This window comes from Lethenteron reissneri, chromosome 54, assembly GCF_015708825.2.
Source record: "Lethenteron reissneri isolate LAM-NWPU_2019-01 chromosome 54, ASM1570882v1, whole genome shotgun sequence".
Taxonomy (NCBI): Eukaryota; Metazoa; Chordata; class Hyperoartia; order Petromyzontiformes; family Petromyzontidae; genus Lethenteron; species Lethenteron reissneri.
The window spans coordinates 2,535,644-2,590,948 of NC_083832.1; the positions used below are offsets into that span (position 1 = coordinate 2,535,644).

Genomic DNA, 55,305 nt, shown 5'->3' on the forward strand with positions numbered 1-55,305 from the left:
TTTTTACCATTTTCTAATAGACATTTAATTCACAATTAAAGTTATATTACATTTCGGTTAAATTAATACTGAAAAATTTGCAAACCAAAGTCTCCCGCCTCTCCAAACCCATAGTTACCAACTGTCACATCTCTCATTGTCAAACTTGACTCAACTATAAAAAAAAAATTCCCAGGTATCTGTGTATATATGTCGAACTTCTTTTGCACCGTACATAGCCATGCGTGCTAATCGGAGGTCCAGGCAAGGCTCACTAAGCTATGTAGCAATTTTTCAACAGCGACTTGGCCACAAATGGGAGCTCAACAAAGTGGGCTTATCATAACGTGGAAGTTTATAGCAGTCTAATATTCAAAACGCATGGATGTTGATTCTAAAATGTGGAGGGAAAAACCAGAGGACCCGGGATAAAAATCCACAGAACCACGGGGAGAGTGAACAAACTACCAGGCATCACGATCGAGATCGAACCCACGAGCTCCTATATACCGGGCGAGGTAGTTAACATCTAGGCAACGTGGCGCCCCCAATAATTGAAAAGTGGTGGCAAGCATAGCGCGATTGGCGTGGGCCCTGGTGCAATAAATTACATTGGGGGAGCAGGTCTCTGTCCCAATTTCTCTACCAGATCCCCTCCGGCCGGCGGGTTCCTGTGCAGTTGGACCGCCTGTGTACTCGATGGCTACGCCAATGGCAGGAAAGTGACAATGCAACATAAAAACAGAAACGAAAAAACATAAAACAAAAACCCTCCTGCTTTATAAAGCGCTATCGAGACTGAATATGCTAAATTCACGGCATGCGATTCGAGCCTGGTACCTACATAGCTCGTTACCTGTAAATTCCCGGCTTACAGGTGTAACGGGTTCCGGAGACACTTGAAGAGGTAACTTCTTTATTACAATACAACACTCCAACAGTCCAACTCTCCAACAGTCCTGATACTCTGTTACAGCCTAGGTACACAGCCTAGGTGCACAGCCTAGATACTCTACTCTGGCTACGCTCTGGAACTCGCCCTCACAAGGTCGTAGAGTCGGGAGTTCCAGAGTCCCACCACTGGCTCTCACAGCATCCCAGGGTCTTCAGATGGCTGGTCGTGGGTCTTGGGTCTTGAGTTACAACTGGCCCTGATCGTCCAGGAAGCTCCGCTTATATGCCCAGTCCCCAACGAGGGGTGGGGCCGTGTGCGCCCCCAGATATCCCACAGAGCACACACAGCCCCCCCCTTTGGCGGCGCCAAGGGGATTAAGCGCCTGGGAACTCAACGCATGACGCCAAGAGGCTTAAGCGTCTGACCCGCCTGAGAACTCACGCCTGGCGCCAAGGGGATTAAGCGCCTGGCCCTCCCAGGGACCCAGAGCCCCCAGCAGCCCCTCCCTTCTTATGTCACTACACAGGTAAACCAAAGTGTGGGTTGCAAAACAGCTGGAATGCTGCCTTACAGGTAAGTCGGCGTCATTGTTGTATCAATGCAGCAAACCAGAACGTGAGCAAAATGGGACCTTTTTTCCAGGATCAAAGTATGAAAAAAATGGTTTTACCCTTTCTGACAATAGAACAGGAGGCGTTAAGATGTTCAAACACCAAATGGAAACCTTCTGCAAGGAATCAGTTCACATTAACCACACACAGTACTTGCTCTGAAGAGATATGCATCGTCTTTGGAACTGATTGGCCTACACCAGAGACAGCCTTCTCTTAACACCTGTTTTATTGCCAGCAAGGGTAAAACCTATTGTTATTTTTTTCATATAGAATGCGAGTGTCGCTATTTTTTGGGAGAGAGCAGAGTTCGGATCCATTTTCTCTCCCGTGAAATTCCCTCAATTATAGAGGGCACCAATGCGAACTTTTACACGTGCTTTAAGGGGCCGTCCATAAATGACGTCACGCGATTTGACGATTGTTTACCCCCCCCCCCCCATCGTCACAAAAAGCCAGACCCCCCCTCAAATATGACGTCACAAAGCTCTGACCCCCCTCCCAAAAAAAAACATGCTTCAAATCGCTTTAAACTATTGTCATTGTCGTGCGTATTTAATGTGGCGCTGCACTCTGATGTTGGAGAAAACGTTTATTAAAAAGTCAATTTAATCAAGTAGAACGTGTTGTCTATTTAAAGTTGCGCATTTTAACGTGATGTCACATTTCTCACCTCCCCCCCCCCAGGTGCGTGACATCATTTATGGATGGCCCCTTACGTCGTCAATAGTGCTCTTGAGACTCCACGTGGCGACAGTCTAGGGACTTAAAACTATCGTGACTGCAGGAATTCATACTCTTTGGTTATTTAGGTAAAGTCACGTAGATAGAAAAAAATATCACGTTTTGATCGCAACACAAGTGATCGAAACGTCATGATATTTTTTTATTCGCTTTCTTTTTATTATCATCATTTTTTCTATCTATGTGGCTTTACCGAAAGAGCCAAAGAATCGTCGAGGGACTTTGTCGGTGCCTCAAAACTGCACATTGAACAACTCCAGTCTATAGGCCTTGGTGCTGCCTGGCAGTTGTCGCTGGTCTTCTTCCGGAGTACCGTGGTCGTGGTGGGCGTCGATCGTCTCCCTCCATGCCCCGGTAGCGCCCGCTTAAATCCACAAATTTAGTCCCGCCCTCACGGCCTCTCTCCCTACCAGCCAATCCGCTGCCTGTTGCTATGTCTGTCGCCTTTCGGCTTTTGTCAATCAACTTGGCACGTGCAGTGTCCTCCAATCGGAACCTCGAATATTTATTACTGTATATTTAACGTGATTTTTTTTCGTTGGCAACACCTGGCCACCAATCACGCATAGGCCCGTCGACTGCCCTCCTCACCCCACGCCACCTGGCCCGTTCTGACTGGCCATTTTGTGTCCCGCTCTCAATTAAGGCCCGATTGAGTGGTGCCGTTGCCTCCAGACGGTGGGAGTTTTTGGGGTATTCTCCCAAGCTCACCACTCACCCCGCTTTATATCATGTAACCTCAGCCACCTCGGTTCACCCCTGCGCGACAGCACTCACCCACACCGTTACACAGAAGAAAACAATAAATCTACTTGTGCTCCGAAGCTCCCCTTGTGCCACGCGGTCAGCCCCTTGCAGGTGCGAAGCGACACAGGATGAAAAATAAAAATAGATTTGACCCTTTCTGGCATAAAAAAAACTGGTGTTAAGATGTTCAAACAGATACCTTTTGCCAGAAAGGGTAAAAAACTATTCTTGTTTTTCATACTTTTGTAGTAGGTTCCAGGAGACTTGGACGAAGTAGTTGGAGGCACACTTATTTATTAACCACAATGTACATAACAGGCCGAGATGTACAACACTCGAAGGGGTATCGGCCCCTTCACCCGTCTAACAGGGAGCCAACACATTCTATGTCACGGCTAGCCTACTCCTAGGTCCTCCACTACAGGGCTAGGGGAGGCTAGCTAACCCAGTTCTGGTTAAGCTGGGATTTCGGCACCCTGAGTCCCCAGACCGGCTCTTACAAGAGCATCGGCTCTGGGCTCTTGGGCCCACGCCACTGGCTTGCCCTGGTCGGTCCTGAGAAGGACAGCGATCCAGGGGAATCCCAGGGCCTATCTAACCGGTCTTTTTGCTTTGCTGGTTAAGGCTGAACACTGAACCCCGAGCCCTCCGGCTCACCGCCTTATATAGCAACTCCCCCACTGAGGGGTGGGGCCGTGGGGGATCCCAGCGCCGTGTTAGCCCCCCCAGGCTAAACGGTGCGGACGTGGATGTAAGCACCTCTTGGCGTACGGGCATAACCACGCCCAGTGTGTTTGTTTTCCCTCCGTAACACCTCTACATCTTGATACTGGCAAAAAAAAGGTCCCAGGAAAGTAGAAAGTCGGAGCAGCGTGAGACATTAACTAGACGTCTGTGGGAAAGGATCTTTACAGCTCATCAGATACCTCCAGTATAAGTACACATTCTGATTTCTCCCCGAAGGTGAAAATCCATCATTCTATGACTTTCGACAACCCATCCCCAGCGGCGTAACGTTTCTCGGCGTGGCGTAGCGTGGTTGGCATGGCGTCCCGGTGCAAGGAATTAAATGGGGCCCACTCTACCAATTCCCTGGCCACCCTACGCGTGGGCCTGTCACCCTGGGCCCCTCCAGCAAGGTGGGCCCTGGTGCAGTCACAGAGCCTGCACGTTCGTTCGATCGCTATGCCACTACCCATCCCACCTGCCGATACAAGGACGGGGCTATAAAAGATCAACCTGGCCTCCAAAGGACGGGATTAGCCGGTGTGAGTTTGTTATTATTTAAGATCAGGCAAATTATCTCGGCCTCGCTGTGCGCTGCGTTGCACCGCTAGTCGAGTAGATAACCATGTGTTCAATAAACCCTCGGAGCCAGGATGACCGTCCAACTCCGATCGTCATTTATTGATTGTAACAGGTAAAACTGGTGAGAAAACACAGATACAGCATCTGTTATAATTCGGAAACACCCACACAATGAACACCACAGCATCAGAACATTGTCTCAGATAACAATAGATCCTGGAAGGACCAGGCCCCCACATTACCCCTGAACAACTAGACAAAGGCACAAGCTGATGCGTTGCATACAGGCACAGTGTATTCATCCCACTGCACCCCAAATGTACAGCATTACACTTAACACTAAACTGTGGATGAGATACTTCGTCATCACTCTCAGGATCGCAACATAGGCACAAGTCTGACTCGACCTACTAAATCACAAGTAACATCCACAATAAGGAAAGTCACAGGCTTCGTTACTAACTAGGCCTCGTATTTACTACAACAACTTAACGGCACCATAAAGGCATTTACATTGCTATAACGGTCATTCCAACATTACAACAGCATTTCCAATATTAGAGGAATATAAACAACTTACAGATAATGCTTCTTAAGCTCCCACAATGGATAAGTGCGGCTGTGGTCTCACTGAGATGCGATGCGTGCCGCCATCTTGACTTATCTGAGTAATGGCTGAAGCCCGCGTGGTACAGTGGAAATCTAACATCGTCACTTCCTGGTCACGTGACCAACATTAGCATCAAAAAACAGGAACTTCCTGTTAACGTACGCTCCCCATCTGCCGTGAGGCAAGACACTCCCCGTCTGGTATCTAGGAGATACCACCATTTATTTCCTATCTCATAAACAAGTGTATAACAACTTCAACGGGTCGACTTATTTGTCCATATCTTTGCGAGAGAGAAGTAGTACTATCTCGACTATGGGCCTGATGAAAGTTCTTGCGACACCTTGCTTCGCAATCATAACCTCGACCTTTCGAACTTTTCCATCGGCACTTGGAATCGACTTGAGGATGCGGCCCATTGGCCACTCATTCCGTTTGGCTTGGTTGTCCTTCAGTAGGACGAGGTCGCCTTCTTGGATGTCTGGTCTATTAGACTGCCACTTGTTGCGCACTTGGAGTGTCGTAAGGTACTCGTTATTCCAGCGACGCCAGAACGTGTTCGCGAAGCTCTGCACTTGTCTCCATTGACGTCTGTAGAGGTTTGCAGTGCTGACCTCATCGGTAGGTGCTGTGAGCACATCTGTCTTCTAGGTAAGAAGTGTAGCAGGAGTCAAGATGAATGGTGACTCCGGGTCGGTTGAGACGGGAATCAGGGGTATTGAGTTAATTATGGCTGAAACCTCGGCCATGAGAGTGGTCAAGACCTCGTGAGAGAGCCGTGTGGACCCGACATCACATAGCATGGAGTCGAGAATGCGTCGAGCAATCCCGATCATGCGTTCCCAGGCTCCACCCATGTGCGAAGAGTGGGGAGGATTGAAGATCCATGTGCAGCCTTGATCACTAAGGTATTTCCTGACAGAATAATCTTCGACATTCTCCGTATTGATCTTAAGCTCTTTACATGCTCCTATGAAATTGGTTCCACAATCACAACGGAGTTGCTTGGCTGGCCCTCTGATGGCGAAGAACCTCCGGAGTGCATTTATAAAGCTCGAAGAGTCCATGGACTCGATGACTTCGATGTGCACTGCTCGTGTACTCATACAGGTGAACAGCACTGCCCAACGTTTGCTGTTCGCGAGCCCTCCTCTGGTGCGGCGGGAGATGACTGTCCACGGTCCGAACACATCGATCCCTACAGAGGTGAAGGGAGGTTCCACACTGAGTCGATCGGCTGGGAGGTCTGCCATTTTCTGTTCTTCCTGTTTTCCACGTAGCTTGCGACACCGGATACACTTGTGGATTGTGCTGGCGATGCACCTCTTTGCTCCAACGATCCACAGCCCTGCAGATCGGATTGCTCCTTCTGTGAAGTGCCGACCTTGGTGCTTGACCTTCTCGTGGTAGTGGCGCACGAGTAAGATTGCGATGTGGCTCTGGCTTGGGATTATGAGGGGGTTTCGTTCATTCTCATCTAATTTTGCATTCCCTAGCCGACCACCGATCCTGAGCAAGTCGTCTTTGTCCATCCCGGGGTTTAGCTTCCTGAGGGTGCTGACCCTAGGAAGGTCTTCTCCCTTGTTGATGGCCTTGATCTCACTTGCATAAGCTGCCTGTTGCACACAGCGGAAGATTGATTTCCTTGCTCTGGAAAGCTCGTTTTCAGTGCGTGGCACTGTGCAGTAATGCCATCCATTGCAGCTACCAGTGGTGCCTCTCATCGGGCGATGGAAGCAGTCTGCGATATGCGTTAAATGTGCTATCGCTCGCACGAGCGTCGTCCATTTCGAGAAATGTTCAAAATGGTGTGGACTCAGTGGACTTCTTGGTCGCACATTTGTTACGAAAGTTGTCACTTGAGGACGAATCTCCTTGTCGGACTCGGGCTCTATGAGTCCAAAGGTCTCCTTGGTAGTACATGGGCCACCGTCACGTCGTAACAGGAACGCTGGACCCGTCAGCCAGATGGTTTGATTCAGCAGAGATGCAGGGACGGACCTAGTTGCGAGATCTGCTGGATTCTGGTCAGTTGGAACGTAATTCCATTGCTCCGGCTGCGTCGATCTCCTGATGCGCTCCACCCGGTTGCTGATGTAGGTGTAGAACCTTCTGGTTTGGTTGTTTATGTAGCCTAGTACGACCTTACTGTCCGTGTAGAACTTGACCGCGTCCAGTTTGACGTCAAATTCGTCTAAGATCAGTTCCGCCACCTCTGTAGCAAGAACCGCTCCACACAGCTCAAGCCTTGGGATGGTATGTTCCGGTTGTGGGGCCTTGCCGTGGAACTCCTTCCAGAATTCCCACTCGGCCGATAGCTCCGAGTCGAGGAACGGAGAGGCCACGGTCACAGCGACCACCGCCATGACCACCAGCAGAGCGACGAGCAGCGGCTTCACCTTAGTCTTCTTCCCGTCAGTCAGGACTGGCTTGGAGAAACGTGGAGGAACAAACTCCAACGAAGACAGTGGATGCACAAGCGAAGTCATGGTGGTTTCTTCGTAAGTCTGCACGGTACAGCCTTGACTTCTCTCGCTGAGTTCCTCTTTCAGCGTGAAGTGGTTGGGGCACGGTTTGAAGAGCGACGTGCGTCCATTCGTGAGCACACTCGTTCTGAATGTGCTAATGTGGTCTGGTTTGTGTATTCCCTTCAGACAAACGTCACCTACGATGACCCATCCTAGGTCGAGTCTCTGGGCATAGGGAGCGTCGTGAGGTCCATTGCGTTGGTCGCGAACCTTGTGGACTCTCAGCATGTCCCTGCCGAGCAGAAGTAAAATCTGTGCCGCGTGATCCAATGGCGGGATGAACTCTGCTATGGGTTTCAGGTGTGGGTGGTGACGTGCAACTTCGGGCGTGGGAATCTCACTCCTGTCGTCCGGTATCTCATTGCACTCTGTCACCGTAGGAAGGGCTAGCTTCATGGTGCTATCTATGGTTTCCACCATGAGGCCGCTCGCTCTTCTTCCCGCTGTCTCCATCAGTCCTGAGCATGTTCTGAGCGTGTATGGAAAGGAATTCCCACCTACTACACTTAGCTGATCAAAGAACTCTGACCTTGCCAAAGACCTGTTGCTCTGGTCGTCCATTATGGCGTACATCCTTACTGCCCTTTCAGGATGTTCTTTGGGATAGACTCAGACGAGGCATATCTTTGAGCAAGATCTTCCTTTGAAGCCTTCTCCACAGACTTCTGTGCATTTGGTTGTGATTGACGAAGTGTGCTCTGCTTCGGGATCGGAAGCCTTAGTGCTACTGGGTTTCGAGTAAAATGTGTGCAGAGCAGTTGCGTGTTTGTCGCTGCCACATTCCTCGCACTTGATATCTGCCTTGCAATTCCTTGCAAGGTGGTTTGTAGAAGCACAGCATTTGAAGCACACTCCAAATTCTTTCAGCATGTTCTTCCGCTCTTCCAATGGCTTCCTCCTGAACTCACGGCATTTCTGGAGGGAGTGAGGTTTATCATGCAATGGGCATTGCTTCTCTGGATCCTCTATCTTTTTCTTTGTGGTGGTTGCCTGGACAGAGTTTGCGAATGTTGTAGGAGAGACCTCAGTCTTGTGTACGGAAATTGGCACTCTCGCTGTTCCTCGTTTCGCCATTGCTCTTTCCATTTTTGGGAGATCTGGACTGGAAATCCCCGTGGTGCCAAACATGAAACTCGGGTCATTTCTAGTCTTAGCCAGGTTGCGAATAAACTTTGAGAAAAAAGAGAATGGGGGGAATGCAACCTGATGCTCTGACTTGTATCTTGAACCCGCTGTTCTCCATTTTTCCTGCACGTCAAATGGCAATTTCTCTACGATGGGGTTCACGCCATGGTAGGTATTCAAGAAAATGAGACCTGGTAAGTAGGGATCAGCCTGGGCTGATTCAAGCTCCATCAAAAGATCTCCAAGCTCCCGTAACCTTTTATTGTCTTGACCAGAGATTTTTGGAAAGTTCTGCAACTTCTTGAAGAGAGCCTTCTCAATGGTTTCTGGGCTACCATAGCACTCCTCGAGCCTCTCCCACACCGCATGCAGGCTTGAGGCGGGGTCGTCAATGTTTGCTAACCGGATCCTCTTTGCGTACTCTGCAGATTCATTTCCTAACCATTTCACCAACAGGTCGAGTTCTTCACTTGCAGAGATGTCTGCATTTCGGATTGCATTCCTGAAGGTAGATCTCCAGGCTCGATAGTTCTCAGAGTGGTCATCAAACTTAACGAGTCCTGTGTTGATTAGTTCGCGGTGAGCCAGGTACCTAGCAAAGTCTCCTAGTCCTGCTGATCCAGAGTGTGTCCATATTGGCGCTTGTGAGGTGCTATTATTTGCTGCATTGCCTTGCATGCCGTCATTTGCGATGGCGTTGGACTGTGGGCCCAAAGGGTTTCGATCACGTTGGTTGGATCCCCTTATGTGACTGTCTGGAATGTGGGTCTGACTTGGTGCATCCACGTCTGACCCCACGTGCGCGACGCTGAGTTGGCGACTAACTGCCAGAGCGGGATATGCATTTCCACCATTCCCGTAGTCAGCATTCATGTTCATTCGGTGTGGAGATGGCGAAGCCTGAACGTCCACCATTTGTTCAGTATGGTTTGGTGGAGGAGCATTGATGCATTGTTCAGACCAGTCCAAAATATTTTTTCTGGTGAGTTGATCACGGTCCTTGACAGGTATCTGCATGCCAAACTCACTCCAATTCTCTTCCTTATCCAGGTTGGCTGCTGCTTCGAGCACCTCTGCCTGGGCCCTTGCAGCAGCTGCTTCCCTTTTGAGTTGTAGGGTGCTTAACTTAGCATCCAGCTCAATTTTCTTCCGTGTGGCAGTAGCTGCTAATGTACTCTCTTCTTCTTGTATGCGAGCCTTTTCAATTAGCATGTCTTCCTCTTCAGCCATGTAGGCAATACGGGCGTTTGCTGCTTCTGCTGCTGCGCGTGCCTGAGCTGCTGCCATACTAGTAGATGATGTCTTTGAGTGTGCTGAGGCTTTAGATCTTGTGGTGGACCTGGATGAGACAGAGTGCTGAGATCCTGTCTCTCTTAAGCCATCCACACGGTCCATTGCATCTTGTATCATTGCCTGCACATTATCATCAAGCAGTTCAAGGAAGTGCTCTTGTCTGCGCACTCCCTCAATGCCCTCATTTGTTTTCACCTTCATCAGGAGGGAAATGTATCTATTTGCCAGGAGCTTGTAGCTTGAGCTGCTCACATTCACTCGCTGGATGGCCCACTGAATTGAGGCCACTGTGTCTGAGGCATTTGAAGCTTCAGATAAATCTGCTTCAACCCGGTTCCATGCCCGTTGTATCCTGGCATCCAGGTCCTGTTTCTCAGCCTCATAGCTTTCCAAGGCCCGTTGCGTCAACCTGACCTCCCTCTGGGGCCTTGAATTCCCTTGGTCCTCTTGAGGCAGGATGGGAGATCCTGGATTGCTTGGTTCACCTTCTTCAGCATCTCTCCCTGCTGAACTGTGTCTTTCCATGCTGTGATGCTTGCAGCACGATTTTAATGTAGACTCGTTGCAGAGCTCCTTGCTTGCTGCAGGCTGACTGCTTGAGAGCTGGTTGCTTGCTGCAGGCTGACTGCTTGAGAGCTGGTTGCTTGCTGCAGGCTGACTGCTTGAGAGCTGGTTGCTTGCTGCAGGCTGACTGCTTGAGAGCTGGCTGCAGAGCTGGCTGCAGAGTTGACTTCAGAGCTTCTTGGGAGCTTTAAGAAGAGTATATTTTTACTATCTCGGCCTCGCTGTGCGCTGCGTTGCACCGCTAGTCGAGTAGATAACCATGTGTTCAATAAACCCTCGGAGCCAGGATGACCGTCCAACTCCGATCGTCATTTATTGATTGTAACAGGTAAAACTGGTGAGAAAACACAGATACAGCATCTGTTATAATTCGGAAACACCCACACAATGAACACCACAGCATCAGAACATTGTCTCAGATAACAATAGATCCTGGAAGGACCAGGCCCCCACATTACCCCTGAACAACTAGACAAAGGCACAAGCTGATGCGTTGCATACAGGCACAGTGTATTCATCCCACTGCACCCCAAATGTACAGCATTACACTTAACACTAAACTGTGGATGAGATACTTCGTCATCACTCTCAGGATCGCAACATAGGCACAAGTCTGACTCGACCTACTAAATCACAAGTAACATCCACAATAAGGAAAGTCACAGGCTTCGTTACTAACTAGGCCTCGTATTTACTACAACAACTTAACGGCACCATAAAGGCATTTACATTGCTATAACGGTCATTCCAACATTACAACAGCATTTCCAATATTAGAGGAATATAAACAACTTACAGATAATGCTTCTTGAGCTCCCACAATGGATAAGTGCGGCTGTGGTCTCACTGAGATGCGATGCGTGCCGCCATCTTGACTTATCTGAGTAATGGCTGAAGCCCGCGTGGTACAGTGGAAATCTAACATCGTCACTTCCTGGTCACGTGACCAACATTAGCATCAAAAAAACAGGAACTTCCTGTTAACGTACGCTCCCCATCTGCCGTGAGGCAAGACACAAATAGTGATCAGAGGTTGGACCCCGAGGTCCCCCATGTGCACAATTTATATTTGGGCTGATTTATAGAACGGTAAGCTGCGTTATACAAAAGTTCCAATAATCTATAACTTAAATTCATATTACTTGAATGTCAATCGACTAACAGAAACTCGGTAATGTTAATCGACCGTTGATTTGAGTTATCGGCGCTGATGAAAATATGCCTATAAAAACTTTGATATTGAAGTTGATTTGAATATGTTAAATACGCATCTAAAATATTAAGTGGCGCTCAATCCCATTATGGAGGAATTCAGCTGTGGTGTTGTGACATGGAGGGTATCTGATCGCTATTGCAGGTACGAGATGTTCACTTATTTTTTAAGTTGTATTCTATTTAACACGTAGGCTTTTGTGACCAATATCGATTATACAGTTTTTTGGTTGGGTGAGATCATGACACATTTATATTTACGCGATCTAACCCAAAAAAACCCTGTTTTATGGCTGCTTTCTATTGTTTGCTGTTTTTGCGCGGGAATTCTAATATTAAGATGGTACCAAACCTCGTGGTGAGTCATTTATTATTATGAGTGGTAATTATTTGTTTATTTCGATCAACCCAACTCGAATGATTAGATATGACAGAGTTGGAAGATGATTACGGTGTTTTGGTGATGAAAATTTCACTTGCTTTTGTAATAGTTTAAACAATTTGGTATGACGGTGTTGCATCGCGATCCTCATTGGGAATAAGAAATAATGTTTTGTTTACCGTCAGTAAAATATTTATCTAATTTACATATTGTTAATATAATTTTATATATATAAAAGATTTGGTATTATAAATTGTATACATACGTACTACATCGTCTCGTTTATGTAGTACTAACTTTATTACCCGGCTTCACTCGGGACTTGGATTCTTGTCTTGGATTGACACACGGCCTACGCAGAGGGTTGGGGGGGGGGTGCGTGACGTCAGCAGGCACACTGCGTGACGCTGCCGCTTGCGGGTGACATCACATATGTGACGTCACCGCTCACTTGCCGGGCAATATATATACATTATTGCGCCCCCCCCCCCCCCCCCCCCCAAAATACAAAAGTCTATTTTTGTACATTTTGCATTGTGCACAGTCTGGAAGCTACCCACATGCCATATTTCAAGTTTGTTGCATGTTGGGAAGTATGCTAAACATTTTGAACAGACACACATGTTCACAAATCTCCCTTTTTACATACTTGTCAACCCATACCGTTTACTCGTTTTCTTGTCCAGGGACATTGAGTTTTCAGGTCCATACGACGTACAGCCGTTTCAGTACGAGCAAAAAAAAAATGTCTATTTGTGTTTCTCCCTTGTGATGGGACTTTGTAGGATGAACGTTGAGATGTATAAGGGCACGGGGTGACTAGTAAGGGGTCTGAATTGGTTGGTAATAAGGTAGGCACTGATAAGGGGTTGACAGGAATGCTGTTATCATAATTGAGATTTCAGCTATCTTCTGGACCGAGTGAGGTGTTGTGACGTGGAGGGTGAGTCTCTGATCGCTATTGCAGATACACAATTTGCCCTTCCCGAAAAGGATTTTTGAAAACACGTTCCTTCGGAGTGGGCAGGTAGGAACTTGGTTGGACAGCGCATTCGTGCATGACAGACAGACAAATAATCCCTGGTGGGCAAGTGTGGAACCTGTTGTTCCTTCCTGTATGTATAAAAGATAACTTGACTTTAGGTAGCCAGGCAGACAGCCCCCTTCACTATCGCCCCCCCCCCCTCCCTTAAGCCCCTCCCCTGACCACCCCCCATATCCTTAGGCCCCTCCCCTGACCCCCTTCCCTTAGGCCCCTCCCCTGAGCACCCCCCATATCCTTAGGCCCCTCCCCTGAGTACCCCCCATATCCTTAGGCCCCTCCCCTGACCCCCCCTTAGGCCCCTCCCCTGACCCCCCCTCCCTCAGGCCCCTCCGCTGACCCCCCCCTCAGGCCTCTCTCCTGACTCCCCCCTTCCTTAGGCCCCTCCCCCTGACCCTCCTCCTGTAGGCACCTCCCCTCTCCGTACCCGGCAGTAGGTCTCCACCAATCAAAGAGCTGTTTATGTTATATATTTATTTATGCACGACAGACAGTCAGACAGACAGACAAAAAATCCCTGGTGGGCAGTGTGGAACATTGTTCCTACCTGTATAAAGTTTTGCCGTTTCACCCCGCCCCATCCCCCGGTGTTCAGCTGTTGTCCAGTCGCACCACTTCTCCGGAGGACACAACACAATGGAGAGTCTACTCATCGTATCAGAACTTTATTATTCTTGCCTATTTAACTGACCTGTCCCCCCCCCCCCCCCCCGATCCCTCAAGAGGATTCACGACGGGAGGAGAGGGGACAGGGCAGACCGGCTACAGCCGCTATACTCGGATATAGCATGAGCCGTGACAGGTACTGCAAGATCCGACCATGTCTGTCCGGTGCACGCCAAACGAACACACTATAAGTGCTCGCCACAAATGAACCACGATACCTCGCTGATCTCAAGGAGCATAAACCATTATGCCAACCGGTCATCCTCCCAACAGCGGCTTTTGGCTGGCCATTGAACAAAGACAGTCAACCCCATCGTGTGCTTTGAGATGCGCTTCTGCGGCCGTCTGGAACGCTCTTCCGATATTGGGAAGCCACTGAAGCAATTCACTTTAAATCTAAATTGAAAACGTATTTCTTTTGAGCTGCTTTTTGTGTTTAGTTTGTTGTCCTTACTCCAGACCTCTGATTAGCACGTTTTGGCTACGTACGTATCTTGCGAAATAATTTCAACGTACACGCTATGAACGCCTGATCTCTCTCCGATGGAAACTACAGCTTGTCCTCGACATACTAGGCTAGTTCCGTGTCATCGTGCCTCTGTATGCCTGTTTGCTTAGCAAAAAAAAAACCCAGTCAGTTGCATGAAGACTATTTCTGCACCGTGTGGAGGCGCCTTTTGCACTGCACACCGATCTACGTTTGGTCAGCGACTTTTCAACTTTCCCCCCAATGTTTAAACAAACCAAAAAATCCTATTACAAGTATAGGGAACTAATCGACGACGACTCGGACACGGCTTGAATGTTAAGGGCTTTCGCCAAATGTTTATTAAAGATATTCAAATAACACAACGGGGTGAACAACTCCCAGGGGTTAGGGTTCCTACTGAGTCCTGGTCCCTGCCCGGCTTGCACCGGTCTCTCTCTCTCTCTCTCGTGCCGGATCGGGGACTCTGCCAACTCCGCCGACCGGAGAGAGAAGCACCTCGAACGGCTACCACCGGCTTCTCCCCAGACTCACCACTCCATCCCTCTACCCCTGGCTCCCTCTTCACCCTTCTACCATTACCCGTTCCCACAGTGACCCCGCTTTCGTCAAGAGGTCTCCCTTAAATACTCTAGGAGACGTGACGTCATCGAGCCGCCCAGCACACACATGACGTCACGTTCCCATTTTATTCTACACAAGTATATGTGGCACGTGATATATCTACCAACGTTACATTATAGTTTTTCTTCCGATCCCATGACAAGTATATATTGCACGTGGTATACCCACCAAGGTTATATATAAAATCGGACGCCACGCTGCACTCCCAGGCATTGAGTGTAGGGGCCGTGTTCCTTGTGTGAGAGGACGTGAACCCAGTTGTCGCAGTCTTGCGGGAAGGTGCCGACTGTGAAGTCTCCAGCAGCTACAGCAGCAATAGCAGTAGCAGCAGCTACTGCTGTAACAATAGCAGCAGCTGCAGCAGCTGCAGCAGTAACAATAGCAGCAGCTACAGCAGTAGCAACAGCTACAGCAGCAGCTACAGCAGCAGCTGCAGCAGCTGCAGCAGCTACAGCAGCAGCAGCTACTGCAGCAGCAGCAACTACATCAGCAGCAGCTACTGCAGTAACAACAGCAGCAGCAGCTACAGCAGCAACATCAGCAGCAGCTACTGCAGTAACAACAGCAGCAGCAGCTACAGCAGCAGCTACAGCAGCAGCTACAGCAGCAGCTACTGCAGCAGCTACAGCAGTAACAATAGCAGCAGCAACAGCAGTAACAATAGCAGCAGCTACAGCAGCAGCAGGGGCTAAATGCGTCTGGTGGCGCACAGCTTGTAGCCTGGGGCGGTCAGCACGAATCCGGGGCACGGCGTGAGCTTGGGGAGTGGCCGCCCCGGCGGAGCGTGGAACGAGAAGTTCTGCAGCAGCGCGGAGAAGAAGACGAAGAGCTCCGTGCGCGCCAGGCTCTCCCCCATGCACACGCGGCGGCCTGGGCAACGGAGCAGCGCAAGAGGGGAAGTGAAAACAAGCCCTTGGATTGGTACTTAACGGGACTGAAAGGGGATTGAAGGGATTGGAGGTAGAAATACAACATGGAAAGAACGGGGAAACGGAGGATGATTGACAGGGATGTCGGTTTGGATCGGTTAGGGAAGGTGATTGGCTGGAGTTGAAAGTGGGTCAAGGAAACTTCGAGAAATGGGCTTCACATGCAAACATACGCTTTGATAATGTATGCATATTAACTCCGGTATAGTGCCAGGAAGGGTAGCATTTTTATCATAATTTTCACCTTTTTGTTTGTCCACATTAACTTTAAACGAAAACGAAACTTTTTATTTTACCAGGTGAGGCCGACTGAGCTATGTAGCTCTTTTTCAGAAGTGACCTGGCCACAAATGATAGCTCAACAAAGTGGCTTATCACGTGGAAAGTTATAGCAGCCAAATATTCTAAATGCTTGATGTTGATTCTAAATGTGGAGGGAAAAGCCGGAGGACCCAGAGAAAAATCCACGTGACCACGGGGAGAGAGAAATGCAAACTCCAAATATACAGGCGGTGGGGTCGGGGTCAAACCCACGACCTTCTGCACATGAGAAGAGGTAATTAACATCTCACCACCTTCGTCCAAGCCGGCATCTTCTATTCATTTCGTAAGTATTTGCAAATATTTTAATCGGGTTGCACAATAAGATCCTGCTGCTGCCCTACAAGGCACTCAGTGGGTTAGCCCCGCAGTATCTACAGGAACTGATCCGTGTTGACTCTTCAATAAAGTCTCTGCCATCTCCAGATCACCTTCTTCTAAGGACTCCGAGGTCAAGGCTCTGTTCCTGGGGTCATCGGCCTTTTGCCACTCTGCAGCTCCCACGCTTTGGGACACTATTTGTAGGGCGCATCCGTAGATTCCCAAAGCACCCCGTGTATGGAAAGCAGGAAATAAAGAAAACCTGCAGGGTTAATAGGACCGGAACTAGGCGGGTTAAAGGGCAATTTAAAGGGGTGATTTTTCAAGAAGAAAATTAAAATGGTCGAATGACTTCAATGGTCTTATTAGCAAAGGCAAAGCGTTCGGTAGTCTGGGAGCAGGACCGGAACAAGCCCGATCACCCCAGGACATTAGTCTTGGCCTCGGAGTACATTGAGCAGCGTTCTTCACTCATTTTCAGAGGGGGACCACTTTCGCCGATAGGACATCACCAGTGTGATGGCCGCCACACATTTGAAACCATTGGGGGTTTGACAGCAGCACGATGATGGGGGAGGGGGGGGTGTTTTCACAATTTGCGTATTGTCAGGGGCTGCACGTCAGGGGCCGCACTAAAGGCCACCAGGAGACACCAGTGGCCCGTGATGGCCTTGCAATGAAGAATACTGCAGTATAACTGTATATTGATGCGCGTTACATTGAACGAAGGCACACGTGTTTTCCATTAAGAAGTGACGATGCGAGTGATGGTTAGCACGTGATTTTTTCTTCCTGTAATGCTCGGTCAACATTCTGTTCTGAATGCTGTTTGCTCTCTGTTGGTCAGAGACAAGGTGTTTGGCTTAATGAGCACCAAAGGTCGCTTCGCCAAACACTCCCAAACCCATGCACATCGCCCTAGGTTTGGGAGTGATGAAGAACGATGACTTAGAAGGCAATCCAAAGATCTCAGTCACCCCGTTGGGAATCTTAAAGATGGATCGGTTTCTGCAAATACTGCCACAGTGCCAATACAACGGAGACAAAAACACATCAACATGTTCCCAGGAATCGAGATAATTAATTGACTGACATGGGGGGGTGGGGGGGTGTCGATCACTCGTGTAACACGCACGTGTGAGCTGCCGCGTGCGTGGCAGCGACTCTCCCACCTGCGGAGAAGGGCATGAAGGCGTCCCGCTTGCGGAATCTTCCGGCGGCGTCCAAGAAGTGCTCCGGGTGAAACTGGTCGGGCTTCTCCCACTGAGACTTGTCCCTGAGCACCGAGTGGAGGAGGGCGATCACAGGGGTGCCCTGCAGAGACAAAGACAAAGATCCGCCGCGTGGCCTTATGGGACTGTTTGGGGCAAAGTGCTGTCCGTGAGCAGCGCCTACGAAGGCCGGCGCGGCACGCGACAGTGGGTGGGGGTGGCCAACACCGACCGCGTCTGTCTCCCCAGTGGCGATGATTTTACGCACCACACAAGGCTACTCACTTTTGAGGTTGACTTCGCCCTAGGGGAGGCCCCAGAACCGGTTCAGATAATCGTCAGTGGGTGGTGTAGGGCCGTGCACGGGAATCGAACCGAGGCCCGCCGGGTCTTCACAGGGCGCAGCCCAAACCCCTGGGGGCCTCCGCCGCCTGTACCCCCCCCCCCCCCCGCCAAAAACATCGCCACGAACCTTGGGCAGGAAAAATCCGCGGAAGGTGACATCGTTGGCTGTGGCGTGCGGCACGGAGACGGGCGCGATGTCGGCGAAGCGCTGCACCTCGTGCACCACGGCGTGCGTGTAGGGGAGGGCATCGCGGTCGGCGAACGTTGGCAACCGCAGCGGGCCGACCACGCGGTCGATCTCCTCCTGCACGCGCTCTGCAACGCGCGCGTCGGGGGTGTTAGCGAAGCTTGACGGTCTGACCTGCTGCACATGCAGCATGGACGTCCTGATCTACTCGGAAACACAGCATGACAGCCTGATCTACTCCTGCGCTCGTTGTGTATGCACGCGCGGGCGCAGCATGACAGTCTGATCTCTTGCTAAACACCCTTTGACACATACAGCATGACAGTCTAATCTACTGCTGCACAGAGACAAATATCCCCCCCCCCCCGTATAGCCTTTAGCAGACTGTTGGGGCAAGTGCTGTTTGCGAGCACCTACGAAGGCCGGCACGGCACATGAGGGGGTGGGTGGCCAGCACTACTCCTGCACACGCTCTTACACACAGCATTACAGGTTGATCTACTCGTGCACACGCTTTTACACACAGCATTACAGGTTAATCTACTCGTGCACAAGCTCTTACACACATCATTACAGGGTGATCTACTCGTGCACACGCTCTTACACAGCATTACAGGGTGATCTGCTCCTCCACGCACTGTTGTGCATGCACGAGAACATGTCACCCCGGGCCCGGGGTCATCGAGATCTCTGCTCGAGCCTCGGGGGTTGTGCGTTGCTCCCTGGCAGTGTTCAAGAAGGTTGCCGATCACGCTGGCCGGGTCGTCTTCAGGGTATTTGTTTATCCAGGTGAGCCACTCTAAATAGACCAGAATGGTCTCATTTGCAAGGGTGAGCTTGGCTAGTCATCAGTCAAAGTGTTCATGTGCCACGAGAGAGCCAGCCACTGCTGAGAGACTCAGTTGGAATCCCAAAAATTACATCCGGGATTGAGTAGCAGCAAGCAAGTGTACTAATGTAATAAAGGTCGTGGAAGCGACTTCTGGAATCCGGTCTTTATTTGTCTTTTGTTCACAACACTTCTGTCTTACTCCTTCACGCTGCTGACAGACAGCGTGAGAGGGAGAGAGAGAGCGAGAGACACGCGCGGCCACGTGGCAGCCTGGACCCCGCTCCAGCGTGGCCTCACCCTCCGTTCGTTCCAGATCTGACCACGTGTTGTCCGTCTCCACCCCTTTAAATACCCGGGTCACGTGGTACCTTTCCACCAATCCTGGTTAACCTCCATGGAATCTTCTAGACTCCATCGTACGATTCCGGGACCACGCCCCTGACTCGTCCCCCCATTGGCTGTGGCTAAAGCCAGCAGATCCAATCCTCTACTTACAGAAGTCACCTTCCCATTACATCAGGCCCACGCCCCTAGACTTCCCCCCATTGGCTATGGGCCAGGACCGGTAGAGTCAATCATCGTAACGAGGTGTGATCCATCAACCACCCGGATATATCCTCACATTACACTAATAATAATTTTAATGTATTTGTAAGACGCCTTCCACTAATGTCTCAAGGTGCCTTCTAAGAATATGGAGAAGGAAATAACAAGAGAGACGGAGAAGCTAAATAAACTGACTTAAGAAGATGTGTTTTAAGACGAGACTTCAAGGTATCCACATTATCAGGCTCTCTTAGAGTGTAGAGTATTTCTTGTATGTCTAGGGTTTGTCCAGGTGCTCTGGTTTTGTCCCAGATGCGAATGTTGCTTTCATAGGGAAGTGTTCAAAGCTCCTTCGAAAAAAATAATTAAGACTATCAATGGGTAAAAGTTATGGTGGGGGATGAGTAGATAGGTGAGCATGTAGGTTCGTAGGTGTAAAGTTAGTTGGGCGAGTGGGTAAATTGGTAGATTCGCAGGTGAAAAGAAGAGATAGTAGGTTAGTAACTAGGAGAAAAGGCTTAGTGGGTACTTAGTTGGGTGGGTAAGAATGCAAGGTGAATAGTTGAGCAAGTAGGTTTGTTAGGGATGTAGTTTGACTATATAGTTTGCGTCATTTGATATCGACACTCTACACAGCTGTTTTCCAGGATATGTGACAAAAGTACAACACTTTCATGTGAGACTTGTATCCATATTTGATTAAATTCAAAGGCGAAACATGGACATTCAGCCAAAAACTCAAACATGGCAATTCAAACCTTCGTCCTAACCCAAACTGTAAAGCTACCAAACGTTCTGGTGTGGCTGGGATGGTCACAGCTTCAGAAAAGGCTGTCCCGGATCAACATTTTCCAGCTTCACCCTCGGGACTCGTGATTTCAGGCAGAGGTATGGAGCTACCTGAGTATGGAGGCTCCTCTACTTATAAACTTTGAGAAAACGACTTACAAACTTTCAGAGGGACGAACAAACCTGTCCCCATGTCCAGTTGCCCGTTCGGACCGAGAGTCGTAAAGTTCAACTGCCATGCAATAGATGGCGGTGGTGGCATCTACATCTGCAGAACGTGAAGAACCAGTGGCATCTACATCTTATCGGAGATCATACAACTTTTAAAGCCATTGCCGTGTTTAGTGTACACGCCGTACTACACGTTTGGAATCAACAGGAGTAAAGTTGGACTTAAGAACAAATCGACTTACGCAGAGACCCCCTGGAGCCTAACTCGTTCGTCAGTAGAGAAGTCCCTGTAGTGGGTGGGGTTAGCAGAGAAGTGGGGCCTATGAGCAATGGGTGAAGCCGTCAGAGAGAGAGAGAGAGATTGGTCAATCACTGTGTGGGGCGGGGCTAGTGGTTGAGTGGGTGTGGTCACGTGTAAGTGGGTGGGGGGACTGAAAAGGGGAGGGGCCTGCCAGCTCACGACCACCCCGTCCCAGTTGAGCCTCGCGGACATCACGATCGCTAAGCCGAGCTTGCCGCTGATGATGGATGGTGATGGTGGTGGCACTCACTCTGCATGTCCGGGAAGGTAATCATGTAGAGGAGGCCCCAGCGCAGGCTGTTGGCGGTCGTCTCCGTCCCGGCCTGGAAGAGGCTGGTGGTGCAGGCGAGGAATGCCTCGTTGTCAAACGTCGTGCTGCTCTTGCCTGCCTCCTATCGTCGACAAACCACGCGTGGCCATCGGTGATTATCGTGCATTTCGCAAGGCTAGTTGTAAAAGCAGTAACAATAACATTATTGTCGTGGACAACAACAGAGGGCGGTACAGAACAAAAAAAATATGTTGTGCAGTATGGTGCAAAAAAAGTTAAATATACATGTACATAGTGTAACAGCGTGGCACAGGGATTTGGACCCTAAGCCTCACGTGCACATTGCATCACGGCCAAGACAGCAGTTATATATACAATATAGAGTGAGTACTCGGGTTGCGGGAGACCCGACTTACAGAAATGCTCCCATAAATCACGTAAAAAAAATTACATGCGGAAATTGTTTAGTTCGTTACATGGGCGCAAATAGTGCAGCGCAGTGAGGGTGCGGATGAATGCCGCGGGCTGCCGTCGTACGCCTCGCTCCACAAAAATACCACCTTCACAAAGCCCGAGCTTCACTAGGATTTAGGTATATGGCATTTTTCGGAGCGTTACGTAATTCGTTTCTTTTGTAGCATTATGTAATTGTTTTCTACGCTTAGAACTATCTTTGTTTTCCCATTTTTCTATTGATAGTTTTCTTCATTTTCAGTTTATTTCATGAGTTATTTACTGTATGTACTTGATTTAACACAATTACACTTCGATGGCTAATGGTCTCAACCAACAGCGATCGGAGAAGTCTCGGCTAGCCTAATGCATGGTAATCGAACATTTAGAAGTGACTGCTTTCTGTTAACAATTAATATAAAAATGTTTCGTGGTATTCATAAACAATTGGATAAAGTGAATGTTCAATTAGTTTGATAATGGGTAGTGTTAGGATAGATATTCGATTAAATGAAAGAATTGTAGGAAGTGCAGAGCATATGTACAGCGATACGGTACAGGCGATAGAAAATGTACGAACCTAGTAATCGGGTAGGGGGGGGAAATTGTTGAGTTTCCTACATACGGAAAATTCGGATTACGGATTGTTCTCGGGAACCTAACCCTTCCGTAACTCGAGGACTGCCTGTCCACAGCAGGCATCAAGGATCGAACCCACGTCTTCCTACATTCCAGGCAAGGGAGATAACATCTCGCCACCTTTTCTTAGTTGAAGTTTGTTCATTGAACTGCAGTTCATCACGGTGGTATTTTTTGCGTTCCTGAAGAACACCACGTTATGGAAAAAATGCGTTATTATAAATAATATAGGATAAAAAGCACAGTCCACGATAACACGTGAGATGCGTACGCAGGCTGAACAAAGACTGAGGCGTGTGGGTAGCATCTAGAATCATCAAGCACCATCCCAATGCCCTGTGTGATGATGCTACGCCAAGGCAGCATGTACAAACACTTATTCCTACTCGTGCGACGTCGTTCTGTTCACTCGATCACGTTATATCCAATTCACATCCGCGTTATTATAAAAAATGTGTTCTCTAACAATTAAGTTATACTCCGAAGCTAAGCAGAGTCGTGCCTGGATAGTGCTTGAATACGTGACCGCCATGCATCATACCGGTGTTGTAGGCTACTGCATGGCTATGTTTTCAGTCCGGGGCAGCGCAGTCCTCTCTCCCATTATCTCACCAGCACAGCTTCACCAGGAAGCGGCAACACTCCGGCAATACAGCCGCTATCAAGACGAAGGGCCTGACCACCCAAACAGACCTCGCCAACCTCCTAATAATGCGCCCCAAATGGAGAACGCCACAGAAAGACTCGGCCGTACGCCGAGCATCATCGAGGGCTGACGGAGGAACAAGTGGCAGAACGCAAACATCATCAGGAAGCTGAATGCTCCGCAAACATCGGGTTTATCTTACATCGTATCTGAACTCGCCACGGCAGCTGCAATCACCTCCTCCACAAACAGATATCTTGAATGAAACTTTTTATTTTATTTTACCAGGTGAGGCTATAGATCTTTTTTTCGGAAGTGACCTGGCCACAAATGATCGCTCAACGAAGTGGCTCATCGTGTGGAAATTTATAGCAGCCAAATACTCGAAACGCCTATTCTTTGGTTCTTTCGGTAAAGTCACGTAGATAGAAAATAAAAAGAAAACTCACGACGTTTCGATCGCAACACAAGCGGTCGTCATCAGGTGGAGAGAAAAGGGGAGGCAAGCCTCCAACTGCAACTGTTTATAAAGGCTTGAAATGGGCGCAGACGAGCCAAAGCTGTGAGTGGGCGGGGCAGCCAATGATAATGCAGGAGAAGACAAAGGGGGACAGAGACGGGGCAGAGCTAGGGGGAGAGAGAGGGGGAGAGAAGGGGGACAGAGATAGGGGGAGAGAGGGGTAGAGATGGGGGGCATTGCACCTCGCTCCACACATCCACACTGCTGATGGTAGAGGTTGACAAGAAATTACAAATCAAGTCATGACCCAAAGTGGTTGATGACATCTTTCTAATGATTGCTGAGTTTATAACCGTCTTGTCGGTTTAAATTGGTGTCTGTGTCTATATATGTGGATGGCTTCATGAACAAATCTTTGTTGATAGCCAGTAGGCTTGCAAAGTACCATCGTTTTAGAGAAATCAATTTCGTGTGAGCCAGCCGCATTAGAATAATGATCAGCTGCGGCAGAAGTATTGGTCCTACCGTGTTTCAAATCTGCTTTATGCTCACGAACATGGTCGGAGACATGTCGCTTAGTTTCCCCAATGTAACTGCTGCCGCAGATACAGCTTAGTTTGTATACACCGGAATATTGCATGTCAGGCATCTTGTCCTTCACAGATGAGATAAAATCACGAAAGTTATGTACTGTGTTAAATTGGACCTGGATATTGTGTTTGTTCATGATTTTGGAAATATTTTTGGTTACCCCTGCTATGTATGGCAAGGTGATATGAAGAATATAAGAATATGAATTCCTGTCTGTTTTTAAATGTGGAGGGAAACCCAGAGGACCTGAAGAAAAATACATGTAACCATGGGAAGAGCATGCAAACTCCAAATATACAAGTGTAAGGATCAGGATAAAACTCACGACCTCCTGTATGCTAAAAACTAAACAATGTATTTTATTTTAACCAGGTAAGGCCCACTGAGCTATGTAGCTCTTTTTCAAATTCGACCTGGCCACAAATGATAGCTCAACAAAGTGGCTTATCGCATGGAAATGTATAGTAGCCAAATACTCATAAACGCATGATGTCGATTCTAAATGTGGAGGGAAAACCCGGAGGACCCGGATAAAAATCCACGTGACCACAGGGAGAGAGACACGTAAACTCCAAATATACAGCAAGTGTCAGGGTCGGGATCGATCCCACGACATCGTATATACCAGGCGAGGTAGTTAACATCTCCTAGCCACCGTGCAAAGTGGTTACACACAGGTGTCAGGGTCGGGATCTAACCCACGCATGAAGCAACTTTGACATCCGTGCCGCGTATGCGATGGTCGTTCCCTCCTGCAGGTGGCTTTACCCAGACAGGAGCAGCCCCATCTGCCTCTTCCCTCTTTGGCTATCTATGCGCATGCATCGTTGTCCGTTTACAGGCTCGTGCAATAAGCACATAAATTGCATTTTTAATGTTTCCTCACTTATTCGTACCGGTGAACGATACTTTGTAGTAATTTGTCCGAGCCAACTTTCGTTACGGGACATTTATTTAACTTGACATTAATTTATGTCAGTGCAGTATTTTCGATGTCATTTGTAACTCGGTTTGATTTTTTTCTCTGATTTGTATTTTATTGTTTTGGCAATTTTTTGTTCTATTTGTTTCGCTATTGTACTTCTCTCTTGTCGTTTTGGTGACTCAGGTCATGCTTTCTAAATTACACTTTATCCTGCTCTCTTTTGAGATCCCACCTGGTTACCCAAAATAAAATAGCAGCCATTTGCCCCAGAGTTTTTCCCCTTCCTGTCATGGACCATCTGCCGCACGTTCACTCCACAGTATCAAGGCCGGTCCCCAAGCCCAGCTGCGTCCGATAGGCAGCTGGCAATTAAACTACCTCCCAAATTGTGATTTATTGGCCGGCCATTGAACAAAGATGTTATTCACGAACTTGGTATCCGCGATTTTGGCTATCTGCGAATCGCATCTGGAACTTTACACGACTGCAAATAAATAAATTGATGAGATAAATGACGAGGGACAATGTGATGCGAGAAAGTGATAATATAAAGTGAAGAGAGAGAAAGTGATGAGAAAAAGTGATTTTTAAATTGACGAAAGTAACGTGATAAAAAAGATGAGAGATACAATTTTCACGCACTTAATAGGCCTACGTATTTATTTAAACTAATTCATTAAAACATTTTACATCCGCCAAATATGCCGTTCATGGGAACGTATATCCCTCGGCGCGAATAGCGAGGGAAACGCCGTATACCTTCTCGGCCTGCTTGTCGATGAAGGCGTCGATGTAGTCCCGCGGCTCGTTGGGCGTGCGCTCGTCCCGGTGCTCATCTATGTAGACCTGCAGGAAGTCGAACAACCGCTGCTTGTCCTTGAACAGTTGCTTGTGCGGCCCCGGGAAGTGCTTCAGCAGGGGGAACGCGTTGTACACCTGGAACGAGGAGAGGAGGAGCGCCGCCGACCGAGAATGAAGGCTCCGTAGGTAGGAATAAGGCGACCCCAAAACCACGTCCCCCCCCCTCCCCCGGTCTTGGATGGGACTGGTCATCACCGTTTCAGAAAGGCTGTCCCAAGTGGCGTAGTAACGACATTGTCAGTTCGGGGAGGGAGGAGGTCTGGCAATCGGTCAGGTGGGGAACCCCCAATATTTGATTTGTCTCGCACGGTCGCACCTAGAGGCTATTACACAGCGCGGCTCCTCTCGCCTAATCACAACTTCGTTACGTTCACGGTCTCCGACATTTAACGCTGCAGGGCCGCTCCGTTCTTGCAAAATGCAGCCACTACAGCTCCGTAGTAATACCTCTTTGCGTATCTAGTGAAATACATATCTCAGAAACGGAGTTCTATTCTACGTCCAAAGTTATTTTATTCAAGTTACTGTCATTCAAAGCAAATTCTGTTACGTTACGTTTCTTTACGGTAAAAAAAACTATGACTTACAATACTAAACTATTGAAAACATATCTCGTGGTGGTTATCAAAGGGGCCCCAACTCGTAGCTTTTGGCACGGGGGGGGTTGGTCAAGGCACCCCCTGCCACATGACCACGGGGAGAGAGAGAAAACATGCAAACTCCAAATATACAGCATGCGTCAGGGTCGGGATCGAACCCACAACCTCCTGCATACCAGGCGAGGTAGTTAACATCTCGCCGCCACCTCCACCTACCCTGTACATCGCCTCGATTCACGTCGTTTCGATATGTGCCGTCGCACCATTTCAGGAGCGGCATCCCAGACGTAAACCCGGGGGCGCTTACCTGCACGTGGAAAATAAATCCTTTCAGCCACGGCAAAATGTATTTTAGGCCCCCGTAAAGAACATTTCCGCGGGCGGGCTGGACACACAGCAAGCTCACCTGCGCCCAAGCATTGCCCATCGTCTGCACATTGCTGTTGAGCAACTCGAGCAGGTGGATGATCTGCGCGTCGCTGTAGTCGAACCGCTTGCCCAGCGTGATGGAGCAGATCACGTTCCCCGTCGCCAAGTTGATGTGGGTCATCGTCTCGAATGGCCTCCCTTGTGCATGAAACCAACATCAAGAGGGGGTTTCAAAGTGTGTCGTTTAGTTCCCTGGCTAACCCGTGACCTGGCGCGCTAGTCTGCCAGTATTGTCGCAACATTTTTTCTAATTTAGCCAATTTGGATCCTGACGCTGGCAACAATGGCCTCTCCTCTTGCAAATGGCGTCGTTGCGTATTTATATTCGCTGCGAGTGAAACGGACCGCACCTGGTATTGTGACGGTTTTAATACCCATAGTTAAAATTAGGGTAACCGGCTTCTGCTGGGCCAACCTTTAAGACAGCAGTTCTCAACTGGAGGTACGTGGACCCCTGGGGGTAACGTGGCAATGTCCCAGGGGGTATGCGAGGTGGTTCACAAATGCGTGAAATTATATCGTACGTGAGAGTCATTGGTATATAGTCACGTATGAATCTGCAAGTATGAAATAACTACGATGAAATGAAGATCCTTGTGGTAACCTAGAACGACGTGAAAGACCTTTCGAAACTCGTTGATCATAAACAACGTTGGTTTGAAAGAGTAACCAGCGAGCACGAACAAATTACTTCACGCAAGCAGAGCATCCGTTTAAAAAAACATTATTCGCTTGCAGTTACTAGCTAATTAGGATACCTCACAAACTGGGCATTTGGTTAAAATGTCAATGTTCATTATTTATACATTTATTTCACAGAACCATGTTAGGTCAGAGAAGGGGGAGGGTGGGGTACTCGGTTGAAAGAAAATTCAACAAGGGGGTCACAGTAGCCAAAAAAGATTGAGAATCACTGCTTTAAGATATTCAGGGGCTCCTTTTTTATTTTGTGCCGTGGCTGTTTACCACCTTACGATATTCATGTTAAGGCACCACGGTGGCGAGATGCTAACTACCTCGCCTGGTATACAGTAGGTTGTGGGTGCGATCCAGACCCTGACTCATGCATATTTGGAGTCTGTGTGTCTCTCTCCCCGTTTTTCCCTCCACATTTAGAATCAACGTGCGCTTAAGAGTATTTGGCTGCTGTAAAGTTCCACACGATCGGCCACTTCGTTGAGCTATCATTTGTGGCCAGGTCGCGTCTCAAAAATAAGCTACGTAGCTCAGTGGGGGGGGGGGGGGGGGGGGGCCTTTATCTTTGCAATATAAAAAAAGACAATGGTCAAGGGGTCGGCCAATCGCGTCAGACTGTCACGCGCTCTGTGCTCCCTCTCACCAAGTCTGCCTTCGAAAGGCTCTATCTTAGAGGGGCAACGTGTTGTTAATAAAATACTTTGAGAAAAAAAAAGAGGCCGCGTGTAAATGTTCGGCTCGTTGAATGGGTTTCACGGGGGGGGAGGGGGGTGCTAAGTCTCTGGTCAGCCCCATCCCCCCACACCAGCCGCCGAATGTTTTTTTTCCCTCTAGAGTTCCCCCGGCCCCGGCACAACCGTCCATGTCCTTGAAGCGGTGCAGGAGGGCTTCGGCCTCCTCTGCGACCACTGCCTCCACGCTTCTCTTGCCCATGCCCAGCGTCCGGAGCACGGACAGCGAAAAGCGTCTCCGAATGCGCGCGTGCTCGCTCTGCGCAAACACCAGCCCTGCGGTGGGAGGAAGCAGAGAGACAAACACAGTCAAGGCCGGTGGTTCTTAACCTGGGTTGCACACTGCACCCCCTGGGGACGCGAGATGCCCGTTCTGGGGGTGCGAGACGTGGGCAGATTTTTTTTTAGAAGGTAAACCGTCGAAACACAAATTAAACACGGGCACATAAGTTACAACTTACTTTGTTTCATCAAACCCTATGGACAGGGTGCTTCAAAAATGTTTTAACACTTATATGAGACTATCATTATTGGAAAAAGAGCAGATAATACTACACTGTAACATGATAACAAATGTCATGTTAATAGCTTCAAAAAGTCAAAGTCTCCACTTGTTCGCCATCGTTGTCAACGAATGCCTGGAATCTTCTCCAGGTGGTCTCCAGAGCCCGGAAGAACATTTCTTGCGCTATTGTTGCAAATTCTCAGAAGTGTTAACATTTTATTGAAGCACCTTGTATTTATTAACATAATTGCTTTACGATTGAGAACCAAAGGGGTGCAGGCTGCAGTAAAGGTTAAGAACCACACTGCTCTAAAGGAACGGGGGCTCGACGAAGCCGACCGCGAGGAGAACAAGCGGTCGATTGAAACATTTCTAGTCGGATTTTCACTCTTCAACGTTCAAATCGTGCACCAGCTCTATAAAGAACGGTGGCGTCGATGTGACTCAGCCCTCTGGTATCTAGGTGACTTTACCGAAAGACCCAAAGAGCATGTAACTATTATATAAAACAAAATTGAGTACTGAGACATCTCCTTTACCAGTGGCAAAATATAGTAATAGGTTTTTACCCTTTCAACTGGTACAAATCATTATCATTATCAGAGTTGTTTCTTTTTGTTTGCATTTTTACTGCTTGTGTTGTGGTTATTGCAAACATGATGCCTTGTATAAAGGTGTCAGTTTTTTGTACCAGTTGAAAGGGTAAACCCCTATTGCTAGGATATTGCGAACGCAAGGGCACCATCGACTCAAAGGGGTGTTTTTTGGGGATAACGACTCGGTGGGTGAAACTTCGATTGAAAGAATTAAATGGGTCGCTTTTTTGCAGGACAAAGCACTTTGCAACGCGAGAATATCTCACGGGTGTTTGCTTGTGACGACGCAACGCGATCGCCGAAGATCCGATTACTAGTTTTGCGTCTTCGTTCAACTTTGGCAGCGGTTTTTAGTTGCAGGCCCTTCACTGCCGCCGAGATTGTAATGCGATGTTGACGTTCCGAGTATTTTATTTGGCCGTGAGAATGAGGGACAGATCTCTTACAATCATGTTACCAACAACAACAATGCTACCAACAACAACAATGCTACCAGCAACAAAGATGCTACCTATAACAAAGATGCTACCAACAACAATGTAATCAACAACAATCATGTTACCAGCAACAATGCTACCAACACCAATGATGCTACCTACAACAATAATGTTCCCAACAACAAGCATGTTACCAACAACAATGCTACCTACACCAATTGTAGTGTGTCAACTGAAGCACACACACTGTTGTAGGAGGCAACGTATTTATTACATATTTACTGTACACCAGTTCTGTTTCTAAGTGTTGCTAACTTCCCCCAGGCTGCTGCTCACTATGTGCGTGCGTGTTGGTCGTAGGTTCCCCGAGCCAAGCCCCGAATGCCCCCCTCGCTCCCCCTTTATCCCTTGGCCCTCCCCTAGCCCCCTGCCGCATGGCTGTATCGTCGTGTCCCTTCTTCCGGCCACGGGTCCCTCTCTCCTCCAATTGAGACCCACTTCCAGTCACGTGCCCCCAGCTCGTACAATTGAGGACCGCTTCCGGTCCAGTGACTTTTGTGTAACCCACAGAGACATCCGACTGTGTCTCTACACAATGATGCTACCTACAACAATAATGTTACCGACAACAATAATCCTAGCTACAACTTTAATGCTACCTACAACAATAATGCTATCAACAACAATCATGTTACCAACAAGAATGATGTTAACAACAATGATACCTACAACAAAGCCTTTTCCCACAATTATTTCTCAAGTTCGGTGATAATTTAAGTATTTTCACTGTACCGTAAATAAAACAAATCACGACGTTTCTATCGCAACACAAGCGGTCATCATCAGGCAAAGAAGTCAGCCTCTAAAGGCAAACTGTTTATAAAGGTTTGGGGAAGGGCGTAGCCCAAGTGTATCAACAGCACCAGGAGCATGGGTGGTGCACGAGTGCCAATGCAGCAACAATGCCAATGCAGCAACAATGCTATAATGCAGCAACAATGCCAATGCAGCAACAATGCAGCAACAATGCCAATGCTGCAACAATGCCAAAGCAGCAACAATGTCAATGCAGTGGGCGAGAGAGCTGCCATGGCAAGAGGTTATATAGGTAAGAGAGGGGGGGAGGAGCAAAGGGGGGGAGAGAGAGAGAGGGGGTGGGGCAGGGGGATGGGGGGGTGGGGCTGCGTGAGCGCTCGGGGGAGAGAGGACATGAAGCTGGGGGGGAAGTGGGCGGAGCTGGAAGTGGGAGGCTGGGAACGATGGGGATGCGGGGCGGGGGGAAATTAACTCGGAAAAATAGACTAGTACCCGGCAGATATGATGGAACAACCATAAATAGTTGAGGTTTTACCTGGTTAATAACATCCTTCCAATTATTGCTTAATTTGTATCCATCTTCTCGGTTGAAGTTATGGTTATGTATCTGGATGGCTTTATGAACAAACCTTTGATAGTAGCCAGAAGGTTTGCAGAATATCTTGGTTTCGGAAAAAAATACGGCCACCAACACCAGAGACGATTATTTGAGCCGGTCCTGGCCCTTCCCTAGGTCGACTCAGCCTCAAATTAGTAACCTGGTGTGGCCTGTGAACGTCACCACTAGGGAGACATAGGCAGCCGGGTGTGGTGTAGGCCACCCACCCCCTCGTGTGCTGTGCCGGCCTTCATAGGTGCTGCTCGCTAACAGCACTTGCCCCGACAGTCCGTTACAGGCTACACGGGGGATCTTTGTCTTTGGTGGTGGTGCACTCTACACTTCCTAACCTTTGCTCGTGGACAAGTCCCTGAATATGGGCACGATGGGCCGGTCCGAGAAGTCGTCTGCTTGCAACACGAGAGCCTCCCGCACGGCTTCGTATCCCGCCAGGACGACGCTGCGGCGTGGGCCGAGGCTCACGCTGTACACCGGCCCGTACGTCTCAGCCAGCTGTGCCGCGCACGCCATCAGACATCGGAATAGCAGCGATTTAAGCCGCACCACCTCTACATAATAATAGGCTCAGTCAACCATTCTACACAACAAAGACTCATTTCCTGGCAGTGATTTCAGCCGCATCATCTCTACATAATAAAAAGGCTCAGTCCCTTTTACACACACCTTCACATCATCCGCACCTAGTTTACACAACAAAGGCTCATTCCTAACAGCGTGCTTCAGCCGCACCGAACCTCACAAAAATAATATTCAGGGCCTACCTTGGCTCCTCCCACCCTCAACCAGTATATATACAAATACTGTTTTCTTTGTATTTCTCTCACTTGATACAGCTATCGTGCTGTGACGGTTCCACCTGAAGACGGAAGCTTGTGTTGCCTCCGAAACGTCGTGATTTTTTATTTTATTTTACTTTTATTAATTTAACATTTTTACCTACGTGACTTTACTGAAAAAACCTAAGAATATGAATCCTTGCAGTCACGAAAGCTTCAAATCTAGAATCGGAATAAGTGTCAAGTGTAACCGGTTGATCGTCGATCGTCCGGCCTTCTAGCATTAATGCCACGGCGGCAAGATGTTAGCTACCTCGCCTGATGTACAGGAGGTCGTGGGTTCGATCCCGACCCCGACGCCTGCTGTATATTTGGAGGTTGCGTGTCTCTCTCTCTCTCACCGCGGTCATGTGGAATTTTTATCCGGGTCCTCCGGTTTTCCCCTCCACATTTGGAATCAACATCACCTGTTTAGAGTTTTTGGCTGCTATAAATTTTTGCACAATAAGCCACTTCGTTGAGTTATCATTTGTGATTAGTTCGCGTCTGAAAAAGAGCTACACAGTTAAGTGGGGCCTTACCTGATAAAATAAAATTAGTTGAATAAGTTTTCTTAGGTCGAACAACTGTGAGACAAGGCCATACAGGAGGTTATGCCTGATGTAGGCCAATCAATTTCAAGGACAATACACACATCAGATCATATTTGTTTGCATGGATTTACCACAAGCATGTATTTTTTGTCGAATTTCTTATCATTCCTATTTTGTTCTAATTTGTACCAGGTTTCTCTGTCATATGTTAACGATTAAGAACTTTTTCAAATAAATCGATCTCAGTGGATTCTTCTACATCTTCTAAGAATTTCACGTTTCAAAAGACTTCCTGGGAAGTGAATGATTGGTGAGCTTTCCGTGAATGCTTTATGTGGTTATTAAGTCGTTGTTTTAACAAAACCCTTCAAAAACTAAAATATATATTGACTTAAAGCTTTCGTGACTGCAGGAATTCATGTAAAATATATATGCATACACTCATTTGTTTAGACGTGTCTCACCTAACGAGCGAGATACATTCGCAAAAAATGCTTGTTAAGCGAACACTTGTTAAGCGTTTATCGTTTCCCATTGGCTCCCATGTTAAAAGAGAAGTTACGTTTCAACCCCAATATTTTACACTCTTGAGCAACTTTTTTTTAAACATGAGAAATACAAATCATGTTCAAATAAAGTAATAAATCACCACACATGAAGAACCACAGTGATTGCAGGTGCCTGTCCTCAGCATCTGCAATGAATTAGTGCCCCCCCCACCCACCGCTCCCCCACCCACCCACCCATTACAGAAACACCACGAGGCCCCTTCTCCATAAAATGGCGAATCACGCACACAGCACAGCTGGTTAACAAACAGCTGCGGGCTGCAGTGGGCCCCCTTCTCCCACGGAACGCATTCGATTGACCGGTCCTCCGCTCGTTACACGAGCATTTGCTCGTTTTGCGAACAAATTGGTCTATATCGCAAATGCTCGTTGCAGCGGATTCTCGCCGAAAGAACACTCTTTAAGCGAGACGCAGGCCTGTATAACTACAATTATCAAAGTTGTGGACACATTGCACTCTGGGTAACCGTATCACAGTGCTCACCTTTGAGAGGGTCTCGTACGGGGCATGCAGGTTGACCTGCATCAGATTTCCCAACAGGGGCCATGGCCGGGGACCTGGGGGGAATCTTTTGGAGCCGCCTCCCAGCAGACGTTGGGCGGACCAGACCAGGAAGATCAGCAGCAGCAAGCACGAAGGAACCCAGAACGTGGAGCCGCCCAGAGCGTCACTCGGAGACGCATCCACAGACATGGCGACCCTGCGCGATAGGGGGCGAGCATCAAGCGGTCAGGGAGACGCGATGCGTCACCGTTTTAGTTCCTCGGAAGTAGCAACCCTACCTCCCAAATGTTGTTGAGCACAGGGGGGGGGGGGGGAAACGTTGGCAAATACCGGAATCCCTTCACAAATCACACGGATCACGATGGTCATCTTTGGCACGACTTCACTGCCTCCCTGGTGCTGAATGAACTGCCACACCCTTCGTCGGCCAATCGCTGCCACCTCCTTTTTCCTTCGCTCCCCGGGTGGAAGAGCGGGCGCCCTTCAATCGGCCCATCTGCCGAGGGGTCGCCCCTCGAAGCTCGCTGCGAGCACCAGAGGGCTAAGATGACCCATGGCAGCCACACACATAGCATGCCTCTGCTAGTCTCCCGGACCTTTGCATTTAAGCATGACCCTGGTTATACCGGCCTGTGAAGATGACAGCAGCAGCGACAGTGGCAGCGGCAGGGGCCACGGCACCTCAACGCATCTGGGACACCAAACAGTTGTGCAAGCTAATAGAGAAAATGATAAAGGTGGTGGGACCCAAAGGGGAGGCCGGGGGTGGGGGTGAGGTTGCACATAGCATCGAGGCGATGTTCTTGTGACCTTTAAATGCCTGCGACCTTTCTGAGAATTGTGTTTGTTTGGGAGGATGCTTGAGAATACCCCATTATAAACATTTCAATCAGTCACTCACGAGGCGTAGTCGGCGAAGGACAGTTGCGCCGGACGCGTAACCTCTTGTGAAAGCGTTCGCATAGATTGCTCTTGACTACTGTGCACTGGCATCTCGAGTGATTTGTTTGATCCACAGAGCACGGGAAAGGGGGGAGGGGAGGTTTGCAGAGCGGGTGACCACGGGTAGAGCAGCACCATTTCTTTGAGGGTCGCAGTCCACCGCTTCAAACGCCGACCGCCAACAAAAGTGCCCGCAATTTGCTGGAGTTTGCGCGTCAAGACGGGCGATGTTGTTGTGTTCTTATAATAACGTGATACGCTCGTTATTGTAATAAAAAATATCATAAAATACTGTTTGCTATCTGTATTATTGTTGTTGTTGTTGTTAGCAATATTTCCGATACCCCAATGAAGCACTCATATTGCTCATACGAAAGAAATAACGTCAGAATGTATCCCCATATACACAATGGTATAATGACCCCTTTTTAATGCTTATTTGCTTAGCGCTCACTTCTCCAGGAACGCATCTTGAGCACCAAGCAAGATCTGCTGTATTTTAGTACACTACTGTAGTGCTCGACTTGACACGACAGCTTCTTGCTTTTCTCTCTCACTTTATTCCGCTAATACCGATCAACATTCCTCCAGCTAACACCAATCCACATTCCTCCCGCGCGCTCTCCGCTCGCCGCGTTCCGCCAGCCTTGCTCGCTCCGCGTCTCTCCGTCACAGTTCAGCCGCTCTTTATCAGCTTCTCCGCCACACTCCAGCCGCTTCTGCGGACTTCTCCGCTGCTACCCTATACTTCTCCGCTGCTACCCTATACTTCTCCGCTGCTTCGGCTCCAACATCCTTCTCCTCCCAGGCGCGAACTCCCGTCTCCTTCAAAACCCCCTCCCTTTATCCCCAGGGCAATTAATCTCCAATTAATCGGTGGCACCCCCCGCGACGCCCGTCGCCCCCTAGCCCCCGCTGGCACCTGCCACGTTTTCCAGACAACACGGCGCCACTTAGCGACAACTTCCCGGCCAATCAGCGCACTGTGTCCTTAATTGCCCCTGACCTGTCTCTGACCTTCTCACGCCTAACGACAATAAAAACCTCGACCTCGTTTACTCCCACTGTACTCTGCACGCGGGTACACCCACTCCCGTGTGTGGCGCGTAATTCAGGCACTACACTACATTACTAATTCACAGACACTAGTTGGAGGTACTCTCTCTCTTTTATTTCGGTCTTCACAGCCTTAGGGGATAACCTACACACCGGGTCGGGACAGCCAACATGCTGCCAGACCCACAGCTTGAAGAGGGCAAAGATCACGATGACGACGGCACGACGAGTTCCATTCCAGATCGCAGCAGCCCCGACTGTGAGTCAGAGCGCGCCTTTTATCCTGCCCAGCGTGGCCAGGCTCCGCCCTCGGCTCCGCACCCTCCAGATCCCACAGAGGGCTCCGTGCCTCGCCCACAGGTCCAACTGGTGGAACGGGCTGTTACCCCTAATTCCATTGTCTACCAATCTTCCAGCGGCACGCGCTACAGTGACTCATTCAATGTCACTACACATATAAAGTATTCCTGGCTGGCTGGCACGCGGGCAGTGGTGACGCCACCGCTCATATCTGCGCGATTACATCACCCACATCCCACAGCGTTGAGCTGGTTTTGTGCGTGCTGACGTCACGCAAATGTCATGCATTTATGTAGTGGTGTGGGGAAGTATAACTATTTAAAAACTAAACCATTAAAAAATATATTTTACCAGGTAAGGCTATACAGCTCTTTTTCAGAAGCGACCTGGCCACAAAAGACAGCTCAGCGAAGTGACTTATCACGCGGAAATGGATAGCAGCCAAATGATATCATCTAAACGTGTGATGTTCATTCTAAATGTGGAGGGGAAAAAAATTGAAGGACCCCGAGAAAAATCAACGTGACCATGGAGAGATAGAGATAAAACATGAAAACTCAAATATACAGCAGGCATTAGGGTCAGGAACGTACCCACGACCTTCTGTGTACCAGGCGAGGTGGTTAACATCTCGCCACATCTCCACTCTACAGGGCAGAGCACCTTATCATGGGCCTAACTGCTCATTGTAACATTTTGGAAAATAAACCCAGCCCACACCGATGATCAAATCGCGCGAAATGTGCCCAAATCCATCAGATTTCCATCAAATTTCCATCAAATTTCCATCGATGCACTCTATGTTCCCATATCTGCGCTCTCCACCGCCACCGTCACAAGCCCGCGCTCACCAGTTTTGCCAAACATGGTTGTATAAGCCCCACGAAGCGGGGGAGGGGGAAATCAGAAACACGATATGCCACGTTGGCAACCATAAACATAACTCTGGAAATAATTAATCAGAACCGGTGATCGCGATGAGAGTTGCACTTATGGGATCCCATTAACTCTGCACAAGGAAAACCCCGTTGGGAAGACATCACTGCACATTTGGACTTTGCTTACTCCGGCTGCACAAAGTCTGGAGTGCTCCTGCAAGACCCGGGTGCCTTAAACCCAAAGAACACAGACGGCCAAACACCACGGCAAATCATGATGTTGGCCTGCCACACGATGCTCCCCTGCTCAAGGGCACTAATGAACAGGCTCACATCGCTCTCAGCGTGTCACACAATCCGTGATGTGTGGGGTGGGATACGAAGGCCTTTGTCCTGAGTTTTATAAAGAACCTGGAGGGCTCCATTCAACAACGGCTTGCAAATCTTTTTTTAGATTTTACCATCGTACAAAGGACAACAGGTAAATGGAAAAAAAACCGTGGAAGAAAGGCAAAATCGATGCCATTTTGCATCCTGGAAAGCCGCAAGATCTTTACAACTACAGGGCCAATACCCCTCTTGTCTTCCAACTCCAAGCTGACGGGACGTACCGTGGTTGCCAGACTTCACCCCGATTGTCGACCTACCAGCTGCCTGTGTCCCGAACAGCCCGGATCTCGAATCGGCCGTAGCTGTCAAAGAGCAGTTCCATCACCAGCTTCATAGTAGTTGGTTGTAAAGCATCAGCAGAAAGCTAGCACAGGGATAATTTACCCACCTCCTCTGCTGCCCCATGGTTGGCATCATGGCCCGATGCTGAAGATAGCCAAAATCATCAGCTGCTGCTCCACCGTACACCTAAGCAATGCAATGCTCAGCAACTATACTCTCAGTGTACACCTCGCAACTAAAAGCTGCTAAAAGCAGCGAGGTGTACAGCTATAAGACTAAATCTTGATTTGAAGCTTTCATGACTGCAGGAATCCATACTCTTTGGTTATTTCGGCAAAGTCACGTAGGTAGAAAAAAATATATATCACAGTGATATTACTTTTATTTTCATCACAGTGATTTTTATTATTTTTATTTTTTTATTTTTCTACGTACGTGACTTTACCGAAAGAACCAAAGAGTATAAAACGAAAAACGTTTTATTTTACCAAGTAAGGTCCGTTAAGCTACATTAGCTCTTTTTCAGAAACGATCGGAACACAAATAATAGCTCAACGAAGTGGCTTATCACGTGGAAAGAATAGCAGCCAAATACTCTAAACGCACGTTGTTTCTAAATGTGGAGGGAACAATCGGAAGACCCGGAGAAAGATCCATGCAACAACAGGGAGAACATGCAAACTCTAAATATACAGCAGGCATCAGATTCTTGTGCGAACCCACGACTTCCTGTATACCAGGCGAGGTAGTAAGCATCTCGCCACCGTGGCACCCCTTATATATCGTGCCCTTCCGTGTCCATCATTTCGCGTGCTCATATATGCAGGTGACATCGTCCTTATAGCACAGGGCACACACCTCGAACACGTTGCCAATAACAGCTGATCTCATGTGATTGGACGCATATTTCCGTCGCTGGAGACTCCGACCAAATCCCTTGAAAAGCACCACCGGCGCTTTTCGCCTGAACAATCGTGGAGCAGATGCCACCCTCGATGTCGTCCTTCCGTGGTAACCGAGCGCGCTGTGAACCCGCTCCAAGACATCTCGGCAGGGCCGAATTAAGATTGTGTCGGCCCCTGGGCTACAGGTACTGTGAGGCCCCCAGTAATATTTTCAAAAGGAAAACAAAGTTAAAGAAAAAATATAATTTATTTTTACAAGGCCAACAACAAATAAAATTCAGCATAACATCGCACCTCCTGACGTCGACGTTTCCTCAAAGACACCGGTGGATGCATAAACCGCATCAGAACATCAACAGCCCGATGCGCACATTCCCCCCCATTAAAAGGTGAACTTAAAGACAGTCTACAGTGTTACTGTGGCCACGCAAGCCAGACTATGGACCGTATATTTAACCACTTTCGTCTCTGATGGAGCCCTCTCGTGGCTGGCAGGCCTCTACATCGGCATTTAGCTCCTGCACGTGTTGCAATGATAGGCAAGAAGCGTAGGCCCACGACCCCCATACGGCGTGGGGAGATAGATCTTCATCCAGTCGTCCTGCTTACCTGCACCGCCGAAGATATCCGAGTCGACGTGACCAAGCCACCAGAGGGGACAGGAGCCAGGTATTTATACCCCAACAGAACAAAGAAAAAATGTACACCGCACTCTTAGCCAAAATGATTAAAGTTCACATTAGCGATGCAAAATAATCATTAACAGAAGGCCGTGTGGCCAATGAAATGTGGAAAAAAGTCTATTTTATAGCTATTCGTTTTATGTGGAAAGACAAATATATACTAAAAAAAGCAAATCTGCGTGCTGTATTTATTTTTGATGTGATGGACTGCGCAAGAGTGCAGGATTTTATACAAACCACAATACACATCTCATTGGGGCGTGGGAGGCGTTGGATGAAATCACAGGTAACAACAACGACAACCGCCTTTCGCCACAAAGTGGCGGTGACGTCACCACGACGCTTGTGCCAGGTAAACACCCACACGGACACACACACAAGTCCACGAGACATTGTGTTCTTCATTATTCACACATCACGACAAACTTTCTCTTTGACATTTGTTCCCGACAGCTGCAGATCTAGACACTGCTGAATGAAGGCCTCCCCCAAGCCTCTTTTGGTCCTTTGCCGTGTAACAATTCACCTGCACAGTGAGCTGATAACAGCTGATTATGGCTAATAATTTGGAGGTAACGTTACCTCCAAAGTGCCTTTTTATATCCGTGTAACGCCCGCGAATAACAGGAGCTCCGGCGGGTGGACTATTTTGATTGCGTGGACAAGATTGTTATACGGGGACAACTAGGTGATGTAGAGGGGCCGACGGAGATGCAAAAGAGACAAATAGATAGTAAAAGAGTGCCTCTCTTCGCGCTGGTAGATGAACTCCGAAATGGGGCTTGTGCGCTTTTTGCTAAACAAAAAAACCCAACTCATAGTGAAGTCCTGTCGAGGTTTAGTTTGTGAATTCAGGGGAGAAACTCAGAAGACCAGGATAAAGTCTCATTTTTCAGGGATCGCCTACATCACCAAAAATGACAAGAACATAGCAAATAAAATACATAAAATGAAGCAAATATAAATAACGTTGAAAAAACAACGGTGTCACATGAGATATTGGAAATACAGCATTGCACAAACACATTAATAAAAAATACCCTATGGTGTAAGCCGAGTTGGGTAGATCATTTGAAGACTCGTAAAATCATTCATTTACAGAATACATCAATCAGGCCAAATGAGAGAGTGGATTCAGTAAATCCAAATTGGTTTTAAAGGTTGATTTGTATACGATGTCAACATAGTCTATGAGAGGCATAGAGGTGGTAGCTTTCAAATGTGTCCGTGTAGAAGTTCAAAAATAGGATTGGTTTGTATACGGGGAGGTGCCCCCACCCTATCACACGGGGATACAGAGATACGTTGAGATGCAGAGAGACAAACAGAGAGAGTAACCGAGCTGCTGAGAGACAGGCAGAAAAATAAATGGGGGGAAACACAGAAATGCAGAAAGAAACGGAGATATGTAATATAAGAACAAGAAATATACAATTAATGAAATCTCTGTGAATTTGACTTTGCCACAAAAATGTTGCCAATTAGGCGAACTATGTTTAGTTCCGTACCTCGCCATGACATTTCACTTTGCGAACGCGGCACCAGCGCAGTCCTCGCTAGTCTGTAGCGCTGTAAGGCAATCTCGATAGTGGCCGCACCGTCCCACGTCAAACCGCGGTTTTATAGCCCCCTGCGAGGTCGGCTTCCATCCCCGCGGTAAGCCGCCAGTGTTGTTGTTGATGCCGCTACTGCGGCTGCGCGGGGGGACTCCGGTGCGATCGGCCGAGGCGTCCGCCCGAGTAAACGCATCAAAAGAAGCGAAGCCTCCCATGTCCCCTTGACCATTTCGGTCATTTCTGCCGAGGAGACGCGGTCCGACGGCGGACCTCGGCGTTTGTTGATGTGCTCACTGGAGTGGGCGCCACGGCACACTCCAGTGAGCACTACCTCGCCTGGTTATACAGGAGGTCGTGGGTTCGATCCTGACCCTGACGCCTGCTGTTTATTTACAGTTTGCGTGTCTCTCTCTCTCTTCCCATAGAGATATTAACTACCTCGCCTGGTTATACAGGAGGTCGTGGGTTCGATCCTGACCCTGACGCCTGCTGTTTATTTAGAGTTTGCGTGTCTCTCCCTCTCTCCCCATAGAGATGTTAACTACCTCGCCTGGTTATACATGAGGTCGTGGGTTCGATCCTGAGCCTGACGCCTGCTGTTTATTTAGAGTTTGCGTGTCTCTCCCTTTCTCCCCATATAGATGTTAACTACCTCGCCTGGTTATACATGAGGTCGTGGGTTCGATCCTGACCCTGACGCCTGCTGTTTATTTAGAGTTTGCGTGTCTCTCTCTCTCCCCATAGAGATGTTAACTTGCTCGCCTGATATGGTATGCAGGAGGTCGTCTGGTATGTAGGAGGATGTGGGTTAGATCCCGACCCTGACGCCTGCTAAACTCGCCAGATGTTTGGAAAAACAAAACATCCAAGTCAGATTTGGCACGGTACATAAAATACAGAAATTAATATCTGGTACAAAGATGTATTACCAAAGCTATCAACAGAAGGTGTATAAAAGATTAACTGCACGTGTGGTAAATATTATGTTGGGCAAACAGGATGAATGATCAGCACGAGACTAAAAGAACATCAGATAAATATGAAATACTCCCAAAACAACTGTCAGCAGTAGCAGAACACGCGTGCCAACAAGGACACTCAATTGATTTTGATAATGTTGAAGTTGTGTGCAAAACAAGCTACTACTGGCCAAGACTAATTAGAAAAGCTATCGAAATTGAAAGAAATAAAATAATTTCAACCGTTCGGATAGCTACCGACTTAGTGCTGCGTGAAAGCAAATCATCAAATAGAGCATTGTTTAAATGCATGCCTATGTAGAGGTGGAATTGTAAAGATGTATGGGCACGGATGGGTAACAAACACAAGGGGCGTGGTTAGGGCCGTACACAGAGGAGGTGCTCACACCGACGTCCGCACCTGCATCCCCCACGGGCCCCCCCCGGGGGGCCGATTGCTATAAAAGGTGGTGAGCCGGAGGGCTCGAGGTCGAGTGTTAGCTTAAACCAGCGAAGAGTGAAGACCAGCTAGAATAGGCCCCGGAGCTCCCCTGGCTCGCTGTCCAGGGCAAGCCGGTGGCGTGGCCCCGGGAGCCCAGACTGACGTTCTTATAAGAGCCGGTCTGGAAACTCAGGGTGCCGGGATCCCAGCTTGACCAGTGCTGGGATAGGTAGCCTCCTCTAGCTCCGTAGTGGAGGACCCGGGCGTAGGTTAGCGGGGTTAGACATTGGGTCTCCCTGTTAGACGGGTGAAGGGGCCGATACCCCTTCAAGTGCTGTGTATTCCCGTCGCTGTACATAAGTTGGTGTTAATAAATAAGTGTGCCTCCAACTACGTCGTCCGAGCCTCCTGCAACTTACTACACCTATACAGGCCACCACACTTCAATAGGGATTACCGTTGGTACGGCTATTTTAATTACACAATGGACAGGAAGGACAAGATTAATGGGCTCCCATAATGCGCATGCATAAAGTACGTTGATTCAGTCACCTCCCCCCCTTTGCACAAGAGCGCAAAAGCCACAAATCTGTCTGTCGCCTGATGAAGCTAGTTGTAATTACTGGCGAAACGTCGTACTCAGATTGTAAATGTTGTAGCTTGGCTCTCCAACACACCAGTGTGCTGTACTAGTGACGAATTGGCCACGTTCTGTTTACGTGACAAACCTTACTAGTTGGCTGTGTCGGGTGGTGGCGGGTTTTAACGACACATTTATATATTTACATGATCTAACCAAAAAAACAACCCCTCATGTATATTTAGAGTTAGTGTGTCTCTCTCTCCCTGTGGTTGCGTGTATTTTTCTCTGGGTAATCCGGTTTTCCCCTCCACATTTAGAATCAACATCACGTGTTTAGAGTATTCGGCTGCTATGAATTCCCGCATGATGATAATAAACCACTCTGTTAAGCTATTGTTTGTGGCCAGGTCGCTTCGGAAAATATCTCTATTTACCTGGTAACAAAAAACCCAATGTTTATTAGTTGAGTTTAGGGTGCAGAGTAACCTGGACATCTGGGACAAAAGATCTCTCTGCAACTCATCGGATTCCTCCCGTATAAAATAAACATTCCCATTCCTGAACCGTCGCGGACACCACTGGTCGAATGCGTCCAGCTTGCCACACAGGCGCGTGGAGGATGCACACATTGCAGAGGTAGATCCGTGTGGCTGTCGCAATATCGGAGCAGCCACGTGCGTGTCTGTCGAGCCGTTGCGTGCACACGCACGAGCAATCGAGATTCGTGTTTTAAACGCTTGCCTCGCCGCTCCCAGTATGTTGCAGGTTGCGGCTGAGGTAGTGAAATGATTTCACCATTCCATCATGGATGACCGTTATTTGCACCTCATTCAAATCGTGCCGGCTGCTTTTGCGGTCTGCATTTTGGCATTTTGCAATTGCACTGCTCACTTGTCATTTCATAAGTGAACATTTTTCACGCGGGCAAAACGACGCTATGGGGATTACTGTTTTTTTTTGTTCAATGTAAAATATTATAAACTTGCAGATCACCCTTGCGAGTGTGCAAAGTTCACCGTTGACAATCAACAATCGGAAAGAGCAACGGTCACATCTCTTATGACCTTTTGTCCTCTTGTTATATGGGGAGATCTGTTGCCACATGTTGTTACGAAACACTGGATTAACTATTACATTCGTTTATGCTCCTGAGCCCATTATGCTTCGTATTAGTGAACGGTGGCGGTCACCAATTTTGCCCCAGTTTAAGTGAAATCACGAATTAATTTCGTATCAGTGCTTTTCTTAGTAACCTATTGCTATCATGAACGTGCTATGATTTCGTATGTGTGTATGTGTTGAAGTGTAGAACCACGCGGACTCGGAGTTTCTTGTAAGGGCTGTTATTAACACACCAACTCACACCAGTGGTAGGTGCACACTACACTCGGCCCTTCCTTTGGACCTCGGCTCGACTCTTGTCCCTAGCCTCTGCTATTCCCTTGGGCTCTCTCACCCGAGTCGGGACGGGGGTTCAGCCAACACCGCCCGACCGAGTGAGAGCAGCACCCCACTTCTCCCTAGCCGGCTCTCACGGACTCCCTCGAGCCTTCTCCTCGGCTATCTCGACGGCTCTCCCACTCGTCGAACCCGGGACGGGGGTTCAGCCAACTCCGTCCGGTCACGAGCGGGAGAGACCGCTCTTAGCCGCTACACAGCCCGGGTTCCCACAACGACCCCCTTTACTTCACGGGGTCCCCCTTAAGTACCCCCTTACAATCCCCGTCACATGACGTCATCCCACTATCCCATGACGCCATCAGGCTACTCCTCAACATAGTGTTAGGGAGTGGTGGTGTAGCGGTTAGCGCGCTGCACTTTTGAACCTGGCGATCGGGATTCGATTTCCGCTCAAAGCCATCACCCAGTGACGATTATTTTAACCAGTCCTGGGCCTCCCGTAGGTCGACTCAGCCTCAAATAAGTAGCTGGTGTGGTGTGTAAACATTTGCCGAGGGAAACAAAGGCGGTCGGGGGTGGGGCTGGCCACCCACCCCCTCGTGTGCCGTTCCGGCCTTTATAGGTGCTACTCGCTAACAGCACTTACCCCAATAGTCTGTTATGTTGAACTTCTTTCGCACCGTACGTAGCAAACCATGCTAATCGGAGGTGGGATGGAAGTTCTTAGTCTGCAGTCGTTTAGCAATAGGGGGGACAGTGTTGCTGTCTGTTTTACGTTTTAATATTTTTTTGCGGGCATTTTTTGTTTGCGTGCAAAATTTGGCCCCTGACTGAATCTGCCTTCCAAAGCAGCGCCGCGGGATATTTAACGTCCATTGTGAAGCAGCAGACCTGTTGACCTGTGGGGGTGGGTGGGGGTTGTCGTCTGAGATCATTGGCGAGGGAGGGACTGTGTGTTGTTGTCTTTGTGTGGTCTTGGACTGATTTTGCTGTTGTTTTACTGCCTTTCCGAAACTTGGGACTTGATTGTGAAATGTTTTACTTATATACTATATTTGTGTATGAAAGGTGCGTTACGGTGGCGAGATGTTCGCGTCCTCGACTGGTAAGCAGGAGGTTGGGGATTCGATCCCGATCTTGACGCCTGTATAATTAGTGTTTGCAAGTTTTCCCCGTGGTCGCATGGATTATTACTCTCCACATTTAGAAACATGCATTGAGATCATTTAGATTATTTTGGGGCTATACATCTCCAAATGATGGGCCGCTTTGTTGAGCTATCATTTGTGGCCGGGTCGCTTCTGAAAAATAAGTTAACACCTCAGTGGGCTTTGCCTAGTAGGATGGAGATGGTTTGGTTTCATTTGTATGTGTTTGGGCGATTTGTTTACCTTTCTTGTACATTGCACTACTAGCATGATTTCTGTACTGTTTGTTGTTGTCACGTTCTTACCCGCCCCCGACTGGACATGTGAAAAAAGAGTTTCACAGCTCATCATTTCTCCAGTGTGAGTAAACATTCTGATTCTGATAACCCACAGCAGAGTTCCACTGCGTGACTGGACTGGGCTACACTGCCGTGAATGCAGATTCGCGTGATGATGTTTTTTTATGTCACTTAGCCAAGCAAAAAAACTGGTTTGGGTCATTGTGACCGGCATCTGATTAGATGTTCTTCTTGCGTGTGAATTTGTTTTTCTTATTGGCAACATCGAGGTATGCTCGCAACAACAAGACTTTAGGAGTTTAGAGTGTGTGCAGTTGTGCTACACGTCTGTTGACGGAGTTCAGACTGCAGTGAAGAAGACGAAGATGTATTTATACTGGAGGAATCCGATGAGCTAACAAACAAACAATACGAACACACGATGGGAGTGCAAAGTATATGAAAAGTAAAACAAACTTAAAAATATGCAAATGAACATTTTTTTTATCTTACCAGGCAAAACTTACCGAGGTATTAACTTAATTTTCAGATGCGACCTGGTCAACAACAATAGCTCCACGAAGAGGCTTATCATGTGGTTTACTGTATGGCCCATAATTTGGGTTGGATGGCCACAATCACACTCCTCTGGCGCGTATTTAATTTCCGGTTGATGTTCTGATGCCGTTGACGATAACAGCATTGTCTTTGACGAATGTCAAATGCGGAAGGTCCGATGATGTTTGGATCTCGAATGAGGTGTTCATTCGGCAGCAGATGACGATTGCTGTCGCCAAGCTGAGGGGGAATCGTCGCCTCAAATGAGCTCCCCTTGCGTAGGAAACACAATCAGAGGGTGTCCACGCTTATTTCAGTAACTAGGCCAGAGCCCACGATACGAGAGAAGCCTAATTTGCAAGAGACCTGAAGCATTCGTCCGATGTACACCATTGGAACCTCATTTGCCAGTAAAAAAATATGATAATTGGTTTTTTACCCTTCAATCTGTCAACAAAACTGACACCTTTTTTACAAGGAGTCATGTTTGCATAGACCACAATACCTGCAGCCATAATGCAAACAAAAAACATAACTCTGATAATGTATGAACTGTCCTTGAAGTTGATTGGTCCACACCCGAGACAGCTTTCCTTAGAGCCTAGTCTCACATGGGTTGGACCAGATGACACCAAAAGGCGCTTGTGGACCAATCAACTTCAAGGACAGTGCATATATTGTCAGAGTTATGTTTTTTGTTTGCATTATGGCTGCAGGTATTGTGGTCTATGCAAATATGACTCCTTGTAAAAAAAAAGGTGTCAGTTTTGTTGCCAGATAGAAGGGTAAAAAAACTATTATCATTCGTCCGGTGTTCTTCATCGCAAGGTTCCCGCGCGGGCCACTGGCGGATTTTCTTTGGGTTAGATCGCGTAAATGTACATGTGCCGTGAAAGCCGCTACCACCCAACACAACAAATTAGGAAGGTTTGTCACTTAAATAAAGCGTGCCATTTAGTTATTAGTTCAGCACATCGGTGTGTTGGAGAGTAAACCCACAACATTTACAATTCGAGTACGACGTTTCACCAGTAATTGCAACCAGCCTCATCAGGCAATAGCCAGCATTGTGGAGAAATCCACCTGTTTCGTGCTGTCAAAAACCCAATTGTTGCAAATGTGTGGCAGCCCTCAACACTGATGAAGTATTCTCGGCGAAAGTGGCTCCCCCCTCTGAAAATTAGTGAAGAACACTGCATTAGTCTGTCAGTAGGGGGGGCTATTGGGGTTTTTTCAACGGTTTTATTCAACGGTTTTATTTAACTTGATTCCTATGTCGTGGTCAAATCGTGGTCAAATCTTGTAATCTACATTTCTTCCACTTCCCGTTGTCCAATCAATCCCTAATTTGCACACGTACTCAGATCCGGTGACAATGCATGCCTGGGTCTCCCCTATGTCGACTCAGCCTTAAATGAGTACCTGGTGTAATGTGTAAACATTGCTACTAAGGAGACAAAGGCGGCCGTGCGTGGTGCTGTCCACCCACCTTGTCTTGTGCCATTCCATTCAGACGCTCTCTTTCTGATAGACCATTCAGACGCTGTCTTTCCGACAGACCATTCAGACGCTGTCTTTCCGACAGACCTGTTCTTCACCTGAGGACGGCTGCTTGCGTTGTGGCCGAAACGTCGTGAGAATTATTTTATTATGTTTTATTTTTATTATTTTATTATTTCCCTTCCACGTGACTTTACCGAAAGAACCAAGAAGATGAATCCCTGCAGTCACGAAAGCTTTAAATCGAAATTTAGCCAATAGTTATTTTGAGAGACGAGCTGAGGCTATCGCTCCATCCTCCACTGGCTGATCCAAATTATGCCTTGCCGTGTCCCCACATGCATCAGGGTTTCCAGCTTCTTCATCATCATCATAATCAGCCATAATTAATCTACTGCTGGATGAACACCTCTCCAAGCTGTCACCCTCTTCTCATGTTATTGCGAAACAACAACAATCCATCTAGCGTGTGATTTCATCGAACCGATTGCATCGTTCCACAGTGGATATCTGCTCAGGCACTAAAATCGTTGCACATTAAAGCACACCACCCCCTCCAAATTGTGTTTATTTGTCGCTACACACGTCGACATTGGTTTTTTTTTCCACTTCACCTTTACACCCAGTGGCGTAGCCATAGAGTGTACAGGCGGTGCAACTGCACTGGGCCCCATGGGCCAGTGGGGCCCAGGCACCAGGCGAGAATGTGGGAGGGAGGCAGACGGGGGGTTGAGGCCCATTTCACTCCTTGCACCAGAGCCCGTGTCGCGCACGTTACGCCAACTACTTACACGAACGTTTGACCTCGCGCACACACACACGTCACAGAAGCACGAAATCACTCTTTTAGATGTTGCGGTATTTGGCGATGCATCGCCCCTTGCGGGTATACTTCAGCTCCTCGCGTTAGGGATTCCGAACGTTGGACGTGCTGTCAGTGCTTGCGCATGTTTTGATTGAGACTGATCCGGGCCACTTTGCGCGTGAACAAGGCCACTTGCCAAGCGCCCACTTCCGATGATCCCTCCGACGTTCAACACGTTGGGCTCGCACACGCCGGGGACATCTCACCGAGATGCTGCGACAATGTGCGACGACGTAAGGAGCGGAGAGAGAGAAAGAGAGAGAAAAAAGACGACGAGGCATTACGCGTGCACCCTCCCTGGATGCTTCCTGTTCAGCCCGGAGAGCACTGGAGGATGGAGCGATAGTGTCAGCAAATATACACACACACATGGGCTAGTCAGCTGGCAAGGTCACGGGCTCACGATGATCCATCATCAGTTCCAGACAGGGCATGCAATGGAAAGTACAGATCTGGAAATGCTAGTGTTTCTCTAAATGAAGACTGTTGCTCTTAAGTTGCGGCATTAATTAATAAATTAATTGGCTCCTTTAAAACAATTAACATTTTATATGGAGGACTTATTAATTATATATATATTTCTGGTGGTCAAAAACGCCGCGGTCCCTAAACTCTCGAATCGCGTCGCCCAAGAAGCAGGCACCACGTGTCTCAGGCGCGCCTGCTCTGTGTCAACGAGTTGCGGGCACCCTCACTCCACACAAACAAAGGTTGTACATGGAAGATTCATTTATAAAGTACTAGCGGGAAGTACCCGGCGTTGCCCGGGTGAAAAATATCTTTCAAGAATTCTCTTTAAAACCTTACATATATGTAAGGGGTGTTACGGAGGGGGTGTTATACAGTTGTGTCGGACGGTAAACAAACACACTGGGTTTAATTTCGATTTAAAGCTTTCGTGACTGCAGGGATTCATCTTCTTGGTTCTTTCGGTAAAGTCACGTATAAGGGAAGTAATAAAATAATAAAAATAAAACATAATAAAACAATTCTCACGACGTTTCGGCCACAACGCAAGCAGCCGTCCTCAGGCGAAGAATGAAGCACCACCAAGCTTGGAGCGTATATTTAAGCTGGGTTAGAGGGGGGGAGGTGGGAAGAAGAGCGCCTAAACAAAATAATTTGCATATCAAGAGGAATTCAGCATATGGAAAATGCGTAGGAGGTGGGCGGGGGGGGTTCCAAATCAATACTATGCCCGTGCATTATGCAGGATTAGCAGCATCAAAGGGGGGGGAGGGGGTAGCATTGCACAAAGGAAAGGAATGTTAATAGTATGTAGCTGCAGTTACTAAACAACCACGTAAAAAACTAAAGTATAAACTGCATAACAAACTAAAGTATAAACTACATAGCATCATCAGTATACTTACTATACTCTACAATAAGTTGAGTTACTAACAGTAAGTAATACATAAAAAATGTAAGAGAATATAGTACGGTATAGACGCGTGTGATGTAAGAGAATAAAGTTTAGATGGAAGCATATTATATAATTTTTTGCAACGTAGAAATTTTTTTTTATGTATTACTTACTGTTAGTAACTCAACTTATTGTAGAGTATAGTAAGTATACTGATGATGCTATGTAGTTTATACTTTAGTTTGTTATGCAGTTTATACTTTAGTTTTTTACGTGGTTGTTTAGTAACTGCAGCTACATACTATTAACATTCCTTTCCTTTGTTAATGCTACCCCCTCCCCCCCCTTTGATGCTGCTAATCCTGCATAATGCACGGGCATAGTATTGATTTGGAACCCCCCCCGCCCACCTCCTACGCATTTTCCATATGCTGAATTCCTCTTGATATGCAAATTATTTTGTTTAGGCGCTCTTCTTCCCACCTCCCCCCCTCTAACCCAGCTTAAATATACGCTCCAAGCTTGGTGGTGCTTCATTCTTCGCCTGAGGACGGCTGCTTGCGTTGTGGCCGAAACGTCGTGAGAATTGTTTTATTATGTTTTATTTTTATTATTTTATTACTTCCCTTATACGTGACTTTACCGAAAGAACCAAGAAGATAAACACACTGGGCATGGCTATGTCTGTGCGCGGGGAGGTGCTCACAGCGACGTCCGCACCGGGCAGCCTGGGGGGCTGACACGGAGCTGGGATCCCCCGCGGCCCCACCCCTCAGCGGGGGAGTTGGTATATAAGGGGGTAAGCCGGAGGGCTCGAGCAGAATGTATTAAGCTTAAACCAGTGAAGAAGGAAGATCTACTAGATAGAGCCCTGGACTCCCCTGGATCGCTGCCCTTCTCAGGGCCGATTAGGACCGAGCCAGTGGGGTGGCCCCGAGAGCCAGAGCCGGTGCTCTTGTCAGAGCTGGTCTGGGGACTCCGGGCGCCGTAATCCCAGCTTAACCAGGGCTGGGTTAGCTAGCCTCCCCTAGCCCGATAGTGGAGGACCTAGAGGTAGGCTAGGTGTAGCCTAGAGCGTGACTCCCCAGTTAAACGGGTGAAGGGGCCGACACCCCTTCCAGTGCTGTACGTCCCGGTCTGTATTGTACCTTGTACGGAATAAATTAGTGTGCCTCCAACCCCGGCGTCCAAGTCCTCCTGAACGTTATTACATCTGGCGTCAGAAGTGGTCTTCTACGAACATGGACACGAGACGGACAGCTCGTACCAGGGAACCGGGGGCGGAGGAAACCGCGGCCGACTTTGAGCCCGAGATGGCTGAAGGCGACACCGAGCAGCCAGGGCCAGGTCCATCCACACCGCAACGTCTGGACGGATGGGAGCCGTCGGCTGACGGACTGCGGCAGGCTCATTCGCGACTGGCGGAACTACTATACGCTGCAGCCGCCACACTAGAAGAAATTACGCAACTGGGGGCTGGTGGAGCTGCACGGAGCAATGACAGCCGACGTGCAGCGCCGGTTCCCGCCATTTCCACGGGGCCTGATTTCGAATTTGCTGCCATGGCTACAGTGAGTGCTGAGGGCGTGGCCGGGCTAAGTCACGCGCCCGACGTCGGGCATACAGAAGCCGCCACGTCGTCAGGAGCGGCCAGCGCGTCACCGACAGAGCGACCGCCGATGCCACACGCCCTTCCCGCCAAAACCGTGCAGAGTGACGGGAGCGACGGAGGGCGCCCCTCGACTGCGGACGCCGCGTTACACCAGCGCTTACCACCTCTCAAGGAGTTCGTGGGCGAAAACGGTGACTGGGGCGGCTTCCAGAGACGTTTTCTCGCTCACCAAGAGATGGCACAATGGACGGATGCCGAAGCACTCCGCGCGCTGCCGGCGATGCTCGACAGTGATGCCCTCGCTACTCTCACCTTGGCGCCGAGAGCGAAGCGCACCACGCTGCAGATGGCGCTTCAACTCCTGGCTGCAGTCTATGGACCACCTTCGGACTGCAGGCAGCTGTTCTACGATCGCCAGCGGGGTGCCAAGGAGTCGCCCCTGGCGTACCGCACGGCTCTCCTGGCACTGGCGAAAACGGCTTTCCCGCGGATGGATGAGGAAGGGGTGGACGCCATGTTGATGGAGAAAATCCTGCTGTTGGCTGACGAGTTGGACATTGTCGTCTTGGCGCAAGACGACACGGAGATGTGTTCCCTGCGGGCCGCGCGACACATCCATGCGAACTTGCTGTCCCAGCGTCGAAAGGCCAGCAAGGCGGCGGCCAGCCATACCGTGGCTGCAGCCACCCTCCCAGCGGAAGAAATCTGCGCCGTCGATCGCCCGACGGAGTGGAGATCGGGAGTACTGACCAGCTCGAGATGGACCGAGCCGCCAGGACAAGCCCAAGTCATCCGGAGCACTCACATGCTGCTACAATTGTGGCCTCCGGGGCCATGTGGCTTCAGGATGCCGGGCTCCTCGGCAGCACGGGGCGACGCCTCGATAGGACGTTGCGCCTCTACCCAAGCTTCACCAGCAAACCCCAGCGAGTCGTGGCACCCCACATGTTTGGCCCACGCACACACCCGTCACACACTCACGCACCGCAATGGACAGGGGTTGTAAATTACCTGTCGTCGCGCCGAAACGTGCCACTGTGGGGAGTGCATTCCAACCGAGCCAGTGGTCCGAGTTGGCCCATCGCATTGTTGCCTGCGTCGTCGAGGTCGTCGGTCGTTGTGGGGCATATTGACGGGGTTGAGGTGCGAATCCTGGTCGATACGGGAGCATCGGCGACTATTGTTTCAGAATTGATTCATAACATTCTCCCCGTTCAAAGCCGTCCTCTGCTCCCCGTTGATGTTCCGTGCTACGCTGCTAATGGGGGCTCACTGGGCATTATTGGGGATATTCAATTTTCTGGCCCAATATTGGTCTCCTCCTCGCTGGCGGTTCCGTGCCTGTTGGGGACGGATTTCTTGGCCAAAATGCCGATTCGTATCCTGGTCGATCAGGGTTGCATTGAACTCCCGTCGGGCCGACGTGTTTCGTTCCTGCCCTCCCCCTCTATGGGTCGGACGGCATTTGCGACAGTACCGGCGCTGGTTGCGAGGACAGTACGCGTACCACCGGGAGCTCAGATGCTCGTGTCTCTTAGGCTACGTCGACCATTTGCTAAGGGGATTGGGGACTAGGGGGTTCTGTTAGGACCATCTAGGGTTGGGGTTAGCGGACCTGACTTAATACCGGCCCAGACCATCGTGAAAGGGGACGGGGACCCTTTCATCGCGGTCCTCAATGTGGGGTCGCGTACGGCGGTGGTTCCTCAAGGGACCGTGCTTGCGCACGCAACGCCGGTGCCCTGTGAGGAACCCGTCATTAGTCAAGTAAGCACTGCTCCTCCATCGCAACCACATACGGACCGTGATGAAGGGTGGCTCGATGCGCTTTGTGCGGGATCATCGGACCTGTCCGACTCACAGCGTGAGAAACTTAGAATCCTTCTGCGCGAGTTTTCCGACGTTTTAAGTCAACACAAATACGATCTGGGTTGTACTAAACTGCTGCGACACCATATTGACACGGGTGACAGTGCGCCAATACGCCAAAATCCTTTTCTGTTAAGTCCCGCCGAAAAGGACAATGTCAAATCGGCCGTTGATGACATGTTAGCCGCCGATATCATTTCTCCTTCTACCAGCCCTTGGGGTGCGCCGATTGTCTTAGTTAAAAAACATGACGGCTCGTTGCGCTTTTGCGTCGATTTTCGTCGGCTGAACAAAATTTCTGTAGCCGACGCATACCTGCTTCCTCGGATGGACAAATCGCTTGACGCCTTGGCAGGGGCGCGATTCTTATCCACATTGGATTTGCTTTCAGGATTCTGGCAGCTCCCTCTGGATGACGAATCAAAACCTAAAACTGCTTTCTGTACGCCGCACGGCCTTTTCCAATTCAACTGCTTGCCGATGGGGCTCCACTCAGCGCCGGCAACTTTCCAGCGATTGATGGAATTGGTCTTGGCTGGGTTGCAATGGGATTCATGTTTGATTTATTTAGACGACGTCATCGTCTTCAGTAAAACATTCGACGAACATCTCCAGAGGTTGCGTGCGGTTTTTCTCAAAATGCAGGCTGCTAATTTGAAATTCAAACCCCAGAAATGTCATTTGTTATGCGAATCAGTGCGGTATTTGGGACATATCGTCGGACGCTCAGGTATTGCTACCGATCCCGCCAAAACGCAATGTGTCAGCTCCTGGCCGACTCCCACCTCCGTGGGAGAGGTCAGGAGTTTCGTTGGATTTGCGTCATACTACCAACGTTTTGTCGCTGATTTTGCGACAATTGCAAAGCCCTTACATGCTTTGACATCGAAGGGGGTCAGGTTTCACTGGGGACAGGAGGAGGAGGCTGCTTTTCGATCCCTCCTGGACGTTCTAGTGAGGGCTCCGCCATTGATCTATCCTGACTTTACTAAACCCTTTTTGCTCGATACGGACGCGAGCAACACCGGCATTGGGGGCGTGCTTTCGCAGGTGGTTGACAGCGTGGAACGTGTGGTAGCGTACGGCAGTCGGGTGTTGTCTCCGGCGGAACAAAGATACTGTGTTACCGTCGGGAACTATTGGCAATTGTTAACTTCATTCAACAGTATCGCCCATATCTGTACGGTCGTCATTTCACCGTCCGCACAGATCATGCGGTACTGCAGTACACCCTGCGAGTTCAACAGCCATCGGGGCAATTGTCTCGATGGTTGGAGATTCTCCAGGATTTCGATTTTGACACTACGTATCGTAAGGGCGTTCGCCACACGAATGCAGACGCTCTGTCACGGTTGCCAACCACCTCCGAGTGCGCATGCCTCCTGGGTTCGGGGCATTGCAAGCCTCCCAATGAGATATCTGATCCGGTCTTGGCGGCCGCCGCTGACGCGCCTTCGATGTCGGGTCCGATTGAGTAACAGGGGAGGGATTCCTTGCTGGGGTTGCCTGTTGCGGAATGGGGGCGCCTCCAGATGGAGGACACCTCCCTCCTCGCTTTGCGCCAGTCGCATCGGGGGACCTGGTCGGGGGGGGGGAGAATGTCGACTCGTGGGGGTTGGTTCAGGGTCTGTTGATGCATTGGGACGGGAGATCCCGCCGACACCGGCTGGTGGTGCCTTCCGCTTTAAGGGGTAGAGTGGTGTGGGCTGCGCACGAGCGTCTCCTTCACCTGGGGACTCACAAAACCCTTGCCATGCTGCAGCTGGATTTTTCTTGGCCGGGCATGGCAAGGGATGTCGAGGATCTTTTAGGGTCGTGTACTCAGTGCGCGCAATGGAAACCACCAGCGCGGGGGTCTAACCCGCCATTGCAATCTATCAAAGTTTTCAGGGTGAATGAGCTCGTTGCGCTTGATATTCTAGGCCCATTCCCCGCTACGCCCAGGGGAAATAGATACCTATTGACTGGGGTAGAATATTTTACACGCTGGCCTATGGCCTGGCCCCTCGCCAACCAGTCGGCAGCAGCCATCGCGGAGACCTTTGTCCAGGGCTACGTCCTCGACAAAGGTGCTCCGGAATGGCTGCTGACCGACCAAGGTAAACATTTTTCGGGTAAACTTCTCCACGAAGTCTGCGAGCTCCTGGGAACGAAAAAGATTCGTACCTCCCCATATCATCCGCAAACTGACGGGATGGTGGAGCGTCTGCATCGGACTATCACGTCCATGCTGTCCCAACAGGTTATT

At 49.0% G+C, this 55,305-nt stretch overlaps 1 protein-coding gene across 2 annotated transcripts; it reads right to left on the minus strand.

Moving 5' to 3' along the window:
- Positions 1–14,504: 14,504 nt before the first annotated feature.
- On the minus strand, positions 14,505–40,566 carry LOC133356409 (cytochrome P450 2F3-like). 2 transcript variants are annotated; one of them, XM_061573920.1, is made up of 10 exons: positions 40,432–40,566; positions 33,467–33,683; positions 31,374–31,536; positions 28,198–28,347; positions 26,622–26,782; positions 25,515–25,691; positions 21,021–21,162; positions 18,072–18,259; positions 17,561–17,702; positions 14,505–15,687 (listed from the first exon to the last, which is right to left on the minus strand). In XM_061573920.1, exons 1-10 carry the CDS (start codon positions 40,437–40,439, stop codon positions 15,506–15,508), a joined length of 1,530 nt encoding a protein of 509 aa, XP_061429904.1. In that variant the 5' UTR covers positions 40,440–40,566; the 3' UTR covers positions 14,505–15,505. The 2 variants fall into 2 exon arrangements, with proteins under 2 accessions (XP_061429904.1, XP_061429905.1); XM_061573921.1 differs by lacking the exon at positions 40,432–40,566 and adding an exon at positions 38,850–39,083.
- Positions 40,567–55,305: the final 14,739 nt, after the last annotated feature.

Excerpts from the sequence above, each read along its gene's own strand:
- LOC133356409 (XM_061573920.1), bottom strand. Across the intron at positions 28,348-31,373 it reads GGACTTGTCCACGAGCAAAG|GGCTGGTGTTTGCGCAGAGC; the intron begins GTTAGGAAGTGT and ends CTCCCACCGCAG. Across the intron at positions 21,163-25,514 it reads TCGACAAGCAGGCCGAGAAG|GAGGCAGGCAAGAGCAGCAC; the intron begins GTATACGGCGTT and ends TGTCGACGATAG.